This window comes from Peromyscus leucopus, chromosome 8b, assembly GCF_004664715.2.
Source record: "Peromyscus leucopus breed LL Stock chromosome 8b, UCI_PerLeu_2.1, whole genome shotgun sequence".
Lineage (NCBI taxonomy): Eukaryota > Metazoa > Chordata > Mammalia > Rodentia > Cricetidae > Peromyscus > Peromyscus leucopus.
The window spans coordinates 32,074,904-32,146,433 of NC_051086.1; the positions used below are offsets into that span (position 1 = coordinate 32,074,904).

At 44.4% G+C, this 71,530-nt stretch overlaps 3 protein-coding genes and 1 pseudogene across 4 annotated transcripts; 1 reads left to right on the top strand and 3 right to left on the bottom strand.

The window, feature by feature from the left end:
- Positions 1-3,610: 3,610 nt before the first annotated feature.
- Positions 3,611-40,078, bottom strand: LOC114706382. The gene is given in 9 exon segments (XM_028888767.2): positions 3,611-6,873; positions 6,876-6,956; positions 6,959-7,436; positions 7,438-7,677; positions 16,519-16,546; positions 17,513-17,536; positions 27,897-29,155; positions 33,336-34,568; positions 39,767-40,078. Coding segments are annotated over 8 exon segments (3,762 nt in total). The 5' UTR covers positions 34,548-34,568; positions 39,767-40,078; the 3' UTR covers positions 3,611-6,433.
- Positions 40,079-49,125: 9,047 nt separating this feature from the next.
- Positions 49,126-55,029, bottom strand: LOC114706381 (T-cell-specific guanine nucleotide triphosphate-binding protein 2-like). Of its 2 annotated transcripts, none has more exons than XM_028888763.2 (2): positions 54,286-55,029; positions 49,126-50,813 (listed from the first exon to the last, which is right to left on the bottom strand). In XM_028888763.2, the coding sequence occupies exon 2, from the start codon at positions 50,793-50,795 to the stop codon at positions 49,551-49,553; it is 1,245 nt and encodes a 414-aa protein (XP_028744596.1). In that variant the 5' UTR covers positions 50,796-50,813; positions 54,286-55,029; the 3' UTR covers positions 49,126-49,550. The 2 variants fall into 2 exon arrangements, with proteins under 2 accessions (XP_028744596.1, XP_037057321.1); XM_037201426.1 differs by lacking the exon at positions 54,286-55,029 and adding an exon at positions 52,843-52,946.
- A 295-nt stretch (positions 55,030-55,324) lies between these two features.
- On the top strand, positions 55,325-56,386 carry LOC114706383 (ubiquitin-conjugating enzyme E2 R2-like). Its single transcript, XM_037201040.1, is given in 1 exon segment — positions 55,325-56,386. A coding segment is annotated over 1 exon segment (717 nt). The 3' UTR covers positions 56,042-56,386.
- Positions 56,387-63,015: 6,629 nt separating this feature from the next.
- On the bottom strand, positions 63,016-68,064 carry LOC114706376 (annotated as a pseudogene).
- Positions 68,065-71,530: the final 3,466 nt, after the last annotated feature.

Genomic DNA, 71,530 nt, shown 5'->3' on the forward strand with positions numbered 1-71,530 from the left:
GAAGGAACCTGAAGACTTTGGCACTTGTGGGTAGTGGGGACACAGTTTGGAGGGGCCTGACCTGTGAGGCTGTGGGCTCAGGCAGGCTCTGCAGCCTCCTGGGCTGGATTAAGGAGTGGAAGTTGGGAGCCAAGAACATAGAGGCTGGTCTGTCTGGCCTTGGTGAAATCCAAGTGGATGGAGGAGTGGGGAGGGTGTCAGACAAAGGAGATTGTTGGGAAGGTAACTGACCATGAGGAGGAGGACAAGGAGGACAAGGAGGATGAGGAGGAGTGCTTTATTGGCTGGGTCAAAGGACAGAGTTACAGTTTTAGGAGCAGAAGGGTCTTCCAGGGCCTGAAAGCAAGGAGGCCCTGGGATGGTGAGCAGGAGGTGTACAGGCAGTACTTGGGGCAGAGAAAGGAAAAAGCAGAGATGCAGAGGATCTCTTTCCATTTTCCTGTGGGATCATAAAAGTTGTAAAGATCTGGAATAATGTTAGGATCCTGAGAGCTGTTAGACTGATTATCCAGTGGATATAGAGGCCAAGCCTGGGTACTGCAGGGAATGAGCTTAAGAAATTTGATGTCTGAGTGCTGTAACCACTGGAGATTCTGGAGGTGACATTCCCAAAGATGAGTCAGTCAGAATGGAGGGGCAGAGCCCATCACCCTTGGTGGTATTGGACGAAAGTTGAGATACCAAGTGTCCCTGTGTATCCCGAGAGGCCACGGAGCAGTCTCTTGGAGGGAGTGGAGTGTCACCCAGGCAACAACACCAAGCGAGAGACCTGGGCTTGTCTGGGGATGAATTTGAGATTGTTGACAGTTTTGTTTTCAATGAGGAAAGGGCACCGGATACAGTGTGACCACCAAGAGTGATCGGGTGAAGCTCCTTCCAAACCAGACTGGACGAGATGTGCCTAGCTAGCAGCCAGTCCATGGGATTCTATGGTAATCAGTGAAGTTCATGGCAGGCTGCACTCTCACTGGGTCCCACAGGACAGATGGGGGACAGTAGACACTGGATGGCTGTCACCCAATAACCTGGGAGGACTATTCAGGACAGACAAGGTTCGGGACTTAACAATGAGCGCTATTGGATGAGGAAATTGGGCTCCAGAAGGACCGGGATGTGTTAAAAAGGGCTGGGAGATTATGGGCCCATATGAATCTCAGTACCAATGAAGGGGACAATGGGGGCTCCCTCCTGGACTACATATTGGGCATAAAACACACCAAAACAGTTATTTTCAGAAAGATACTTTGTTAAGTGGGGAAAAAAGTTAAAATGGCTGTTTTCTGACTCAGGCAGAAAAACAGCAGCAAATGACATTGCACGTGTTATTTTTAAGAAGAGAAAAAGGGGAGGTCTGTGTTAGAGTGAGCTAGGATGTGGTGATATATTTTGATTGGACATGTTAATTAGGTGAGCCAAAGGGGGCTATTGATTGACAGACATCAATACTTTGATAACTGGACCTTGGCAGTCAATCTCAGGAAGAAGAAGTGGCCAAATAAGGGAATAGACCTTGGTGGCTTGTTTTAGGGATGTAATCTAATTGTTTTCAGCAAGGCAGAGGGACTTGTGGAAAAGACAAAGCCTGCTTGAGCCATATGCTTGAGTGGGCTAATGTCTCTTTGGTTAGTATGTAGCTACAAGTACTGGGTCATCAGTTACACACAAATACACATACATGCAGATTGACCCCTGTGCAAACACACACACACACTCACACACATATGCATCAGGCACAGTGCCTTGTACCTTCTATTGCTCCATGATGATGGTCTACAATTTCCTTTGTGGCTAAAGAAGGGACCCTGGTGTTCCTCTCAGAGACAGTGGATGTGTCTTAGCTCTGATGTGAGCAGATTGGGTTTTTCACAGACTCTGCTCCCACATGTGACCTTGACTCACTCTTTCCTTGCAGATCTCACTGTGAAATCAAGTCTCTAAGTGAATACGCTTCCCTGTAACCTGCTATCCAGGGACAAAAGTGGCTGCTCTTTGTTGTGGGATGTCTTTCTGTATGTTGTGGATATATGTGGCTCCCATTTGGATAATAAATAAAGCTGTTTTGGCCTACAGCAAGGAGGTTTACAGCCAGGTGGAAAATCCAAGCAGAGATCCAGAGAGAAGAATGGCAGAGTTGGGATAGACCCTATCCTGCCCAGAAGGAGCAACAAGATGTCAGCAGATCGGTAAGGCCACGGCCACGTGGCAACATACACATTTATAGAAATGAGTTAATTTAAGATGAGATTCATCAGGACTGCTGGGCAAGACAAGATTGGAGAGTAGAAATTTCCATCTAGTGCTCTCCTCACTCCCCTCCTCATCTCAGGATACACTGGCAGGAAAACATGAGTCAGGGCTGCAGGTATGATGAAGTGAGCTTCTCTACCCCGGTTCTTCAACAACCAGAATTGTGTTGTGTCTTCCAAGGTGAAACCAAGGAGGAGTTTGTGGTCAGGGCTTAGACAGGACATCAGTAAGAATGTGTGTACGGTAGGGAGAAGGGTCGGCTGGGTCTCCAGACAATCAGAAACAGAGACTCCAGACATCAGCCCCTCTTCCAGTCTCTGCTCACCCAGCCATTCTACCTGTCAATGGAATAAATAAACTCCAACCTCTGGGGACTAAGATGCCATGGTCTGAGTTGGCAGAAGTGTATTGTTATTAGTGGGCAGTGAGATGTACTTGTGTTGTACTTTCCTGTAAATAGCCCCAAGAGGCTCCCACCCTCAGAGATAGAGTTCATTAAGTGCAGGCCATAGCAGCTCTTAACCAATTTCTCTTGCAGCATGGCAGCAACGGCTTTCCTCTGTGATTAGAAGTATCGAAGGACACTGAAATACATGTATATTTTTAGATGTTCATATCTTTATACATACACATCCATGAATGTAAAGGATGAAATAAAATGAAAAATGATTAACACGGGGACTGGGGAGATGAATTTTACATGGCAACCCAGCCAAGTTGTAGTATCCAGAGGTACTAACCATCAGGTAGAGCTGACCTGAAGCTGTCTTTAGATACTACATTTCGAGTGAGGGGACACATTGGACAAACTTCCATATTGTGAATTACATCAGCCTAGCCACTGAACAAGATCCAATATTACCAAAGAAGAGAGACTTCTTGCTCCAGGCTTTTGGATACAAGTTGCAACATCAACTCCTGCATTGATGTCCAGGTTTTCAGAAAGAGAATAAGGTATGGATACGGTACTATTATGGTTGGAATCTGAATTGTATTCCACAGGCTCCTGTATTTAATGCTGTGGAGCCTGGGGCAAGGGCCAGGGGAATGGAAGTAGGTCTTGAGGGCCAGGATTTTGAATTGCCTGCCTCTTGTCCTCCAGCTCTATCTGCTTCTTTCTTCTCTGCTGCCCTACAGACAGCCTTCTGCTTGGATGGACCTCCCTGCTTCTGCCGCCTGCCACCTCTGGAGTGATGGCCTGCACTTCTCTGACAGTCTGAGATACAGCAGACCTTCCTCTGTTTTTGTCAGGTATTTGGGTGACCACACACAGCAGCAACTGATGTCAATATGTTGTCAACATCGACAGAGCTGTAAGAGGACACGGGCTTCGATCTACTGCATCTGTTTTTCTGGAGATCTCTAAAACTGAGACAAAATGCACTTTAATTTTTGCTCTTGGAATGCCATGCATGCATCTCTCCTCTTTTGGTAGGAAAGCTGTAAGTGTGGAAATTACACAGGTGCTTTACAAAGAGTTGCGTTTGGTTGCTGGGAATTGAACTCAGGACCTCTGAAAGAGCAGCCAGTGCTCTTAACCACTGAGCCATCTCTCCAGATGTATTAGTGCAAGTATTAAGGCAACTTCATGTAATTAAAAGGAATGTTATTTGGGCTTTTACTTACAACAAGTAAAGGGATAGATTACAGGGTCCGGAACCGATGAAGTGTGATCAGGAAGGGGTAAAGTGCAGTCCAGTGGTAATCGCTGGAGAACTCTGCTTGGTCGACCATCCAACATCCAGGATTACCATGAACCAGGAGAGCCTGCACATCTGGATCTCACATCTTAAGAGCTCCTGTCTTGGCCCCGCCTCAGGGGCAGGTCATAGGTAGGCGTGACAGTTACCTGAAGCCTCACTGGGGGTAGTACTTCCAGGTCAAATCTGGAACAGCTACCCAGTACAGTGTTAGTTGCCAGTCTGAATTTCTTTTCTGTTGTTGTGACAAAATACCCTGGCAATAGCAATTTAAGGCAGAAAAGGTTTCTTTCAGTCACAGTTCAAGGTTATACTTCACCAGAGTGGGGAAATCACAGCAGTGGATGCTTGAGAGAACTGGTCCTATTGCAAACACAGGAAAAAGAGAAGGGTAAAAAGCATTCATGTTCATCTCTCCTTACCCACTTCAGGCAGTCCAGAATCCCCTGCCTTGAGAAGAGGGTCCTGCCTCACATTAAGATTGTTCTTCCACAGTCCAGACTGGCTGAAGGCATCCACAGGCCCGTCCAGTGCCACTGGTCAAAGGTCAAAGACACCACAGGACTTCCTGGGTCCTCACACCTCAGGCTGGCTGAAGACACTGGGCTTTCCATGCCATTATGATGAGCAAATATACTGTGGAGAAATGAGAGACCAAGAGAAGAAGAATGGTCCAAGTGCTGTGCAAAGAGGCTGATTTGAAGAAGGGAAGGCAGTTGAGATCACACTGATATGGCTGGCCTGATTGTCTCCCCAGATCAGGATGACATCTGGGAAGAGCTGCTGTGTAGGCCCATGTTGCATCTGAAGTCTAACCCAGCTAGGGTCTGTGTTGACATCCATGACCCATATTGCCACCAAAAGCCACAGGGATGCCTAGGGTCTAGGCCTCAACCAGTGGCCATTGAGTGTCTGAGAGCCCTGCCATTCCCCTGGACATGCCAATCTGAGTGGCTATAGTGTTGCCTAGCCTGCTGATGAGGCCATGTCTGGTTCCATGGCCCTATAGCAGCCAGCGACTAAGTTGACGTCTGTGGCTCCTGTTACCAAGGACTATGCAGATGCCTGGGCTCTGGTCTGTCACCTGAGACCATGTTGCTTTCTGAGGGTCATGCTGCCATGGGGACCGTGCTGATCTGGGTAGCCTGTGCTTCCACTGGGGCCATGGTGACATCAGGGCCCAAGATGCTGCTGAGGGCCATGTATGGGCCCATGTTCCTGCTGCAGCTGGGGTGTGTGTTGATGTCAATGTCCCATGTTATCACGGGGCATCATAGAATCCAGCAGTGTTGAAATCCAAGGACCTTGCTGAGCCTGTCCCTCCCATCACTGGCCCTGCCCCTTGCTGGACAATGCAGCAGGGTAGCAGGTACCACTCCTCATGGAAGAGCTGGCTCAGCACACAAGGGAGATGGACCCACCGTACACCATGGCCATAGGAGAGCTAGTTCCAATGACAGGGATCTATGAGAGCTGGCTCCATACCTCCACTGAATGGGATGATTCCAGCGGCGGGGACTGAATTGCTCAGCTACCATCCAGACTCAGATACTGGCCTTAGGTTGGCCTACTCTATCATCTACCCCATCTATGACCTGCTGGAGCATGTGAAGGGACTGGTCCTGCAGAATAATAGCCACAGTTTCTCCAGGTCTTGGGGCAACAGCCGAATAACCAAGGGGAGTTTCTGTGAGTGTGTCGTGATCATGGTTTGCCAGAGGCCTTGACCTGGACCAATGACTGATTACAATGAACATTTGTGGGTAGGGCTGATTGGACAAAAGGGCATGCTAGGTGACATATCAAGGCTCCTAATGCCACTAGGTCAAATGAAGAGTTTCAGTTGCCATTCACATAGTGTGAATTCCCAGTTCACTCATATTTGCCTTGAAGAGCATGAAATAGATTTCTTTATTTGTATCGATCAAGTGGATCTATAGGTATGTTACTCTTCTATTTTTTTTTTTTTTTCACCAAGCTCCTCTGGGATGGAACTTGGCCTATGGTCACAGTCCCCACCTGTTGTGTGCCTCCTGTGTGAGGATCACACCTTTTAAGCAGATGTGTTTGTCTATACAATCTTGGGCACCAGATGATGCTGTTTCAGAAACCCCTCAAAGTAATGGAGAATACTAGTGTGTGAAGACTTTCCCAGGGGCTAAAGATCTAGGATTCATTTCATAACAGAATTCCAAATCAAATTCATATTATCATGTGTTATTTACATACAATTTTAATGGAAATGAGGTTTCCTCATGTATTCACACAGTGTTGGTGATTCTTCTTCTACTACTACAGCACGATCGAACACTTGACACAGTGAGCTTCTGGCTCCAGAAGAGGAAAAGGATGAATGCTCTGGTGCTCCACAGAGAAGGTTTGTTACTCTGGAGTAGGTTATGAGTCAGTGTCCAAAGCAAGGTGAAAAGTAAATACTGATTGGAGTTTGTGCCTCATTTTCCCATCATTCCCAGTAGTCAGGGTGCTTAGATATATATGGTCCCACCTTCTTTTAAAAAAGAGCTTTTTTTTTTATTAAGAAGAGCTATGGCATCATTTGCTGCAATATCAAGAAAGAGATTCTGCAGATAGTAAGTCTTTCTGTAGTAAATGCAGGTAGCAACTGGTCCACCAGTAACAGAGGAAATGTGTTTGATATATTTCACTAGTCTTTCTTCTAAGGGCACATCATTGTCTTCTGCAAGCAAATGGAGAAACCGAAGGTGCACCTTGAATTCATTCAAAGACATGTCAAAATCTTCAGCAATCTTTTCCAGTGAGGCATCATCCAGTCCAAAGTAAGACCTGTAGAGGTTGAATGTTTCATCCAGAGTCTCTATATCATCCTTGATCATGCCACCAAGTGGAATGGTGGCCAATACTCCAGCCTTCACGGCCTCTAGGAACACTTTCTGCTTCAGGAATCTCTCTTGAGGTTAATGGTGGCCTCAGTAACACTGTGCAAGGACAGCATGAAGATGTGGCACTTATGGGCTGGGAGCTCCCTAGGAGTTTCATTTCCAGCTCTGGGAAGTCGTAGTCAGACCTATCCAAGTTAGAGACCAAGAAGACTGGAGGCTCACTGGAGAGAATGTCCTGGAGATGCCTTGAACAGTCTTCTCGGATGTTCATCGTGACTTTCTCCTCATTGAAAGATTTAGGTTTACTCTTCTGCTCATTATATAAGTCATTATCTGTCTTGGTTCGGACAAAGTAGAAATTCATCTTCATCTCTTTGATGGCTTTGGCTAGTTGTGCATCATTTTCTTTGAAGTGTGTAGAAGAGATGATAATGAAGAAGTCATATTCAGCAAACTTCATTTCTGTTAGGTAGTTTTGTGGTGGGAATTTAGTGGTCCCAATGCCAGGCAGGTCCCATATTTACACCTGGGGAAACTTGGGGTGGTCCTACTGATTTCTCTCCATGGTTGTCTCTGTCACCCCAGTGGTGCCTGCACCTTCTTCTTCATCCCACACCCCCCTGAGGGCAATTGATGAATGTGGACTTCCCTATCCTTGTTTCCCCTGTCACAGCAATGTTCAAGGGGGCATTCTTGATGTCTCTCAGTGCATTGTCGATTACAGAAAGTGCTTCCTGGAGCTTATTTTCCTCAATGTAGGATTTAATCAAGGTGATGATTTCCTCAGAGAGGATTTTGCTTTCCATCTTAAAATTCTTAACGAATGCATCAAAGCTGGAGGCCCAAGCCATGACTCTTTCTGGTAGAAGCTGAATGGAGCAGAGAGCAGAGAAATTGTAATCATTAATTAAAACAGGGCAAAGCCTTGGTGTTTTCTGGCACAGTAAAGCAGTACCCCTGAGCCTGTCCCACATGAGATCCAGCATTGCCTTTCGTCTCTTCTCTTGGCTCCTGGGGGATGTCTTTCTGTATGCGGTGAATATATGTTGTTTCCATTGGTTAATTAATAAGCTGCTTTGGCCTATGGCAAGACAGCTTAGAGTCAGATGGGAAATCCAAGGAGAGAGATAGGAAAGAGAAAGGCAGAGTCTGGGAATATGCTAGCTTTCCAAGGAGTAACATGCCAGCAGACTGATAAAGCCAAAGAACACATGACAAAACATGAATGTATAGAAATAGGTTAATTTAAGATATAAGAGCTAGCTAGTAAGAAGCCCGAGTCATAGGCCATATAGTTTGTAAATAATATAAGCCTCTGTGTGTTTACTTGGGACCAAGTGGCTGCAGGACTCAGGTGGGAGAGAATGTTTGAGTGTGTGTGCGTGCGTGTGTGTGCGTGCGTGTGTGTGTGTGTGTGTGTGTGTGTGTTTGTTATTGGAGAAATGTAGGACCATGGGGCCTGGTGGTAGCTGAGAAACTTTCCGTTTGCATTTGGCTGCCCAATATGTTGGCTCAAGTTTCTACCTAAAACCTGAGAGAACTTAAGAGATTCTAAAACAGAGCCAAAAACAGCTTCCTACTTCATATCTCATGTGGGCTGTGAGATGCAGCTGCATTCAGGCTTGAGCACAGCATGGCAGATTTCCACCTTGGTACACAGAGCTGTCTCCAAGATGTGCAGCACACTGCATGATGAAGCCCTTATTTGTACAGACAAAAAGGGTTTCTGGGTCAACTGCATACTATCTGATGATAGCATGGACCCCAGAGTTGGCGGGGTAAGTGTGACTCTCATGGGTACCTCTGCCATATTTAAAAGATGAAGTGGGCAGAGTCAGCAGCCAGGGCTGCCGCTTCAGTCTTAGCCACAGTGGAGTTTACAATGATCAGAAAAGGATCATAAATGCAAAAAGATAGATCAGATGGAATAAACCTCTAAATGGTTTACATCATGTGTAAAAATGTATGTAGGCTTGGAAGAAAGAGGAATAGGAGGATAGACATATAAAGAAATAGATAATTAAAAAAATTAAGTCTTTAAAGATACAATAAAAGTAATATAAAAACAATCCACATAAAGATGGAAATCACACAGAGAGTCTGGATCATATTGTCTTTGGGAATTTTAATGTAGAAAGATATTTGACTGTAAAGACTACTCATTTAAACCAATAAGTATATTTTAGAGTTATCTTGACTTCAAAATTCATGTCTGAGGATGTGATGCTTTGGAAAAGCGGTTTGCTTTTGTTTCTACAGAAGATAAGAAGCTGTGGATTCTTTCCAGATTAATATGGTTCCATCATGGAAGACCCTTGAGAGTTCTCTAAATGATCCAACATCCAGAACAGCTTCAAGGCAATTGACTCAGAGAATACAACCTCATAGATTACTCTGGTTAGAACTTGACCATAATCCTAAAATTTTCTTTGTGTTTTCATAAGACTACCAATGCTCCCAAACAGCTGGAAGTAGCCTAGAAAATTATGCCCACATTTTCAAAAAATGGATTATGGATGTTTGTTTTTGTTTAGGGGTTGGTAACAAATTGTAATTGGTCATAATCGATCTCTTTCTAAAAGAAAAAAGGGGATATGATATAGATGTGATAGGATAAAAGAGTAGATTACTGAATCTACTTTTAAAGAGCAACAACTTGTTTAAAATGTTTTACAATGCTATGAATTCTAGTTTACTGATACAAATTTAAATTTAATTTTGTTATACTATATATATTTCTACTCTTGTTTAAGGTATTATGTTCATGTAACTCATTTAAAATTATAATGTATAATTGATAAATATAGATTAATATTTAATCATCCATGATAATCATACATAAAGTCATGTTAGTTAAGTTTTCTAGGTATACATAGATATATTTTGATTAGGTAGGTAATCTTCAAACACCTCAAAGACCTACAGAATATGGCACTTAAAATGTTTTAAAAACTTAGATTTTTATGGACAATGAGACAGGTCTACTCCTGGAAGCCCTGATTTACTTCAAAGAAGATGATAGGTATCAAAGAAACTCCATATGGAATTTGCTTTCCTTATGGCAAAAGTTAGCCATTTGGACAAGAAACTGTTCTTGCCTGGAATGCTTGACAAAATGTTGTATTGACTGGACATGCAGGGCCCATGGAAAAATGACCACTGAATTTTGCCAAAACAAGGCAAGATGGTCCTTCAGGTTCCTGCTTCACAGAGGAGACTGCCAGACCTTCCGCAGGACACAGGGAGAAGCCACTGAGAGACTCTAGGCCTATAGTCTGAACATGAATATTCCAATGTTGCAGAGAAACTTGGGTGACTGTCCAGGCAGCCAGCTGTCTCTGTCATTTCCAGAATTTTGGAAGTTTCTTACAAAGTACTTCTTGTTTACTTAAGTAGTATTATATTGTTCTGGGGTCTTTGATGCAGTTGAAGACTAGATAGTTATAATTTTCCAGGGTTATGATAAAAGGTAAATTAGGTATGAAACTTTAGATTCACAAATATGGGTTAGATGATAAAATATTTTCTTTAATTTTGCCAAATGCAAATAGACTAGATATTGTAACTGTAATTCTTGCTTGATAACTGTTGGTTATATATAATTTTACTATATTAAAACCAAAACCTTCCTTTTTGATTAGACAGAAAAAGATAAGTGCTGGAGGATGTCTTTCTGTACGCTGTGAATATATGTTGTTCACATTGGTTAATAAATAAGCTGCTTTGGCCTATGGCCAGGCAGCTTAGAGGCAGGTGGAATTCCAAAGAGTGTGACAGAAAAGAGAAAGGTGGAGTCTGGGGAGATACCAGCCTGCCACCCAAGGAGCAACATGCCAGCAGACCAATAAAGCCATAGAACACATCGTAAAACAAAGATGAATAGAAATGGGTTAATTTAAGATATAACAGCTAGCTAGCAATAGGCCCACCATTGGCCATACAGTTAGTAAATAATATTAAGCCTCTGAGTGATTATTTTACAAATGGCTATGGGACCACAGGGCCAGGTAGGACTGGAGAAAACTTTAGACTACACTTGGCTGCTGCTTCCACTGCTGACCTGGACATAAAGAGGCCTTATTTTCTGGCTTCATTTTCTCCTAGGGATTTCCTTGCACTTCTTTGTCTAATTCAGTTTCTACTTGATCTGTGCAGTTACACATTGCAACCTTTATTATCAGTTTGAATTCTTCTTTAAATTCCTTTATTTTCATTAAAATGACACCCATCCAAGCTGTCAATCCTAAAAGGGGATAAAAGAATACTTCTGACAGGGTCCTCAACCTTATGTGAACAATTTACTAAATTGCCTGTAGGTCATCAAGGCCTCTGGTCTCTTTGCATGGTTATTCTGTAATAGGACAATGACACTGGATGAGGAATGGAAAAGACTGATTTGAAAAGAGTTTTCAACTAACTGTAACTTCCCTTACTTCTCTTAGCAGAGGTGGGGCATGGACTCCATGGAAGCAGACGCCTAAGTGAGTGAACCCTGCTTCCTGGTATTCAGTTGCTCAGTTGTGTATGTCCCTGTATTGTGTTCTCTGGGGTGATTAGGTCAGAAATTAAGACAAAGTAAGAACTAGAGTTTCCACACCAGGCCCTGACAGCAACATCCTGGGCGAACTCTGACAAGCAAACTGCAAAATCCTGACTGGATTTTAAGGTCATTACATTTCTCAAAACCACGCTGGCTCAGATGCTCTAGAAAACAGTGGGATTTAATTGTAGAAAGAGTTAAATCTATAGAAAAAGAATATATTGGGAATCCAATTATTTCATATGTTCCTAAATAATATAATATATATTAAATATATATTTAAATAAAGTTATGCCACTTGGTTGATAATGCCTCCCCTCAGAGCAATAGATTAACGGAAACTTCATTGTCAGGCATGAGAAACTTCTCTTGAGTTGTGGGTCAAGGGAGTCCATGATACTTCCAAACAACACAGGCTACTGTTGTTGCCTTGCTTGAGTCCCAGAAGTTGAAGGGCCCTTTTTCTGAAGATACCATACACTTCAGATACAGGACTTAGAGAAATCAAGGTGCAGCTAAGCCACATTCTCCTCCCCAAATTATAAATTTCATAGCTTTAGAAGTGCTTATGTAAGTTGCCAAGGGAGGAGAGAATTCAATAATCCCACCCAGCTGTGGCACATATGAGCCTCAATGATGATCATTACATTGAGATACCTGTAAAGGTGCAGTGGTCGCATTTATGTGTTGTTGGTAACCCAGAGTTCTCTAATTGGACTACAGACTGGCTGAACAAGAAGAAAACATGCCTGGTAACTGAAAACCTAACCACCCACCTATTGCTAGTGAGGTCATAGATCTCACAGGAGAACCCACTATGGCTTTTCCTCTCCCAATATAATTCCTAACTGCATTCTAAATACTTATCTTTATACCCACAGGAAGTGGAGTTCTCCTTCGCCATCAAACATTCTTCTTTTCACAGCAGTCAGAGATCACGTCAGAAAGCCACAACTAGTCAAATGCACAGAAGAACTGACTCTGAGGTTCCCAGCCTCAGTGGATCCGTTACAACACAAGCCTTACACCCGAGACACAGGAAACGCTGCAGAAGAGGGTGTGGAAAGACTACAAGACTCAGAGGACCACAAAGTCTGCTGCAAAACCGAGGCTTCTCAACATGACCAGGATGATAGATCCATGGAACCTCAACATTCTGGACAATTCAAAGTCAATGTGGGAAATGGCACCAACAGTTGACATTTCAAAGTGGACGTGGCAAATGGCATGGGTTGTCACACTTAGAGGAAGAGTCACAAGTGGTACAAAGCTGCAGAGAGGAGGATTAGTCTAACCCAGAGATGAGCTTCCAGTTGATTATTCAGTCCCAAAGGTTCAGCCCTAATAACTATCTGCCTGCCTATCTATCTATCTATGTATCTATCTATGTATCTATGTATCTATCTATGTATCTATCTATCAATATCTATTTTTATATCAATATATACAAGCTACACTAAATGCATTCATCAGGTTGAGTTTCTATATTTATTTGTTTATAGATATGTCACAGTGATGAAGAATTAGAGGCCATGAATTTAAAAGGGAATAGGAGGTAAGGAAGGGACTGATGGGAAGAGAAGGGGATGATGCACTTACATTTTAATAAACCAAAGGGCCTTTGCTGCATGGCAAGCATTTCAATTAAATAAAATTCAAAATCAAAAAGAAAGAAGGAAAGAAAGAAAGAATGATTCCTGTTAGAGACAAGGGCAGCCATGAGGAGACCAACTCCAAAGAATGTAATTCACAGAGTCTGCCTAACAACATTACAGTGATGGACCTGAGCCAGCCAGGGCGACACTGTAGGATATTGTCCCCAAAACACTGGTCAGAGCCCCCTGCTCAACTGCCCATGAGGTCAGCACTTACATACTAGTGCTGGTAGCCTGTTATCCTTCCTGTCTACCCACTCCCCACTCCATGAGGTGATTCCCTGTGCCTCAGAGACTGCAGATAGATATATACAAAAGAAAATCCCACCACTGATCTAAGCAAATTCAAAAACAAAAACTTGGTTATATAAAAAACCAAGACAGCTCATCTTCTCTAAAAAATACAAACCCAGAAGTAACAGCCTTCATGAGAATAACTTAGCTAAAGTTCCAGACAAGGAATTCAAAAGGATGATGTAAATGTGATCAAAGAAAGAGAATTCAAGCAATCAGCTGAATGAAAGACAGGGGTCAAACAGGGTATGAAAATATCATTCAATGAAGAGAAATACTGAAGAAAGTCTTGACTTAAATGAGGTTAGAGATGAAAAATGCATTAAATCAAATGCTCAGAGGAAAGGCTTACCAACAGATTGTATCATATGGGGGCGATAATATCAGGATTTGAAAACAATGTAGAGAATTGGAAGACTTGGTCAGGGATAACCATAAAAAATGGAAAAACCTATGAACAGACCACATGTGACTTTTGTAACACCATGAAACTTATGGGCTTAGAAGGAGAAGATCGCCATTACAACAGCATAGAAAACATTATTAACCAATTGTAGCAAAAATGTCTCCATATTTAGGGACATAAAGCATATCCAGATAGATACAAGAGGCTTATAGAATGCCAGGTACACAGGGCAGAAAAAGAAACTCTTGAAGTCATTAAAGTCAAAACCCTGAAAACATGCAGAGCAAAGTGTTTTGCAAACTGCAAGAGAGAAACAGGAAGAACTATAAAGATGGATCCATCAGACTAACAAGTGCCTGAGAGCAGTGGAATCTCTCAAAGCCAGAGGGCTCAACTGATCTGCTAGAGACTGTCTGTGGTTGTTGCTGATCTGGGATTTTATCTCCATGGGGTAAATGAGGAGCTTACAGCATCAACTCCAAGAGCATCTGGGTAGCCCAATCTGCTGTCTGTCTCCAAGCGTGACTTCTTCAGAAGACCAGCAAAGCCCAGGACAAGCAGGTAGAAGAAAGGGCTGTTGCTTCTCTGCTTCAGGATGCTCTGTGGCATGGAAGGATGCTACTTTGAATGCTCCCTCAGTAGAAATCCCCAAGCTCTCCTGCCCCAGTTTAGTGCTTCTCTCTTTTCTTTTTTTCAAGAAAGGTTTCTCTGTATAACATTCCTGGCTACGCTAGAACTCACTTTGTAGATCAGGCTGCCCTCGAACTCGCAGAAATCCCCCCGTCTCTGCCTCTCGAGTGCTGGGATTAAAGGCATGCACCACCACCTCCTGGCTCAGTGTTCCACTCTTCATGTTATCACACATGTAGGGTTATTGGCCAAGCTGAACTTAGAAACCATTCACTTACCTCAGCAGTGGTGACCTTGACTTGATGGTAATGGCTCCTCTCTGAAGGCTCTCCTCTCAGGGAAGGCCTTTGCACTCCAGCAAGGGCAGTCGCCTCAGAATGATCTAAAACTGGAATTCAGACTCAGGATGTTCAGGAAGAAAGGAAGTGAGGTGTGGAGTTCTGATGTCCTAGGAAGAATTGCATTAAGAAAGGAGGAGCACTTGGGATGGACAGCCTGATCTTCCCCAAGTTACTTTATCGGTCCTGGTCCACACACAGCCCCTGCTGTCTAAAATTTTCTGGCTGGATCTGAGCTCTGTTTATCCAAACCACCCACGGAAGGGCAGCAGTCAGAGTTGGTTTTAGTTTCTATTCCTAGAAATGGCTGTTTTTCTTGAAACAATAGGGAGGTCCTTTAGAGAAGGTCACAGATGGGTTAAGCTGTTTGAGGTTGGCCTTATTAAGTCTGAAGCACAGTTCATGGCAGAGACTCTGGGTCTGACTCCATGGCTTCCCCACTGGTGAATGCTAACTCTGGTGTTAGTGCCTAGCTGTGGACAAGCTATCCTTTTTTTGTGGGTCCTGTGTCATTTAGAGATTTACTGGTCTGTCCTAAGGTTTGGTTTTTAATAAACTAGAGGCTTTTAATTAAAAACAGACCAGCCAGAACCAAACCAGAGGGAGTTCGCCAGCAAAGGCCCTGACCATTGCTAGCCTAAGAATTATTAAAACAAAAACAAAAAAACCCTACGAAGTTATAATTTTTGGGACTCAAATCAACAGCTATTCCTGTCTGGGTGTTGGCAAAGCTTGATCTTGTAACAGACATCCTGCGGAAGCTTCAAGCAACCAAGCAAGCAGGCATCTCATAAAATGCAGACCTTAGCGGTTAGCCTGTTTAATATGTGATCCATTACCTTGTAGGAATAGCTGAGGCTGTGAAATGTCCAACAATCAGCCTTTTCATTTTTATTAATAGCCTAACTGCACCAGAAGTGGTCCATCTCTGGCCAGGTAACAAGATACACTCAAAGTAGGAGCAACTTCATCATGGCTGCTTATACAAGCTACAGCTATTTTTGTTTTACATGCTTAACACATTTATCCTCTAAACATAATGTTCACTGTCACACTTCAAACCCAGTGAGTCCGGCTTAGCTGTCTACAGACCCTCACGGTGGCCTTGCCCACTGTGTTTGCTCTCTGTCCTCTTCTTTGTTTGCTGCAGTCTCACCTATCAGCAGTCTTCAGACAAGAGAACACAAGAGCAATGAAGAATACTGCTCAGAACCCTGGTCCTGCAACACGTGTCTCAGTGAGAAGTGTGTCTGATCAAGGTGATGGAGGAGATTATAATTTCCTAACTCCTGGAGTCATTGAACAGACAGTGAACTTCTGACGGGAACCAGAGACATGGTGTTCTGACCGTGTCATGGAAGCACCAACAACTATGTGGTATTCCCATCAAGGAAAGGAGGAGGATTTCCTCAGCAAAGGTGATGTGGTGAGCATGGAGAGGAGCCATGTTGCTTTCAGAGGTTTAGCACAGCTCAGTAGTCATAGCCACTGTCCTCTTGGTGAATTCTGGCAAATTCTCCCTGGATAGGGCTGAGACGAGGGTGACCAGCAGAGCGGAGCCTGTCCCACATTCAACCTCAGCTGTTGCACCTCTTTTCAGGTTTCAGTTCATGCTTTGGGAGACTAACAGGCTGTTTCTGTGTTCTGCTTTCTTTATGAGGTGGCACTAAGCAGGTGCCTGGGAAACAAGGTTACTAAGGGGGCGGGCGTGATTCAGAGCTCTGTATCTTAGTGCAGTGAGTCCGGCATTCCAGCTCAGGAATGCAAGAGCAATATGTCTCCTTATCTCAGAGTCAGTATTTGTTTTCCCCTTTATGTTCTTGGGTAGAGACCCTCCTTGGTAGAACAGAATATCGTGAACTGGACATCAGGCAACTAACAGTTTGTTAGGCAGGAAGAACTTCATCAAATGGACATAGTATGTAAACACAGAAGACAACCAGAGTCCATCCATTCTGTCCTTGAAGCTTTGATTTGTCACTAACCTTGGGTGCACAGTCCAGAGTTGTATCTCCTCAGTGGGCCCAGGCCTGTGGGGTTCCTGCACAGGGTTAATAGCTTAGAAGCCTGTGTGTAAGTCTTCTCCTTGTGAAGGAAAATGTGAGGGCTGTTTGCTTAAATTCATCACCTTCTCCCTCTTTAACAAGATTATTTTATCGCTGGTCGATGTCTGGCTGCCTTCACCCAAGTGGTGTTTGGAAATAAAAGGGTCCCCAAAGTGAGTGGCACTATCAGGAGGTGTGTCCTTGTTGGAGGAATTGTGTCACTGTGGGAGCAGTCTTTCAGATCTTTTTTTCTCAAGCCTCCCTCAGTATGATAGTCAGTCAACTTCCTGGTGCCTGTGAAATGTAGCTCTCTCAACTCCAGCACCACATCTGTCTTGAAACTGCCCTGCGTCCCATTATGTTCATAAGGGACTGAACCTCTGAAACTGTCAGTGAACCACCCCAAAGAAATATTTTCTTTATGAGGGTTGTCATGGTCATGGTGTCTCTTCACAGCAATAGTAAATCCTACCTAAGACACTTGAATATTTTCTTTTTTCTTTTTATAAAGACTGAGATGTCATTACACACAATCTTTGTATGTTATTGCTGGAAGTTCAGCATACTAAATGTCACAGAACTGTCATTCATCTTCCCACTCTTGAGTCCTCTAAAGATCTTAATTCAAAAGGCAGAACACATTTAATCATTCACAGCTTATGTGTGGCCCTCAGAAGCAGAGTTTGAAAGTCCATACTCTCCCTTGTTCTCAGGGCCATAATTATAGGTCAGGACGTCCAGAAAATTCAGGTGTGGCAGTCATTCTAAGAAAGACATGAGCTCTAAACTAGAGTACGATGAGTTGTGCAGCGGTTGAGTTCTGTGTGACCCTGTATGGAATGATAATGGGATAAGAGAGTGAGTGGTGGACTCGTGAGGCTTCCAGCCATTTCTGTTTTTGTTTCAAAATCCAGAGTGCTCATATTAAATTTTCTCTTTCTTCAGTCATTTATGGCCCTCTTGAGACTGCCTCATTCCATGTTCCAAGCAATAAATCATGGTTTACTCATTATGATATTATCTTTCCTTAGATTCCACTATATTCTTTTGTTTTGTTTTTAGAGGTTTTGTTGTTGTGGTGGTTATGGGCTGAGGTTAGATTCCATAGCCTCATACATGCTAGATAAGTTCTCTGCCATGGAGCCACCTCCACAGCCCCACAGTCTTGTTGTAGGACTGGGCATCTTCACTCATTTGCTAAACCTAACAATGTTGTATGGGAGCCTGTGTAAGAAAGCTGTAAACTTATTGTGAACTATGGGTGGAGCAGAGTACAGAATGTTCTTTGAACAAGGCATTCTACTAAAAGAGTTTCACGAACCATGACAAGTGAACGCCCTTGAGAGAAAGGACATGAATAGTAAGTGCACATTCTAATGGACAGTCTAATGTTCTGGCATTGCCCACATTATATCTGTGGGAAAGGCAAAGGCTTGGGAGGGATGTTTTTGTCTCTTCGCACAAGACCAAAGATAAGACATAACACTAGGTGTTTTCCCTCAATGTCCTTGCATTTGCTCAAGCCACCTACAAATGTCACTTCATGTTTTGCTGTAATAATAAAAATGAAAAGTGCTTTGTCTCCACTTGAGCTCTGATGCCTGGAGTCCCCTGGCCCCTCACTATCTTTGGAATATCCTTCCATCCAGAGACTTAGACATACTGGTCATGGGGCAAGTCGACAATGCTGCTTTGGGTTTTGGTAGTGGGGTGGAGATCAGCTGAGGCTGGGTAGCAGAGATTGATTTGTTTAGCTCTCCATCCAGCAATAGTATTATCCTCCAACCACAGTTGGAGCTGGGATGTCTTCTGGGTCACCATTTCTGGTTTGTCAAGCAAAGGAGAAGGCAGTTGATTTATTCCAGAAAGACTTGATATGCTTCCTCATGACTGACAATGTCAGGGGCACACAGGGCACGAATTGGGAAAGTGGAAAAAAGGGAATTTTGAAAAGCTCTCACTGCATTACCGTAATGTAAAAGAAATGATTCTGTGCCTGACTGTGGAGTTGGCTTCTCAATGCAGATAAAATTCTTGAGCTGAGTCAGACTGGAAGGGCACACAGACAGCCTCTCAACCCTATCTTGAGACTCCTAGTCCATGGGTAGTGTAGGTAAGGGGTCATGTAGGTGAGGGGCTCGTGAGTTCTCATACTATCAGGGTAACCTAGGTATTGTCTGTGGGTGGTTCTGACAGTGGGGGTCTAACCCTCTAGGAAAATGAGGAGGTTACAGTAGAGATTCCCTTATATCTGAGTAGCACATTCTACTCCCTTCCCCCCAAACTTGAGCCCCATCAGAGGAGCCAGGAAGTACGAGGAGGCAGACAAAAGGGATGTTCATCTCCTCACTGTTGTGTCGGATGAGTTTAAGGAGAAAATAATGTCTGCTAGCTGCTGCAGAAGACCATCAGAAGGATGGAGAGTGGCTCAGAGATAGGAGCATTTGTTGCTCTGCAGAGGACCCAGGTTCAATGCCCAGCACCCACATGGCACCTCACAACCTTCCTTAATTCCCATCCCCGAGGATCTGATGCCCTCTGTGGGCATAAGGTATGCATATGGTGCACATACACACAGGAGGAAAACACTCATTGACAGAAAAAAAAAAAAAACCTAAATACATCTTTAAAAAGAAAAGCATCAGAAAGGGCCCTGAGGTGAACTCCTTGTGTCGGGTAAACCAGACCTCCAGCTCTCCTGTCCTGGTGTCAGGAGTCCAATTTCAGGTTAGCTCATGAACAGGGTTATAATGGTTAGTCTCTACTGTCATTTTATTGGCTTAAAAATGATATAGAGAGCCAACTTCTGGTTGTATCTGTGGGTGTATTATTAGGGTGGTTTAGTGGTGGTAGGAAGACCCACCCTGACTGGGGGTGGCACCATTTCCTGCACAGAGGCAGAGATGAGATCAAATCACCAGCATTAGGATTTGTTGCTCTGTTTCTGCAATGTGAAGTGACCAACTGTCCCATAGTTCTGCTTTCATACTTTGGTGCCACGATGGACTATGTGATGATTTGAATGAGAATGGTTCCCATAGGCTCATAGGTCTGAACACTTTGAATACAGTTGGTGGGATGTTTGGGAAGGATTAGAAGGTGTGACCTTGTTGGGGAGGCGTGTCCCTGGGGGTGGCCCTGAAGTTTCAAAAGTCCATGCCTTTTCTAGTTAGCTCTCTGTGCCAGCTGCTTGTGGGTATAAGCCCCCAATCAAATGCTTTCTTTTCCAAGTTGCTTGGTCATGGTGTTTTATCAGAGCAATAGCTAAGTAACTAAGACAGGTGGCAGCTCTTCATATACCACAAACAAAAATACACCCTTGTTTGAAGTTGTCTTTGTCAGAGAAAAGGGTAGGAAAAGTAAGCGAGGCCCTCCACTTACCTGCTATGGAAGTGACTGTGGCCAGATGCCACTTTCCTCCTGAAGTGTCTCCTCTGTCTCTCTCTCTAAGGAAATAGCTTGAGTTCAGGGAGGGCTTGAGGAAAGATCCTCCAAGGATTCTTATCCAGACTGAGGAAAGGAAGGGGTGAGGTGTGAAGTTTTGAGATCCTTCTAGGATGCTCGGAGCCCCAGACAGATTTGAAGCTGAGAGTGCTCTGATCTTCCTGGGTTTCCTTCCAGATCCGGTCCACTGAAAGACCCTGTCCTCTGTTCTACGATTTCTACCCCTCAGTTCTCCCTGCCCAGACCCTGTAGGGTGGAGGCTGCAGTGAAAGCTGGTTTGGTTCCTATATTTGGATCTTGTTTGCATATTCAGCCAGTTCTCCATCCTTCTCAGAGGGTCTTAGCTGAATTCCAGACTTTGCATAATCTGCACAGAGATGATCACAGTTCGGCCAATGGGTCTGGTCTTCCTGTCTCTGACTGCGTAGAATCCCCATGTGGACCCCATCCACCCAGTGTTTTTCATCTTACCCTGGGCAATCCTGACTCCCAGAGCCATTCTGGCCCTCAGATGTTTGCACACAGTCACCGAGGCTGCTCCCTGAAACAGTGTCCTGTCTCACACCTGCTTCCTCCCACTTCACCGTCTTCATAGGGAGATGATTTTGTCAAGAACGCTGAGAAGTGGTCTCCTGTTAGTACCCAGGTGTCTTAGTGGGAAGAGGCGCCCAGCTGGGATAGGAGGGGGAGCTCCGATTACTAAGAGCTTGGAATCCTTTGGTTAATGGTTGACTTCTGGATGGAGCCAGGGACTGGGTGTGTTCACATGTCATAGCAGGAATAACACACTCATGATATTCCCGAGATGAAAAGGTGGAGTGGGTGGGGGGTCTTCTAGGAAAAGTAGGTGCAGGGCCCAAGGAGCCATGTTTCTTCCAGAATGTCAGGCAGCTCTGTCATTTCCTCTGCTCTTCTGTAATTACCGGAAGTTCTCCCTGCAAATTTGAATAAAGAGGAGCAGGAGTGGAGGGCAGTGCTGAGCCTGAGTCCTACTCTGGAAGGAGACAGGTTGGGCAGGATAGGAGCTAGGTATCTCGTGCAGCCCTGAACTGCCAGAGTCTTGCTCTATTGACCTGAGCACACATTCTGCCCGACCTACTCTCTTTTAAGCTGCAACATCACCCGTTTCTCTGTGCCCGGCTTCCTCCCACTCAAGCAGGAAAGTGCTGAGGGTAGGCACAAGCACCTGCAAACCAGTTTCAAAGGGTTGTCACACTGACTTCCCTTAGTCCTGAGCCTGCCCTTTTCTTTCCATCTGTCCGTCTTTGTTTACTCTGTATAACCGGATGTCATCTAGGGGATTGCAGCATCTACCCCCTTTGCATGAACAAGAATTGAATGACTGGGAATGACAAAAGATCATGTCAGACCACCATGTGGGTGCTGGGAATCGAACCTGCATCCTCTGGAAGAACAGCCAGTGCTCTTTACAATGGAGCCATCTGTCCAGCCCCTCCTGTTACATACCTCACCAGACCAGGATGAAGGTTTCTGTAATAAATCATTTCTGAAACCAAACTGCTTTTTCTCAAGCATTCAAAGCTATGCCCCAAGCTGAGGGAAGGGAAGCCTGGGCCTGAGCTTCTTGGAGGAAATCTCCAAGAAGATAAGCTCCCTCTTTACAAGAAGGTAGGACCAGAGAGTCAGCTCCAGTCAGGAAGAAAGGATCAAAAGCCCCAAGCATGTTTGTCTGTCCTTCTTAAAACAAAGCAATTCTGATTTTCCCCTCTTTACTCTGTCTCCATAATATTTTAGAATGTATAATTTTTATTATATCTTTGAGTATTTTATACATGCACAGAATGCATCTTGATCATATTCAGTTCCCCTGACTTTGCCTAGGCCCACTCCTACATCCCGTATTTCCTTCCACCTTCATGTCATCTTTGTCTCTTTTGTAAATTACAATCCAGAGTCCAATTTGTGCCACTCATACACCCATGAGGGTGGGGCCACTTTTTTTTTCCTACCAGGAGTCATGCCCGCCAAAATTGATTTTCCCTTTCACAGAATCCATAAGTCAATGGAGGAGGCTCAATGTACTCCAGGGCATAGTCTCTCAAGCTCTCACATCTTCTTGCATGGACACATACACTCCATGCCCATCTTCAGACATTAGAACTGGCCTTAGATTTCCCATGGCTTCCTACATGTTTGTTTTCTGTACATTGCTGGACTGATGGGGAAAGAAATCAATGATTGCTTTGCTGCTTAGGATGAGGTGGATGTGCAGACAGACCATGGCATCCTTCCCTGCTGGGTGCGCACTCAGAACTGGAGCTTCTAATGTCTTGCTTTGACAGTGAGATTGTCCTGTCTAGTTGTTCATTCACTGTAGACAGAGTTGTAGGCACACAGCTGCAAAATGTGCAGTTCAGGTATTCCTCTGGGTATTTATCTGGGTCTGGAATGTCCATGAGGACTGTCTTCCTATGGCATTTGTTCTCGTGTGTTCAACCAGTGATTTCCTTGTACAGTTTTAAGCATTTATCACTTAGTACAGCATTTTGATGTTTTAACAAACTGCAGAAAGGATTCATGCTCATCCACTCCACACTTACTACACATACCACATATCAATACCACACATAGTATAAATAGACTGGACGTTTGAAATACACCACAAGTTGAATTAGTAGAAGCTCATTGTTGATAATCAATGGGCAGTTACTTGCTTTTGTTTTTGTTTGTTTTGTGTTTTTTTTGAGATAAGGATTGTGGTAGTTTGAAGTAATTGAACTCCATAAGCTCATAGGGAGTAGCACTATTAGGAGTTGTGGCTTGTTGGAGTAGGTGTGCACCATTAGAAGAAGTGTGTCACTGTGGGGGTGGTCTTTGAGGTCTCTTTCCTCAATCTTCCCTCCTACTTTCAGAACATTTCCTGTTTCCTGCAATGTAGGACTCCCAGTTAGTTCTCCAGTACCATGTGTGCCTGCATGCTACCATGATCCCTGGATGATAATGGACTGAACTTCTGAAACCTTGAGCTACCCCATTCAATCTTTCCTTTATAAGAGTTGCTGTGGTCAGGTGTCTCTTCAGAGCAATAGAAGTCCTAACTCAGACAGAACTTGGTACCAGGAGAGGGGTATTGCTGTGATGGGCCAGACCATGTTTTTGTTTGCAGGAATACGAACCTTGGGACTGTGGATTAGAAAAGTAGTTGAATGCTTTAAGTACTGCTTAATGGGCCACACTAGTATGAGCATGGAAGACAGTGGTGTTGAATGTGATTTGATGAACTGTGGGAGTTTGCTCATGAGGTTACAGAGGAGAAGAATTTTAGTATGTTGCCTTAGTAGATCGTTCTTGTGATACTTTGGTGAAGAAAGTGGCTGCCTTTTGCCCTTGTCCAAAAGTCTGCCTGAGGTTGAAGTTCAGACTTTTGGATTAATTCCATTGGCAGAAAAATTCTCAAAATAGCCTAGTATGGACTCTTTCATGTAGTTATTAGTGTTAACTCTAATGAAGATTTATAATGCAAAGGGACAATCTGAGCAGAGTAAATTATAAAAATGTAAAATTTGAGGAGAAAAAGCCCATGATGATAATGGGCTGAACTTCTGAAACTGTAATAGAGCTTCCCAATTAAATGTTTCTTTCATAAGAGTTTTCATGGTCATGGTGTATCTTCACAGCACTAGAAATCCAAAGACAGGATTTCTCTGTGTAGCCTTGGATATCTTGGAACTTACTCTGGAGACCAGGCTAGCCTTGAACTCACAGATTCCTGCCTGCTTCTGTCTCCTGAGTGCTGTGATTAAAGGTGTGTGCCACCACTGCCCAGCCGCACAGTTACTTGTATTAGTTTTCCTGTTGCTGTGATAAAATACACAGGCAAAAACAATTCAAGAGGGAAGGAGTTTATTCAGGTTCACAGAACAAGACTACAGTCAGTCTGTTGTGATGGGGAAGGCAGCTGATCACATGGCACCTGCAGTCAGGGAGCAGAGACAGATGAAAGCTGGCACTCAGCTGGCTTTCTCTATTTTATGCAGTCCAAGGCTCTGGCCTAGGGAATGGTGCTGCCCACATTTATGGCGGGCCTTCCCACCTTGATTAACTTAATCAGATAGTACCTTACAGACATTCCCAGAGATTTGTCTCCAAGGCGACTCTAGATCCTGTCATGCTGACAGTCCATATAAATCATCACACACAAACCTGTGATGTATAGAAACACTTCCCATGTACATGACAAGAAGCCTCCTGTTCATAATGGACTTCTCTACTGAGAGCTTCCCTTGCTACATACACTACAGTAATGGCTTCCCACTGTGACTGTCAGTGTTGAACCACACAGAAATAGATTAAAGCCTCCTTGAGACTGGGCCCTGGGTGTTCTCCATGACACAGAGGCAGGTAAGTGGTCACCAGGAGCAGACTGCTCAGTAGGTGGTGTCACCGAGCACAATGAGTCAGAAAGAGTAGGAATTACTTGTGAATACTACACGTGCAGTGGTACACTCCAGTGGTTGATGTGACTGTAGAATAGTGATTCCTAGAAGCTGGAAAGGTGAAGAGAGGAGCAGAGAGAGTTTGGATAACAGGTCCCAAAAGGGTTAAACAGAAGGAGTAGGTTGCGGTGTGCTGCAACACAGCACAGAGATTCTTCTTTAAAATAACCTTGTGGTGCTCTTTATGAATGAGCACAACAGAGACGCTCAGATGCCCCAGAGACTGGGCAAGGACAGTAAAATGATAAATGTATCCTCAATTGGTCAGCATGTACTGTATACACGTACTTATTAATAGTGGTAATTATTATCAGTTAGTAACAATAATTTTAATACGAGTAAGAATATGGAAGCCTGATTCCTCAGACTTTAAAAAAAGATTTATTTATTTTTATTCCTTGTTCATTGGTGTTTTGCTTGCATGCATGTCTCTCTGAGGGTGTCAGATGCCCTGGAGCTGGAGTTACAGACAGTTATGAGTTGCAATGTGAATGCTGGCGATTGAATCCAGGTCCTCTGGAAGAGCAGTCAGTGCTCTTAACTGCTGAGCCATCTCTCAAAATTTGATAATTATGTATTTTTTATTTGAGTCACATTGTCACACTGTATCTACAAGTAAGTACAATTGTAACTAGAATTTTTTAACTATATATATTTGCATATATATGCTGGTATACAGTGGGTTAGGATAATTATGGGGCTTGAAGAAATTAATTTTACATATTATCTTGTCTAGGTGATGGTACCTGTGGCGGTCTGAAATAAAATGGCCTCCTTAGGGAGTAGCACTGTGAGGAAGTGTGGCTTTGTTAGAGAAAGTGTGTCACTGTTGCGGGCAGGCTTTCATGTCTCCTACTCTCAAGTTATGCCCAGTGTGGAACACAGACACCTTCTACTGACTGTAGATCAAGGTGCAGAACTCCCAGCTCCTTTTCCAGCACCAGGACTGACTGCATGCCACCTATCAGGATGATAATGGATGAAACCTCTGAACTGTAACCTAGTCCCAATTAAATTTTTTCCTTTATTAGAGTTGCCGGTCTCAAGGTGTGTCTTTGCAGCAATAGAAACCCTAACTAAGGCAGTACCCAAGTAATTCCCGAACACTGGTGAGGCAGATAAGGCCTAGAGCACTGGGTCATGCCTTAAGGTAACAAAGAGCTCTGACATGTGCAGTAGTATCAGGACCCAGAGGAACCTGAAACTGGACCCTCAAGATGACCACTGTTGACATATGACTCAGAGCCAACCAGGAAATACCACAGCAGCTGGAAGCAGAGCCGGCCAAAGGTACACACATAAATACCTCAGTTCTTTGTTTAATAAGTGAGATTGCTTACAAACTCCAAGAGCCTGTGTCATTGGGTTCTGTGTCTTTCATCCCCTCCCCCACGATCAGAGACAGTGGGACCCCAGCTGCAGAGCAAGCAACACACCAGTATAGATGTTTGGGTTAACGTAATTTGTAGATGAGATTATATTTTAAATCATGAGGCTTTGACTACTTCGGATGACCCTCCTCTACTGTAAATGCCCCTGTCTAACCAATTGAAGACCTTAGAGGTAAACAAAAATAAACCAAAGCAAACCTTGACACTCCTGGGAAGGACAGGAAACAATTATTACTGTTTGGACAGAAACTGCACTATCAACTTTTCCAAGGATTTCCAGGCTGCAAGGCTGCCCTGGTGATAATGTGCTTGCCAAGGCACACAGCAGATTGAGCCAGTGAGAGACAGGGCAGGGAGAGAAGCAGAGAGAGAAGCCAGGGAGAAGAAGAGGAGAAGGAAAAAGAGGAAAAGAAAGAGGGAGATGAGGGAAAGAGGAAGAGAAAGGAGGAGAGGAAGTTGAGGACAGAGACATGATAAGTTATGGAAGGACAGTGCTGTGGTTTGAAGACCACCACACGCTCTTGTGTTAAACACCTGGTCGCCAGCATGGCAAACAGTTGTGAATGTGGCTGAGCCTTTAGGTGTTAGGTCACGAGGACGAGGACTTGTTTCTCCTGCCCCTTGTTGTCACCTAGCTCTTTCTGCCACCTCGCTCCCAGCCTTCTACAGTGAGTTCTTTCTCTCACCAGGCCCCTTCCATATGACAGAGAGCAGGGCTCCAAAACGTGAGCCAGATTAAAACTTTCTGCTCTTAAGTAGTTTCTGTCAGGTGTTTAGGACACAGTGTCATAAAAGGAATTAATACAAATGCTATAGAGATCCAAACATAAGTATAAGGAGATATGGATATGATATATTGCTTCCTGTTCTCTGAAGAACACCAAGCAGAGCTAAAATGTCCACGCTTGCTTTCTGCACATGTGATCCCATGCATGATTCTTTATCCACCTTCTAGTAGGGCAGCTATACATACAGAAAGCAACACTGGAATTTTAGCAAAGAGTGATATTAGATGTCCAAAAGTGATACCAGTTCTCAATAGGATGCTGTGGACAAATAAGCTGTCTATAACTCCACATGCTGACCCCTCTCAAGTGAAGGAAAGTACCAACATCCCCACTGGACATGAAAGAGTAAGGTAGTGTTTTGGAGTGATCTTACCACAAGGAAAGACAATTTAATCATCACTTGTGCTGCCTACAACCTGAAATTTGAACTCATTCAGGTTGACTGATGAAGGATATGGAATAAAATATCCTTGTTTTCAAGAATTGAGAGGACCTGCAGATGTGTTCACCCATGCAGGCGTTACCTGGAGGGATCATGGGCAGTGGTCACAGTCCCATCTACCATGTGTCTCTTGAATCTATCCTGGAGGGAGAATGAACAGTGGTCATAATCTTATCTACCATGTGTCTATCATGTCCAGGAGATACCACTTCATGTGGAGATGTGTGCTGGGAACCAGCCTCCTGTACTTCATAAACATCAAAAGATATCCACCAAGGCAGGAAACTAAGTTCTTCATCTTAGGAGAGTGTGTCAATGCCTGGAGAATCTCCGTGAGACAAAAGATCCAAGTTTAATTGGACAAAGATATTGTAAGTCATAGGTATAAAACTATGTATTCTCATACATGGTGTTTTAATGGGAGACAGCCTTTCTCATGTGTTTTTACACTGTTGATGACTCTTCTTCCACTTGCTGCAGTGACAGTCTGTCTCTGAAAGAGGAAAGGGACGGTGAATCCTCTGGTCTTTCACTGAAAATGATTGCTACTTCAAAGTAGGCTGTAAGTCAGTGCCCAAAGCCAGCTGGAAGGTACATGCCTCATAGCTCCATAGCCGCATCCCAGTATTCTGGGTCATCAGACACACATGACCCCAGCTTCTGTGATAAAAACTCCTCCTTATTGAGAAGAGTCTTGGCATCACTTGACACGGTATCAATGAAGAGACTTTTCAAATAGTAAGTCTTTCTAAAGTAAAGGCCTGTGGCCAGTGGCCCCCCAGTAACAGAGGAAATATATTCAATATATTTCAATAATTTTTCCTCGAAGGACATGTCTGTGGTCCTTGTTAGCAAATGGAGAGACTTAAGTTGTGCCTTGATTTCATTCACAGACACATTAAAATCCTTGGCAATATTCTCCAGTGAGGCATCATCCAGCCCAAAGTAAGACCTGTAGAGATCCAAGGTCTCCTCTACCTTCTGTGTTTTATCTCTGATCAAGCCCCCAAATGGAATGGTGGCCCATGCTCCAGCCTTCAAGGCCTCCAGCCAGATCTTCTGTTTCAGGAAATCCCTCTTCCGGTCAATGGCAGTCTCTGTAACACTGTGCAGAGACATCATGAAGATGTGACGCTTGTGGGCTGGGAGCTCGCTCAGTAAGGTGGTTTCTAGCTCTGGGAAATCAAAGTCAGACACATCAAAGTTAGAGACCAAGAAGACTGGCGGCTCACTGGAGAGGGTCTCCTGGAGATGCTTTGAACAGTCATCTCGGATTTTCTTTAAGACACTGTCCCTATTGAAACTCTTAGGTTTTCTCCTCTGTTCATTACTCAAATCATTATCTAACTTGGTGCGGACAAAGTAGAACTTGGTATTCATCTTGGCGATGGCTTTGGCCAGATGTGCATCAGTGTCTTTGAAGCGTGTAGCTGAGATGATAATGAAGAAGTCATACTCGCCAAACTTCATTTCAGTTAGGTAGTTTTGTGGTGGGAAGGTAGTGGACCCAATGCCAGGCAGGTCCCAGATTGTCACTGTGGGAAGCTTTGGGTGTGGGTATGGAGTTCTCTTCATGGTGGTCTCTACCACCCCTGTGGGGGCTGCACCTTCTTCTTCATCCCTCACTCCCCTCAGGGCATTGATGAAGCTGGATTTGCCCACCCCTGTTTCTCCCGTCACCGCAATGTTCAGCGGGGCTGTGTCGATGTTTCTCAGAGCATCGCTGATCGCAGAAGCTGCTCCTGGAAGGTTCTTATTCTCCAGGTGGGATTCAATTAAGGTGATGGTTTCCTCAGAGAGGATTTTGCTTTCCTTCTTGAAATTCTTAAAGAAGTTTTCAAAGCTGGATGCCAAAAGCTGAGCCATTGGAGCAGAGGGTCCGGAAGGCTTGCCTGTAGCTCTTTGCAGTAGAAGAGGCTGAATAAAGGAGAAGAGAAAGACATTGTGATTTTTTTCAGCAGAGCAGGACCTAGGATTTGTGCTACAGTAAAGCAGGACTTCATTTTCTGTTTCTGTCGAGGTAGAAGCGCCTTCCTCTCTGTTCCTGGCTGCTGGCTAGATTTCTGGCCTGCATGTCCAGTGCCCTCTTACTCAGGCTCTACTTCTCCCATGGCCTCCCTTTTTCTTTGCTGTCCCATTCGAGGTTCGCTTAATCCACACAATCTCCTACTCTAGTGTTTATTTCTTATTTAAAATTATCTTTAAATTCTGTTTACTCTTATCAAAATTAATACCCATACATTGTAAAACTCTAATGGCATAGATCAGTATATCAAAAATCTTAAACATCATCTCTCATGGAAAGGCTCTCTACCCCATGTGAATGCTTACAAGCATTGCTTCTTAGCCCTCATGTTCTTTGGTCTCTTAGCACAGCCTTTCTAGGTTCTCTTGTGAAGTCTGTGAATAAAGGGAGAAGGGACATGCAGTGGGAAGTAGATAATATTCATTACATATCCCACAGAGTGTTGGACATATTACTATCTGTGTGTAGTGGACTTTGTTTTACTTAAAGAAGACAAATTATGTCATTTGAAGGAAAGTGAATGAAACTGGAGATTATCATAATACTTCAGTTAAGCCAGTCTCAGAAAAACAAATACTATTTCTTATTCTTGGGGCTTAGACTTTATACAGACGCATAAGTTATATGTGTACATTTGATATGAAAGTGGAAGTGAAACTGTCTCAGGGGACAAAGGGACTAATGGGTGTCTTCTTAATACACAGTATGTTTGTTTGAAAACCTAAAATGTAGACGAAAAATTATTTGAAAGGAGATATGTGTCTATGTTATTCCTTATTTTTCAACAGAAGAGGTAGGTGATAGGCTCAGGAGCAAGTCAACTCAAACTCCCTGTGTGTCCCTGCTTTCTACTGTTCAGTCTATAAACTTCAAACAACCAACAAAAATGAAAAATCCTAACTGGATAACGAGAAAAAGAAAAAAAAAAAGAAGATACAAAGAAGAAAGAAAGAAAGAAAGAAGAAAGAAAGAGAGAGAAAGAAAGGAAGGAAGGAAAGAAGGAAGAAAAGGAAGGAAGGGAAGAAAAGGAAGAAAGAAAGCAACATTAAAGAAGACACTAAAAAAGTGTCCTCATTTTTTAAAGTTAAGAACCCTGAAGAAACGTATTCCCATCAAAGTCCTCTGAGAAATTCAATTCTTAAGGCAGAGGGGCAAACTCACATGGGGTTCCATCCAGATACCACACACGTTTTCCTTAAAGGTCTTCAGATTTCATATTTTGGACTTTATAGGTCACATGCAGTTTCTGTCACATACTCCCAGGTTACTATAATCTTACAAGGACATTAAAACTGTTTCTATTTCAGACTTTGTGTTAACTTTGAGTGTACAAGTTTATCAACACTGATTGTAAAGATACCAGAACTTTGGGATGAAGGTGTAGATCCACAGTCATATTCTTTCCTTTTGATGTTAGAAACACATACCGAGCTTGGAATTTCAGTGGAACACATGGTAAATGCAGGCAGTCAAGAGAGACTGGCTTCATTCTAATATTTTGGTGTATGAAGATTTCAATACAGAAGCTTCAGGGTACAGATATCAGATATTGAGATTCTGCCAATCACCTTGCTGGAAGCCATGTCACCAATAACAGTAAGGGAGATGGGGGGGGGGCGTCAGTGTAGACCCTGCAATCCTTAGGAATAATATATTAAAATATCAAAACTCTCAGGTTAATAATTTTAAATTTTGTGTGTGAAGCTGCATGCATGTATACAGGTGCACATGCATATTGTATGAATTCTAGGGGTCTACCTTTCTCTACCTCTCCAGTGTTGGGACTGGGTCCACAATAGATTCACAAGTTGAAGCAATACTTAGGAACTCCTGGTCATTGTGGCTCTAGAAACGAATATAAATTCATGTATAATGCATCACTTATACTCTATTATTTATGTCATAGTTGCTGGCAATGCCTGAGAGTCCCTAGTCTTGTGTGACCATCTGAGACAATAGTTCTCTACAATTTTGACATGGAATGGACTGAGCCTATACTCAATAACTGCCACCAGAATAAAGATATGGCATGTACACTGTGAAATAAATCCAATATTCCATAACAAGCCATTCTCCTAAGACATATTTTTCTAGAGAAGTTGCTTAGTAAGGACACTCTATGTAAGTAGAGAGATTTCCATTAAGAGGCACAAATTGCAAGAGAAACCCTGTCTCGAAAAACCAAAAAAAAAAAAAAAAAAAAAAAAAAAAGCAAAAGTTTGCCGGGCGGTGGTGGCGCACGCCTTTAATCCCAGCACTCGGGAGGCAGAGCCAGGCGGATCTCTGTGAGTTCGAGGCCAGCCTGGGCTACCAAGTGAGTTCCAGGAAAGGCGCAAAGCTACACAGAGAAACCCTGTCTCGAAAAACCAAAAAAAAAAAAAAAAAAAAAAAAAAAAAAAAAGGCACAAATTGCTACATAGAAGACAAGAATTACTAAAAATGACTAAGACAATGTTAAACACAAAGGATCATAGCTCTATAACAAAAGATTCTGAAGAAATTACAATGGATGAAATTCCTGTTAAATATTTCAAAAATAATGACAACTATCTCAATCACATTAGAGGGGAGGAAAAAATGTTAAGGGGGAAATACATAGGATGAGCAGCAGATTATATATGAGAAGAAAGTGAAGAAGGGTATCTGGGATAAAAGGGAGCGATCCAGACAAGCACAAGGTCATGGAGGAAGGCAGTAGAAAAAGGAATGACTAAAACATAGAAGGATGAATGGGAATGAATAATGGCACACTTGTGTAGAAATGCCACACTATAACCCACCATGCTGTATGTGAACCTAAAATATAATAATAACAAAAACTCAATGAGATCCAAGAGAATACTGATGAATGAAATTAGAATGAAAACATAAGATTTACTTTAGAAAGTCAGAAGTGTGACATTGTGAAAGAAACCTTGAAAGTCCATTGTTAATAGACACATATATACACAGAACATAGGAGGCCAAGGAGAAAAGGGGAGAAGGAAGGAATAAATGAAAATGAAGGAAGAAAATCAGGAAGGAAGGGAATGAAATGGAAGGGAATAATCAAATTTCAGTAACTAACCAAGGAAATGGAAAGCATTGGATGAGGCTCACAAAACACTGATGAAAGACATCTCAAAGAAAACTACAAAAGATGCTAAGATTCCCATGTCTATAGCTTATAAACATTAATGTTGTCTAAGTGTCCTTACTTCACATAGTGATCTACAGATATAATAGAATCTCATCTATAACATCAGTGTCATTTAAAATAGAACTAGACTGTGGATTATTATAATATATAATTATAAAATTCACATGGAAACACAAAAGATTGCAAATAGCCCAAACAATATGGATCAAAAAGAACAGGGCTAGGAGGCATCATAATACTTGATTTCAAGGCATAGTACAGAGCCACAGTGAACAGTATGGCAGTGGTATAAAAACAGGCCATAGACCAACCAACAGACCAGAAGAGAAGACCCAGAAATGTCTCCAAACATGTACAGCAGACTGCCTGCATCTACCGTCATCAACATCTCAGTAAGTCTTCAAAAGCTAACACTGCACAAAGGGCACATTGTTGACAAATGGAACCGGGCAAACTGGACTCCAGGCAAAACTAAAACTTGACTCATCTTTCACCCTACACAAAAACCAACTCAAAACAGGCCAAAGAGCTTAATAGAAGGTGAAATATTTGAAGCTCCTAAAGGGAAATGAGTATGAAAAACTTCATCAGATTTTTCCACATAGTCCCCAAAGCATAGGAAACAAAAGCAGACTGAAAGGAGGATTTCATCTAATGGAAATACTTCTTAAAAACAAAGGAAATAAACACTTCAGTAATGAGACAATTTATAATGAAAAGCCTTAAGAGTGCATCATGTAACAGTTTCAATCAGAGAGACCATAAGATCTCAACAGGTGCAGAAAATGGATTTGACAAAATTCATCAGAGTCACCATGAAACATTTCAACAAAGTGAGATTGCAAGGTACTTCCTGGAATAACTGTGAAAACCCTATTTTCTCCCACTGACTCCTCCCAATATGAGAGGTGTTAGAATTGAATTGAACTTACCTTCTCCATAAAAAGCTCTTCTTTGCTAAGGAGACTTTTAACATCATTTGCCACAGTGTCAATGAAGTAATTTTGCAAGTGGAAAGCCTTTGAAAAGTAAGGACGACTAATGTACTCTAATAGTTTATCTGTTAATGATTTACCCTGAACTTCTGAGAACAGATGTGGAGACTTAATATTCGCCTTGAGTTCCTCCAGTGGCACCTGCAAATCCTCAGCAATGTTCTTCAAGGATGCTTCATCCAGGCCAAAGGAAGATCTACAGAAGTTCAAAGTCTCTTCCAACTTCTCTATGTCATTTTTGGTCAAGCCCATAAATGGTATGGTGGCCCATGCTCTTGGCATTACTGATTCCTTCCAGACCTTCTGTTTCAATGCATCCCTCTTCTGGTCTATGGTGGAATGAGCAACAATTGGCAAAGTGAGCATGAAGAGATGGCGTTTGTGGGCTGGGAGCTCCCTCAGAAGGGTGGTCTCCAGCTTTGGGAAGTCAAAGTCAGACACATCAAAGTTAGAGACTAAGAAGACTGGAGGCTCCTGCTGGGTAACTTCCTTAAGTATACTTGAAATGGAATTTCGTATCTGTTTTAAGACGTTCTCTCTATTAAATCTACGAGGACTACACTGTTTTTGAACGATTAGATCATGATCTGTGTGGGTTCGCACAAAATAGAAACTCCTATTCACTTGCACAATGGCTTTGGCTAGTTCTGCATCATTATGTTTAAAGCGTCCAGAAGAGACAATAATGAAGAAGTCATACTCTTCAAACTTGATTTTCTTTAGATAATCATGTGGTTGGAAGGCAGTGGACCCAATGCCAGGCAGGTCCCATAGTGTCACACTGGGAAACTTTGAGTATGGGTATGATGTCCTCTCAGTGGTTGTACATGTCACTCCAGTGGAAGCAGCCGCACCCTCTTCATCAGGCCCCACGCCCCTTAGGGCATTGATGAGACTGGATTTTCCAGCCCCAGTCTCCCCCATCACTGCAATGTTCAGTGGGGCTTTCTTGATGTCACTCAGAGCATCTCTGATTGCAGAAACTGTTCCCCGAAGGTTTCCATCCTCTAGGTATGATCCAATCAAGGTGGTTAATTCCTGAGACAGGACTTTGGTTTCCATCTTGAAATTTTGAAGATTGGAGTCAAGGCTTGAGGTCAAATCAGGATCCTCCTTCTGAGGGGGTGTAGAAGAGGATGTCTGACCCATGACTGGGAGCAGTTGATAATACTAAAGAGAGGAAAGAACCAGGAAGTTCAAAGAATTAGTTGAGACAGAGCAAGCCAATGGAAAAGCAGAGCCCCTGTAATGGACACACATTAGAAATGGGCTCTTCCCCCTTTTAATCAGATGCTCATGACCCGACTGCATTTACTTCTAGCCTGGATGTAAATTTTGACTTGACTCATATTCCTTTACCCTTGACCAATTTCCTCTTTAAAACACTTTTGAGTTCTTCAAGATCAAATTCAAACCTATAACACCTGCACTAAGGATGTTGTGCTATGAATCTCAAGTTTGAGGTCAGCCTGGGCTCCAATACCAAGACCTTTGTATGCAAAAGAAATTACCCAAGTACAAAACTTTGTCAATCTCTTTAAATAAGGACATATTATGACATGTAAAATGAGTTTCAGGTTTTCAGTTTTACTTTAACAATTGACATGAATGGTAATTATTCAAATTCAACTGGAGAGCACAACCCATCATCAAAAGAAGTGGTCTTAAGGATTCAGTAGACTGTTGTATCTATCTTGGGTTTCCTATGACTGTGATATCTAAGACACTCTTTTTACTCTTTGGTGCTGAAAACCCTCTATTTTGGCAATCAAAACCATGTGGTTGTGGTGGTCATAGGCTCTGGGGTGGGGTGGGGGCTGCCAATGTTGTTTTGTGAAATTCGGCATGATATGCTCATCAATTTTCCACCTAAATATTTGTGTTTGTATCCATGAATTAGTACTGTTGTCTACACTAGCCATGGAAGCTGCTCTTTATAGTGAGTAGGAGTATTATAGAATAAGTCACAATAGTCAAGGAGTTGAGAATAAGTGATGCTGAATGCTCAGCCATCAATGGGAAGTCTATATCACCCCTCCAAGGCTCAGTGTGATGCAGAAGAGATCAGAAAAGGATGTAAGAACTGGAGGAAGGCTGGATGCCTTCCTAAAAATGAAATCCTGAAAGAATAAACACTCAAATAATCCAGTCAATTAGTGCACTAATGAACTGTAGAGACAGTCATCAAGAGACTAAATAAAAAGAAGAACAAATTAAAGCTGCTTTGATATTCCATCTGAATAAAGTCTGAATAGCTACCATCATGAAACACATTCACAACAACAACAAATGCTCATGAGAATGTAGAGAAGAGGAACCATATTCTGTTAGAAGTTGGTGCAACTCCTACTAAATAAGTATGAATTTTCTTAAGAAAGTTGAGCACTGGCCCAGGAATCCCATTTGATTTAACCTGAAGGACTCTTAGTCAACAGACCACAGACATGCAAGCACATCCATGAAATCAAGTCAGTGTAGATATCTGTATACAGAAGAATGGACAAAGGAAACATGACATAGACACAATAAGATTCTCCTATGTATCTGGGAAGAAAAGAAAACCATGACATTTTCAGAAAAGTGAGTATAACTGCAAGTCATTGTTCAGAGAAGAGAATCCAGACCTCAGCAAGACAAATATCCCACATTTTATTTCGCAGGCTGCACCTAACCTTAAAAGCATGTGTGTATGTACCTGTGTTTTTTAGATCCCAGTGTCAAGAAGGGATCATGAAAGGCTGAAGAGGTATTAAGGGACATGGGCAGTCTAGCAATGAGGTTATCTGTAAGAGGGAAGCAGAATCAAGGACTAGCTAGAGGATTAATATGAACCAACTGGAGGGAAGGGGACATGGAGGCATATAGGTTGGAGGGGCACAGATGAGGACAGAGTACATTGACATGTATGAAGAAGGTACCCTGAAACTCAATGATTACAATAGATATAAAAAACTCAGCCAGTTAAGAATTTTCAGTATCAGCTGGGTGGTGGTGGCACATGCCTTTAATTTCAGTACTTGTGAGGCAGCAGCATGTGTATCTTGTGAGTTCGAGGCCAGGCTGCTCTACAGAGTTAGTTCCAGTACACCCAGGGCTGTTATACAGAGAACAGGACAGAAGGGTGAGTTCTCCCAAATCTTTTGGTTTCATTTTCGCTAATGGTACAGCCACTGGAGGACTAGTTAGTGAAATAACTGAGTGTTGTGGTTTTGTCTTTTCATATACCCATGTGATGGCTCATCTTGGTTGTCAACTTGACTACATCTGGAATAAACTGAAATCCAAGCAGCTGGGAAAACCTGTGTATTTTTCTTGATTAGATAATTCGAGATGGGAAGATATACCTTAAATCTGTGCTACATCTTCGGGTGGTAGCCCACATTAAAAAAACATGGAAGAAGGAAGCTTTTGTTCTTTGCCTGCTTGCCATCATTATCTCTGGCAAGTTCATCTATCCTGCTGCTGGGGCATACCTTTGCTGGTATATGAACCCACTTCTTAGGGATTCCAATGTATACTGAAGACCAGGTGTGACATTCAGCCTCATGGATACAATAACTACCCGACTCTTGGCCTTTCCTTAGAGAGACATCTACTGTTGGACTAGCCAGATCACAGCTAGTTAGCCACTCTACTAAATCCCCCTTTAACAGATATGGATTCATGCTAGCAGTTTTGCTTCTTTAGAAATCCACCACCAAACTCCCCAGAAATGAGAAAATTCTACCTACATCACCCTAGGTGATGGATAGGTAAGATGGATGGCCAGCATCTGTGGATAATAATAAGTCATATTATAGAAACAGGTTTTAGAAGATCAGCTGCTTTGTTAGGTTATATCTTGTGTGATCTATCACTAGGAATCACACAAGTACCCACCTCAGATGATCAGAAACAGAAAGGTGGTATTGAGGGTCAGTAAGTGAACATCATGATAATAATACAGTTTCTTGAGACTTAGATCTAATAGCAAGGACTGTAAAAGTGGAAACCCATTGTGGTGGTTTAAGCCGGAATGGCCCCAATAGACCAGGTGTTTAAATGCTTGGCCCATAGAGAGTGGCCCTATTAGGAGGTGTGGCCTTGTCAGAGGAAGTGTGTCACTGTGGGGACAGGATTTGAGGTCTCTTATGTTCAAGCTGTGCCCAGTGTGGGATACAGTCTGCTTTTTCAGCCTCTGGATCAAGATGTAGAACTCTCGGCCTCTCTCCAGCACCATGTCTGCCTGCATGCTGCCATGTTTCAAGCCTTGATGATAATGGATTAAACCTCTTAACTGTAAGCCAGCCCCAATGAAATGTTTTCTTTTATAAGAGTTGCTGTGGTCATGGTGTCTCTTCACAGCACTAGAAACCCTAACTAAGACACTCATGGTCATTGAGCTTACCTGGACTTCATTCATGCAATGTGGATCAAAGATAGATGTTAAATTTAGTAATGCATAAAAGGAACTCCACTGGGAGACTGGAGGGGAGGAAGGATCGAAGAGGGGGATCTTGATTGGTATGTAAAATGAATAATTTTTTTCTTAATTAAAAAAAAAGGGAACTCCACATGCTTCACCCAGCTCAAAGAAAATTACAATTTGTAATCCATGGTATTTATATCTACACCCCCACAATCACTATAACACTAACTACATAACACCCACATGGCACATATTTCTGTTGGTGTACTCTTAACTAAAGCACACCTGCTTCCTGGAACCACTACACATCATGAGAGAAGTCAATAGTGGAGAAACCATTTTATCAACAGGTCTTAGAAATGAAGGAAGGGCAGGAAATGTCAAGGGAAGTAGGCAGGGAGGCCAGCACACTGGTATGAGGGAATACAGGACAGAGTGAGTGGACATGTGTTCTAGACTGTGGAAAGGACCGGATTCTGTGAGCAGCATCTTTGCAGCTTCCAATTGTCACCAACAGTAGAAAACCCATTTGACGCGGGACCCAAGTGCATGCGCACTCCAAGCAAAACAGTATAAGAAAGAACTTACTACTCAGTTGTGCACTTTGGCCTACTATATTGTGTTCACTGAATTCTAAAATGATATTATCTTCCATTTGGTCAAATTTAACAAAAGTGATTGTGCCTTACTCAATAAACAAAGGAGTTAATACAAAATGAAGGATATTCATGAATAGATTTCCTATGCTAGGCTCTACATAGTTCTTGCTTTATGTAACTAATCTGAATTTCCATCAAAGAACTCAGACATAAAACCCATCCTAGCCTTGATATATACCAGAAACATCAAGGACTTTTGAATGTGGGTAAATTTCCTGCCAATACATATGTACATATGTGTTATGATAATAATTAAAGAATAGATCATTAATTGAGGGATGGGAAGAGTTGGAATGAAGAGAGAGGGAAACTGGAGTGAGGAAGATGTAGTGTTCATCCATGAAGTTCTCAAAAAATATATTAAATGACAAAATAAATAATTTTGACATTTGAAAAAAAAAGAAAAAACTTTCTGGTGTTATTTGACCACCATATGGAAAGCTTGAGAGAAAAGTTTATGTGCGGATTTATTACAGAAAATAGTAAATACCTCTGCATGATCCTCATATCAGTACTGAGCATGGCATACTCTCTGAAGAGTTTAGAAAACCACAACCTCAGTAAAATCATCATTGGAAGAGTTTATGCCCTGCTGTAGAGATAGTTTCCTGGGTGTAGATAAAATAGTTGATCTGAGCCAGAGAAAAAGCCACTTAGTAGCTTCCTCTTCCAAACCCAATCCAAAGACCTTCCTATTCCACAGGCAAAGCTCATGGCTTCTTACAGATTCACTGCACACCAGGTGATACCAGTGAGTGTTCTGATCCTAGAATTTTGTCCCCATGGGGTTAAAAAAACAGTTACAGCAGAGCTGGGTGTGGTGGTACACACCTTTAATCTCAGCCCTAGGAAGCAGAGGTTAGATGGATCTCCTTGAGTTGGAGGCCAGGCTGATTTTCATGTTCTAGACCAACCAGAGGCACACAGAGTTATCCAGTCTCAAACAAAACAAAAAATAAAAACAACAAACAGCTACAACTACAAACACGGACCCCAAACAGGTTACAGCATTAGCTGAGGAATCTGGTCACACAGCCTGCCCTCCTTCTCCAAGCTTAAGGTCTCATCAGAAGAGCAACAGACCCAGGAATGTACAGGTGATAGAAAAGTTTGTTGCTGCCTTGTTGGTGGGTTGGGGTCCCTCTGTGGTGCAGAAGACAGAGAAGGGCCCTACTGTGAACAACCCCTGAGTGAAATAAAGCAGAATTCAAGCTCCTCTGCCCTGGTGCCAGGAGTTCACCTTCCATGTCATAAGTAAGTAGGATTTTTAGTCAAGCTGCACTTAGAAATCCTTCACATACCTGTTCCGGAGTGATGATGTGAGTGGCCCTCCTGAGAGGTCAGCTCTTCTCTGGGAGCAAGGTCACTGGGGTAGCTCTCTATGGAATCCTCTAAGCTGGGATGTTCTGGAACCAGATGGGATGAAGAGTGCCGGTTCTGGTGTTTTAGGAGATCAGAACAGCTGGTAAGCAAGGGCTGATCTGCCTGGGTTTCCTTCCAGATGGTGCTGCGCAATCTTTGCTCTCTGCTCTTCACGTCCTGGTTCAGAATCCTGCCTCTCTGGTCCCTAAAGGGAGGGGCTGCTGTGAGGGAAGGGTTTGGTTTCTATTCTTTGAACCTGCAGGCTGTTTTACACAAATCAGCTGAATTCTTTCACATCCCCTTTCAGAGAGGGAGGCGGAGCTCTGCTGAAGTGGCCTGAGTTGAACTCCAGGGCTTCCTGAGTGCTTGGATACCTTGGTAACCAACTCCAGTGTCAGTGCTCCCTGGCACTGACCACTCTGCTTCCTATCTCAAGCCCCTCTGCTCAGATGATGGCATCTATTGCAGGGCAGTATTGACGTTCAGACCCAGGGAGCCCAGGGTGCCATGGTTGCAGATATTGCTGTAACCCCACACCCTTGCTGCTGTCCTGTTGATTTTCTTTCTCTCACCCAGTGGACAATGTAAGTGGACACGTGTTTGCAGGGCTGTTGTCCCTCAGAACCCTTCACCTTATCATGAGACAGCATTCTCACCCGCCCAGACTTCACCAATCAGGCAAGGCTGCCTCCAAGTGAGCTCCAGGGAGAAACTGACTAGCTCCCTGGCCACTCATGGAAATTTCCACTGTGACGGTGAACATTATGTTGAGAGAATAAACTTACTGTGCTTGAAAAAACAACATTGTTGTTAGCTTGAATAAGCCATGAGGAAGTTGCTCCTACTTTGATTGCACCCTGTCTGCTGACCCGAGATGGACCATTTCCTAGTGCTGTTGGGCTATTCTTAAAAAATTGCTGGTTGTTGTAAATAAAACATTTCACTGCCCCAGCTATTCCTACAAGGTAATGGGTCACAGGATTAAACAGCTAACTGCTAAGTTCTGCTTTTGTATGAGACACTTGCTTGCTTGGATGGCTGAGGCACCTGCGGGACATCTGTTATAAAATGAAGACTTTCTCACACCCAGACAGGATATGAGTTAATTTGGCTCCCCAAAATAATATCTTTATGGGTTTTTTTTTTAACCTTTATAATGCTTTGGCTAGCAATTGTCAGAGCCTTACCTACAGAACTCTTTGGTTTGGTCCTGGACAGTCTTTTTTTTTTTTTTTTTTTTAAATAATAATAATAATAAAAAAACTTCTGATTTACTAAAACCAAAACTTGAACTAAAACCTAATCTCTGAAGGACCCCAGCCCCACAGCCCCACAAAGGACAATGCTGGAGCAGGGAAGAGCACTGTCTCAGACTCCTGTCCCTGTAGTGTGTGTCCCTGGGGTTAGGAAGTCTGTGCCTGGTGAGGCCAGGAGTGGGTGAGGGTGGAGTTCAACTTAATGACATCCTGGAATCATTTTAATAGAGAGTCAACTTCTCTGTGGGATCAGAAACTGGTATTCTCCATGAGGACAGAGGAAAAGTTTCTCTGCAAAATGCAATGCATGGGGTGGGAAGCTGGACCAGGGCAGAGGCGCCATGTTGCTCTCTGAGGTTCAGGGAAGCTCTGAAGTTGACTGCCCCTTTAGCATTTACTGGCAGGATCTTACTAGAACATTGTGTAGAGAGGAGCAGTGAGGGGTGGACAATGAGAGAGACAGGGAGAAATAGAAAGAGAGAGTTGGGACGTTGGGAGGGAGGGAGGGAGGGATAGAGGGATAGAGGTGCTCCTCTCAGAGACAGTGGAGGTGTCTTAGCTCTGATATGAGCTGATTAGGTTTTTCACAGACTCTGCTCCCACATGTGACCTTGACTCACTCTTTCCTTGCAGGTCTCACTGTGAAATCAAGATTTAACTGGACATATTAATTAGTTGAGCCACAGTGGGCTTCTAGATTACTGAACTTTGATAATTAGTCTCAGGAGGAGGGAGACAGAGAGACAGAGAGACAGAGTCAAGAGAGGGGCAGAGAGAGAGAGAGAGCATCCGAGCATGGGTAGACAGAACCTGGAGTTCTGACCTAAGCTATGCTGCAGGTGCTCAGCACAAACTCTACCTACTGAGGTCTCAATGTTGCCCAGATTTTTGGACAATGTGACCCACTGTTGTGTGACAGGTTTCTCTGAGAGTGAAACATTCCATCCTGCAGGGAAGTGCTTTAAGCAGAGAGGAAAACAACTCAAAATACCTTCAGGAAGTCCCTGAAACTGACTAAATTTGCTAGACCCTTCCTGCCAGTAAGTAATAAAACCAGAGAGTCCTTCTCAGATTATTAAAGCTGAACTGCAAAGAAAACTCTGGGCTGCCTGGAAGAGGGTTAGACCAGAGTCACTTGGAACGGAGACTCTGCAACCTGCTGAGCTGCACCAGGTTTCCTAGCTTTTGTGAGCTGTTACTCAGGCAGGGGTGGGCCTTGGTGATGCATCTCTCTTTGAGTATTTCTTGCTCCTGTGACTGCTCACACATATTCTAGTAAGTAGCCCCAATAAAACTCTTGGCTCACCAAGTTGAACTTTGGTGGTAACTGAGAAAGGAAAAATATTGGCTCAGGACCCCCAAGACCAAGGTCTCAGCACAAAGGAGATTTATTTGCCCCAGAGGTACAGAGGGCAGGGAATAAGAGAAAAAGACAGGAGGTAGAGGATCAGGGTGAAGGGGAAGGGAACAGGGTAAAGGACAGGGGTATTTGTCCTGGAGGGACAAAGGACTGCCTCTGGACGGAGGGGAGATAGATGTGGGACATAGGCAAATGGAGGTCTAAAAAGGTAAAATGGAAACCCTGTGTTAGAATCAGGTGTTTAAATTTAACTGGACATATTAATTAGTTGAGCCACAGTGGGCTTCTAGATTACTGAACTTTTGATAATTAGTCTCAGGAGGAGGAAGCAGCCATCTAAGAGAATAGATTTTGGTGTCTGGCTTTAGGAGTGAAACCTAATGGTTTTTAGCAAGGCATGGGGGATGACAGAGAAGAGCAAGGCCTGCCAGAGCCATGATCATCATGCTTATAATGGTCAGAGTCCCCTCAACTGTGTCTTTGTCTGTGGTGAGCTCTCTATCTGGGGTGAGTAGATGAGTGTGTTCTGTCCTCCCAGAAAAAATGTTGTCACACAACACTCACTGTGCTGAAATCCACACTGTCCATCTCCCTTTGCTCACTCATGATACAATTCGTGTCATTCTCTAGGGCTTCTTGCCGCCTCCCTGGTAAATCTTACCCTGTGCACCGTCCTCCATCCCATACAACCAAAAAACTTGGTCCACATGTCTCCAAATATCCAAGGAATCTATGCAGATTTTTATGAAGCTCAGTGCCCTGTCTCCTCTCTTCCAGGATCTACCATCTTCTGTTCCCAGTGCCTGACTTCCCCCAATGCATTTAGCCAGGGGTGAAGGTAGATCTCAGGCCCCTGCAATCCTCTACCGAACAGAGTAATTATTGTGACACCCTCCTGCACTGAGCAATGACTCTGGCCACCTTCTATTGATTTCTTTGGTTTCTTAGATCAATTGAGATAACATTACCCAGAAGTGTTTGTGTCATGTCATAAATCACTGGAGTTGATTCACACGGACACACACCTTTCATAATCTCTGCACTTCTGAGGTCTGGGATGTCCTAATGAGAAGGCAGAGAAAGTGTCACTCACAGCTCACATGGGCTTTCAGAAGCACAGTTTTGAAAGGTCTGAACCATTTCCTGCTCTTCAGAGCATAACAGGAAGTGGGATGGTTAGAAAACACAGGATGGCTGTGGGATGACTCAGGACTGACCCTGCTGAACCAACCCAGTGCTGGGTGGAGTCAGTCACTGCAAATGCACAGGGCAAGGGTTTCTCACTTCACTTTTCTGGGTTTTGCAGGATCCGAGGAGCGTTTCTGTGCTGTGCTTTCACTCCTGTGCTTAACAGTGTTGTCCTCACGCAGATCTATTCATTAGTCATTTACCACCGTATCTCACCATTCTAAGAACCTGATGAACTCATGCTCTTTAGATCTGACCTGACTGTTAGCTGCAGAGGTTAGTGATGGGGACCCCCATACACTGCCACCCCCATCTCATGCACAGTTGGGGAAGAAAAGTTAAAATGGCTGTTTTCTGACTCAGGCAGAAAAACAGCAGCAAATGACTTTGCAGGTGTCATTTTTAAGAAGAGAAAAAGGGGAGGTCTGTGTTAGAGTGAGCTAGGATGTGGTGGTATATTTTGATTGGAAATGTTAATTAGGTGAACCAAAGGGGGCTGTTGATTGCCAGACTTCAATCCTTTGATAACTGGACCTTGGTAGTCAATCTTAAGAGGAAGAAGTGGCCAAATAAGGGAATAGACCTTGGTGGCTTGTTTTAGGGATGTAATCTAATTATTTTCAGCAAGGCAGAGGGACTTGTGGCAAAGACAAAGCCTGCTTGAGCCACATGCTTGAGTGGGCTAATGTCTCTTTGGTTAGTATGTAGCTATAAGTACTGGGTCATCAGTTACACACAAATACACATACATGCAGATTGACCCCTGTGCAAACACACACACACACACACACACACACACACACACTCACACACACACTCACACACACACACACACTCACACATATGCATCAGGCACAGTGCCTTGTACCTTCTATTGCTCCATGATGATGGTCTCCTACAATTTCCTTTGTGGCTAAAGAAGAGACCCTCATGTTCCTCTCAGAGACAGTGGATGTGTCTTAGCTCTGATGTGAGCAGATTGGGTTTTTCACAGACTCTGCTCCCACATGTGACCTTGACTCACTCTTTCCTTGCAGGTCTCACTGTGAAATCAAGTCTCTAAGTGAATACGCTTCCCTGTAACCTGCTATCCAGGGACAAAAGTGGCTGTTCTTTGTTGTGGGATGTCTTTCTCTATGTTGTGGATATATGTGGCTCCCATTTGGATAATAAATAAAGCTGTTTTGGCCTACAGCAAGGAGGTTTACAGCCAGGTGGAAAATCCAAGCAGAGATCCAGAGAGAAGAATGGCAGAGTTGGGATAGAGCTATCCTGCCACAGAAAGAGCAACAAGATGTCAGCAGACCGGTAATGCCATGGCCATGTGACAACATACAGATGTATAGAAATGGGTTAATTTAAGATGAAAGAGCTAGCTAGCAAGTAGCTGAAGCTATAGACCATACAGTTTGTAATTGATATAAGCCTCTGAATGATTATTATACAAGCAGCTGCAGGACCACAGGTGGAAGAGATTTATCAGTACTGCTGGGCAAGACAAGATTGGAGAGTAGAAATTTCCATCTAGTGCTCTCCTCACTCCCCTCCTCATCTCAGGATACACTGGCAGGAAAACCTGAGTCAGGGCTGCAGGTATGATGAAGTGAGCTTCTCTACCCAGTTCTTCAACAACCAGAATTGTGTTGTGTCTTCCAAGGTGAAACCAAGGAGGAGTTTGTGGTCAGGGCTTAGACAGGACATCAGTAAGAATGTGTGTACGGTAGGGAGAAGGGTCGGCTGGGTCTCCAGACAATCAGAGACAGAGATTGCAGACATCAGCCCCTCTTCCAGTCTCTGCTCACCCAGCCATTCTACCTGTCAATGGAATAAATAAACCCCAACCTCTGGGGACTAAGATGCCACGGTCTGAGTTGGCAGAAGTGTATTGTTATTAGTGGGCAGTGATTTGGACTTGTAATGTACTTTCCTGTAAATAGCCCCAAGAGGATCCCACCCTCAGAGATAGAGTTCATTAAGTTCATTAATGCAGGCCATGACAGCTATGACCAATTTCTCTTGCAACATTGTAGCAACGGCTTTTCTCTGTGATTATAAGTATTGAAGGACACTGCAATATATGTATATTTTTAGATGTACATATCTTTATACATACACATCCATGAATGTAAAGGATGAAATAAAATGAAAAACGATTAACAGGGGGACTGGGGAGATGAATTTTACATGGCAATCCAGCCAAGTTGTACTATCCAGAGGTACTAACCTTCTGGTAGAGCTGACCTGAAGCTGTCTTTAGATACTGCGTTTCTAGTGAGGGGACACATTGGACAAACTTCCATATTGTGAATTACATCAGCCTAGCCACTGAACAAGATCCAACATTACCAAAGAAGAGAGACTTCTTGCTCCAGGATTTGGATACAAGTTGCAACATCAATTCCTGCATTGATTTCCAGGTTTTCAGAAAGAGAATAAGGTATGGACACAGTAGTATTATGGTTGGAATCTGAATTGTGTTCCATAGGCTCCTATATTTAATGCTGTGGAGCCCAGGGCGAGGGCCAGGGGAATGGAAGTAGGTCTTGAGGGCCAGGACTTTGAATTGCCTACTTCTTGTCTTCTAGCTCTATCTGCTTCTTCTCTGCTGCCCTACAGACAGCCTTCTGCTTGGATGGACCTCCCTGCTTCTGCCACCTGCCACCTCTGGAGTGATGGCCTGCACTTCTCTGACAGTCTGAGATACAGCAGACCTTCCTCTGTTTTTGTCAGGTATTTGGGTGACCACACACAGCAGCAACTGATGTCAATATGTTGTCAACATCGACGGAGCTGTAAGAGGACACGGGCTTTGATCTACTGCATCTGTTTTTCTGGAGATCTCTAAAACTGAGATAAAATGCACTTTATTTTCTGCTCTTGGAATGCCATGCATGCATCTCTCCTCTTCTGGTAGGAAAGCTGTATGTGTGGAAATTATACAGGTGCTTTAAAAAGAGTTGAGTTTGGTTGCTGGGAATTGAACTCAGGACCTCTGGAAGAGCAGCTAGTGCTTTTAACCACTGAGCCATCTCTCCACCCCCAAAGATATTGGTGGAAGTATTAAGGCAACTTCATGTATTTAAAAGGGAGGTTTATTTGGGGTTTTACTTACAACAAGTAAAGGGATAGATTATGGGATCTAGGAGGGGTGAAGTGCAGTCCAGCTGTGTTCTCTAGAGAACTGCTCAGTCGACCATCCAACATCCAGGATTACCATGAAACAAGAGAGCCTGCACATCTGGATCTCAGGTCTTGAGAGCTCCTGTCTTGGTTCCGCCTCACTGGCAGTTCATAGGTAGGTGTGACAGTTACCTGAAGCCTCACTGGGGGTAGTACTTCCAGGTCAAATCTGGAATAGCTTCCCACTACAGTGTTAGCTGTCAATCTGAATTTCTTTTCTGTTGTTGTGACAAAATACCCTGGCAATAGCAATTTAAGGCAGAAAGCGTTTCTTTCAGTCACAGTTCAAGGTTATACTGCACCACAGTGGGCAAATCACAGCAGTGGAGGCTTGAGAGAACTGGTCCCATTGCAAACATAGGAAAAAGAGAAAGGTAACAAGCATTCATGTTCACTCTCCTTACCCACTTCAGGCAGTCCAGAATCCCCTGCCTTGAGAAGAGGGTCCTGCCTCACATTAAGATTGTTCTTCCACAGTCCAGGCTGGCTGAAGGCATCCACAGGCCCGTCCAGTGCCACTGGACGGTCTAAGGTCAAAGACACCACAGGGCATCCTGGGTCCTCACACCTCAGGCTGGCTGAAGACACTGGGCTTGTCCATGCCATTATGATGAGCAAATATATTGTGGAGAAATGAGAGACATAGAGAAACAGAATGGTCCAGGTGCTGTGCAAAGAGGTTGATTTGAAGAAGGGAAGGCAGTTGATATCACACTGATATGGGTGACCTGATTGTCTCCCCGGATCAGGGTGACATCTGGGAAGAGCTGCTGTGTAGGGCCATGTTGTGTCTGGGGTCTACCCCAGCTAGGGTCTGTGTTGACATCCATGACCCATATTGCCACCAAAAGCCACAGGGATGTCCAAGGTCTAGGCATCAACCTATGGCCATATGGATGTCTGAGAGCCCTGCCATTCCCCTGGACATGCCAATCTGAGTGGCTATAGTGTTGCCTAGGCTGCTGATGAGGCCATGTCTGGTTCCATGGCCCTATAGCAGCCAGCGACTAAGTTGACGTCTGTGGCTCCTGTTACCAAGGACTGTGCAAATGCCTGGGCTCTGGTCTGTCACCTGAGACCATGTTGCTTTCTGAGGGTCATGCTGCCGTGGGGACCGTGCTGATCTGGGTAGCCTGTGCTTCCACTGGGGCCATGGTGACATCAGGGCCCAAGATGCTGCTGAGGGTCATGTATGGGCCCATGTTCCTGCTGCAGCTGGGGTCTGTGTTGATGTCAATGTCCCATGTTATTACGGGGCATCATAGGATCCAGCAGTGTTGAAATCCAAGGACCTTGCTGAGCCAGTCCCTCCCATCACTGGCCCTGCCCCTTGCTGGACAATGAGGATCACTCCTCATTGAAGAGCTGGCCTCAGCACACAAGGGAGATGGCCCTACCCCACCCCATGGCCATAGGAGAGCTTGTCCCAATGACAGGGATCTAGGAGAGCTGGCTCCACACCTCTACTGAAGGGGATGATCCCAGAGGCGGGGACTGAAGATCTCAGCTACCATCCAGACCCTTATGTTGGCCCACCCTAACATCTACCCCATCTGTGACCCGCTGGCGCATGTGAAGGGACTGGTCCTGCTGAACAGTAGCCACAGAATCTTCAGGTCTTGGGGCAACAGCAGGATAGCCAAGGGGAGTTACTGTTGGGGTGTCGTGATCATGGTTTGCCAGAGGCCTTGACCTGGACCAATGGCTGATTACAATGAACATTTCTGGGTAAGGCTGATTGGACAAAAGGGTATACTAGGTGTCATATCACAGCTCCTAATGCCACTAGGTCAAGTGAAGAGTTTCAGTTGCCATTCACATAGTGTGAATTTCCAGTTCATTCAGATTTGCATTGAAGAGCATGAAATAAATTTCTTTATTTGTATGGACCAAGGGGATCTATAGGTATGTTTACTCTTCTATTTTTTTTTAACCAAACTACTCTGTGATGGAACTTGGCTAATGGTCATGGTCCCCACCTGTTGTGTGCCTGTTGTGTGTGGGGAATCACTCCTCTTAAGGAGGTGTGCTTGTCTATAAATGTTGGGCACCAGATGCTGCTGTTTCAAAAACCCCTCAAAGCAATGTGAAAATACAGAAGTGTGTGAAGACTTTCACAGCGGCTAAAGATCTAGGATTCATTTTATAACAGAATTGCATATCAAATCCATATTATTATGTGTTATTTATGTACAATTTTAATGGAAATGAGGTTTTCTCATGCATTCACACAGTGTTGATGATTCTTCTTCTACTGCTACAACACCATTGAACACTTGACACAGTGTATTGGTGAAATTAAGGCCACTCCACGTAGTTAAAAAGGAGGTTTATTTAGTGGCGTAACTTACAAGAGAAGGGATAGGTAGATTGCAGTGTGTGGGAAAGGGGTGTCGCAGTCCAGCGGTGTTCTCTGGAGAACTCTGCTCAGCCTACCTCCAGCGTTCAGGGTCCAGGAACCAAGAGAGACAGTGCATCCGGATCTTGGGTCTTCAGGGTCCTCTCTTGGCCCTACCTTGTAGGCGTGACAGTTACCGAAGCCTCAGCGGGAGTTGGAACTTCCAGATCAAGGTTGCAATGGCTACACTACAACAGTGAGCTTCTGGCTCCAGAAGAGGAAAAGGATGAATGCTCTGGTGCGCCACAGAGAAGGTTTGTTACTCTGGAGTAGGTTATGAGTCAGTGTCCAAAGCAAGGCCAAAAGTAAATACTGGTTGGAGCTTGTGCCTCATTTTCCCATCATTCCCAGTAATCAGGGGGCTTAGATATATATGTTCCCACCTTCTTTTCAAAAAGAGCTTCCTTATTAAGAAGAGCAATAGCATCATTTGCAGCAGTATCCAGAAAAAGATTCTGCAAATAGTAAGTCTTTCTGTAGTAAATGCAGGTAGCAACTGGTCCACCAGTAACAGAGGAAATGTGTTTGATATATTTTGCTAATCTGTCTCCTAAGGGCACATCATTGTCTTCTGTAAACAAATGGGGAAACCGAAGGTGCACCTTGAATTCATTCACAGACATGTCAAAATCTTCAGCAATCTTTTCCAATGAGGCATCATCCAGCCCAAAGTAAGACCTGTAGAGGTTGAATGTTTCATCCAGATTCTCAATATCATCCCTGATCATGCCACCAAGTGGAATGGTAGCCAATACTCCAGCCTTAATGGCCTCCAGCCGGACTTTCTGCTTCAAGGAATCTCTCTTGAGGTTAATGGCGGCCTCAGTAACACTGTGCAAGGACAGCATGAAGATGTGGCGCTTATGGGCTGGGAGCTCCCTTAGGAGTTTCATTTCCAGCTCTGGGAAGTCATAGCCAGACCTATCCAAGTTAGAGACCAAGAAGACTGGAGGCTCACTGGAGAGAATGTCCTGGAGATGCCTTGAACAGTCTTCTCGGATGTTCATCATGACTTTCTCCTTATTGAAAGATTTAGGTTTACTCTTCTGCTCATTATATAAGTCATTATCTGTCTTGGTTCGGACAAAGTAGAAATTCATCTTCATCTCTTTGATGGCTTTGGCTAGTTGTGCATCATTTTCTTTGAAGCGTGTAGCAGAGACGATAATGAAGAAGTCATACTCAGAAAACTTCATTTCTGTTAAGTAACTTTGTGGTGGGAAGTTAGTGGACCCAATGCCAGGCAGGTCCCATATTTTCACCTGGGGAAACTTGGGGTGGTCATACTGCTTTCTCTCCATGGTTGTCTCTGTCACCCCAGTGGCAGCTGCACCTTCTTCTTCCTGCCCCACCCCCCTGAGGGCATTGATGAACGTGGACTTCCCTGTCCCTGTCTCCCCTGTCACAGCAATGTTCAGGGTGGCATTCTCGATGTCTCTCAGTGCACTGTCGATTACAGACAGTGCTTCCTGGAGGTCATTTTCCTCAATGTGGAATTTAATCAAGGTGGTGGTTTCCTCAGAGAGGAGTTTGCTTTCTCTCTTAAAATTCTTAAAGAATTCATCAAAGCTAGCGGCCCAGGCCATGGCTCTGTCCAGTAGAAGCTGAAGGTATCAGAGAGGAGAGAAATTGTGATTAATTAAAGCAGGAAAAGCCTTGGTGTTTGCCCGCACAGTAAAGCAGGACCCTGACCCTGTCCCACATCAGATCCAGTGTTGCCTTTTTCCTCTTCTCTTGGCTGCTGCTTCCTTGCTGACCTGGATATAAAGAGGCCTCCTTCTCAGGCTTCATTTCCTCCTAGGAATTTCCTTGCACTTCTTGGTCTAACTTCCACTTACACTGTGAAATTACCCATTGCAACCTTTATTATCAGTTTGAAGTTTTTTTAAATTCCTTTATTTTTATTCAAATGACACCTATGCATGGTGTCGACCTAAAAGAACGTTAAAGAAGCAACACTTCTCCTGGCAGGGTCCTCAACCTTATAAGAACACTTCACTAAATTGTCTGTAGGTCCTCAAGGCCTCTGGTCTCTTTCCATGGTTATTGTATAATGAGTAAATGACACTGGATGAGGGATGGAAACGACTGAATTGAAAAGAGATGTCCAACTAACTGTAAGTCCCCTTTCTTCTCTTAGCACAGGTCGGCCATTGGCTCCATGGAAGCAGACTCTTAAATGAGTGACCCCTGCTTCTTGGTGTTCAGTTGCTTAGTTGTGTATGTCCCTGCATTGTGTTCTCTAGGGGTTATTAGGTCAGAAATCAAGACAAAGTAAGAACCAGAGCTTCCACACCAGACCCTGACAGTGACATCCTGGGTGATCTCTGACAAGCGACCTGCAAAATGCTGCCTAGATTTTTAAGGTTATAACATTTCTCAAAGCCACAGTCTCTCAGATACTCCAGAAAACATCCGGAGAGATGGCTCAGAGGTTAAGAGCACTGGCTGTCCTTCCAGGGATCCTGAGTTCAATTCCTAGCAACCACACTGTGACTCACAACAATCTATAATGAAATCTGGTGCCATCTTCTGGCATGTAGGCATCCATGCTCACAGAACCCTGTATGCATAATAAATAAATAAAATCTTTAAAAAAAGAAAACATCAGAATTAACTTGGAGAAAGAGTTAAAACAAAAGTATAGAAGACTACATTCGGAATCATTTTATATATATATATGTATATATATACATATATACATATATGTATATATATACATATACATATATGCATATATACTGACACACACATATATATGTGCGTGTAGATATCTATCTATCTATCTATGTAGGTATATGTATATTTATATACTTAAAATGAAGTCATTCCACTTGGTTGATAATGCCTCCCCTCTGAGCCATAGAGTAACAGAAACTTAACTGTCAGGAATGAGAAACTTCTCTTGAATTGTGGGTCAGGGGAGTCCATGACACTCCCCAAACAACACAGGCTACTGTTGTTGCCCTTGCTTGAGCCCTAGAAGTTCAAAAGGCCCTTTTGCTGAAGACACCATACACTTCAGATATAGGACTGAGAGAAATCAAGCTGTATCTGTGCCAAAGTCTCCTCCCCAAAGACTAGCTTCCATTGTATCAGGAGGTGCTGTGCAAGTTGCCAAGGGAGGAAAACATTCAATACCCGCCCCCCCCCCCGAGCTGTGACACCTGTGAGCCATAATGATGATCATCACATTGAGATATCTCTAAAGGTGCAGGGTGCAGTGGTGACATTTATGTGTTGGCGGTTCCCTACAGCTCTCTAATTGGACTTTAGGCTGACTGAACAAGAAGAAAACATGCCTGGTGACTGAAAACCTAACCAACCACCTGTTGCTAGTGAGCTCATAGATCTCAGAGGAGAATCTACTATGGCTTTTCCTCTCCCAGTATAATTCCTATCTGCTTTCTAAATACTTATCTTTATACCCACAGGTAAGTGGATCAGCACTTACATACTAGTTCTGATAGCCTGTTATCCTTCCTGTCTACCCACTCCCCACCCCATGAGGTGATTCCCTGTGCCTCAGAGACTACAGATCCCCAACCTCCAGTGCCTGCCAGACCTCTTCACCCCCCCCCCCCCCCACTGCCTGGTCTGTCAGAGTTGTAGGCTGTCTACCCACCAACTCACCCAGGGAGGTCAGCATTCACTTCTGAGTCTCAGACATCCACATTCACCTGACCCCTGCTGCCCACCTCATGTATCAGAGTCTTCAAAGCCCACCCAAATGCTTCCTATTAGAAAATAAGTAGTCAGTAAATATATTCAAAAGAAAATCCAACCACTGATCTAAGTAAATTCAAATACAAAAACTTGGTTATATGAAAAACCAAGACAGCTCATCTCCTCTAAAACATACAAACCCCAGAGTAACAGCCTTCATGAGAATGACTTAGATAAAGTTCCAGACAAGGAATTCAAAAGGATGATGTAAATGTGATCCAAGAAAGAGAATTCAAGCAATCTGCTGAATGAAAGACAGGAGTCAATACAGGGTATGAAAATGTAATTCAATAAAGAGAAATACTGAAGAAAGTCTCGACTTAAATGAGGCTAGAGATTAAAAACACATTAAATCAAATGCTCAGAGGAAAGGCTTACCAACAGAGTGGACCATATGGGGGAGAGAATATCAGGAGTTGAAGACAATTCACAGTAATTGGAAGACTTGATCAGCGATAATCATAAAAATTGAAAAACCTATGAACAGACCACATGTGACCTTTGGAACACCATGAAACATATGGGCTTAGAAGGAGAAGATCTCAATTCCAACAGCATAGAAAACATTCTCAATCAATTCTAGCAAAAAGTCCCCAAATTTAGGGACATAAAAGCACATCCAGATAGATACAAGAGGCTTTTAGAGCTCCAGATACAGAGAGCAGAAAAAGAAACTCTTGAAGTCATTACAGTCAAAACCCTGAAAACATACAGAGCAAAGTGTTTTGCAAACTGCAAGAGAGAAACAGGAAGAACTACAAAGGTGGACCCATCAGACTAAAACTGCAACGGAATCTCTCAAAGCCAGAGGGCTCAACCTGATTCTCCAGAGACTGTCTGTGGTTGTTGTTGATCTGGGATTTTATCTCCATGGAGTAAATGATGAGCTTACAGCATTGACTCTAGGAGCATCTGGGTAGCCCAGTCTGCTGTCTGTCTCCAAACTTGACTACTTCAGAAGACCAGCAAAGCCCAGGACGAGCAGGTGGATGGAAGGGCTATTGCTTCTCTGCTTCGGAATTCTCTGGCACAAAAGATGGCTCCAGAAGGATGCTACTGTGAATGCTCCCTCAGTAGAAATCCCCAAGCTCTCCTGTCCCAGTTTAGTGCTCCTCTCTTTTCTTTTTTTTGTTTTTTCAAGAAAGTTTTCTCTGTATAACATTCCTGGCTACCCTAGAACTCACTTGTAGACCAGGCTGGCCTCGAACTCACAGAGATCCCCCCATCTCTGCCTCTCGAGTGCAGGAATTAAAGGCGTGCACCACCACCTCCTGGCTCAGTGTTCCACTCTTCATGTTACCACACATGTAGGGTTATTGGCCAAGCTGAACTTAGAAACCATTCACTTACCTCAGCAGTGGTGACCTTGACCTGATGGTAATGGCTCCTCTCTGAAGGCTCTCCTCTCAGGGAAGGTCTTTGCACTCCAGCAAGGGCAGTTCCCTCAGAATGATCTAGAACTGGAATTCAGACTCAGGATGTTCAGGAAGAAAGGAAGTGAGTTGTGGAGTTCTGATGTCCTAGGAAGAATTGCATAAAGAAAGGAGGAGCACTTGGGATGGACAGCCTGATCTTCCCCAAGTTACTTTATCGGTCCTGGTCCACACACAGCCCCTGCTGTCTATAATTTTCTGGCTGCATCTGAGCTCTTTTTATCCAAACCACCCACGGAAGGGCGGCAGTCAGAGTTGGTTTTAGTTTCTATTCCTAGAAATGGCTGTTTTTCTTGAAACAATAGGGAGGTCCTTTAGAGAAGGTCACAGATGGGTTAAGCTGTTTGAGGTTGGCCTTAAGTCTGAAGCACAGTTCATGGCAGAGACTCTGGGTCTGACCCCATGATTTCCCCACTTACGAATGCTAACTCAGGTGTTAACGCCTCTCTGTGGACAAGCTATCCTTTTTTTTGTGGGTCCTGTGTCATTTAGAGATTTACTGGTCTGTCTTAAGGTTTGGTTTTAATAAATTAGAGGCTTTTAATTAAAAAGAGATCAGGACCGTCCCAAGACCCCATCGCACGGCGCGCAAGGCGCTCCCGGCCCAGCCCGGTCCCCCTGTCTTCACCATCGCCTGCCCTCCGCCGCCTTCCTTCGCTTCCACCTCCACTCCCCCCCCCCCCCCCCGCAAGTAGAGGCCCCCTGGGGGGGGGAGGCCCGGGTCCCGGAGCAGATTTCCCCAACTCCCTCAGGCCCGCCCCCGGCCGGAGAGTGAGGAGGACCCGGGCCGGCCGCGTCGAGGTGAGGGCCCGGCGGGCCAGGGCGTCTGGGGCCTGATCCATCAGGCCCCGCCAGGCGTGTCCGAGGGCAAGCCGAGGGGAGGGGCCTGGTCCAGCCCGGCCGGTGCGCGAGGCCTGGGGCCGCGGCCCCGCAAGGCCGCCGCTGCCGCCGCCGCGATGGCCCAGCAGTAGATGACCAGCACGCAAAAAGCCTTGATGCTTGAGCTGAAATCCCTGCAGGAGGAACCGGTGGAGGACTTCCGGATCACCCTGGTGGATGAGTCCGACCTCTACAACTGGGAGGTGGCCAACTTCGGACCCCCTAACACCCTCTACGAAGGCGGCTACTTCAAGGCACATATTAAATTTCCTATTGACTACCCATATTCACCACCTACCTTCAGATTCTTGACCAAAATGTGGCACCCCAACATTTATGAGAATGGAGATGTATGCATTTCAATTCTTCATCCGCCTGTAGATGACCCACAGAGTGGAGAACTGCCCTCTGAAAGGTGGAATCCTACTCAGAATGTGAGGACTATCCTGTTAAGTATAATCTCACTGCTTAATGAGCCCAACACCTTTTCTCCAGCCAACATGGACGCCTCAGTTATGTTCAGGAAATGGAGAGACAGTAAAGGAAAAGACAAGGAGTACGCCGAGATCATTAGGAAACAGGTCTCGGCCACTAAGGCTGAAGCAGAAAAGGATGGAGTGAAGGTCCCCACAACCCTGGCAGAGTACTGCATCAAAAGTAAAGTGCCTTCCAATGACAACAGCTCAGATTTGCTCTATGACGACTTGTATGACGACGACATCGATGATGAAGACGAGGAGGAAGAAGATGCCGACTGTTATGATGATGATGATTCTGGGAATGAGGAGTCGTGACATGTTCCTTCAGTGCCCCTGTACTGCCCTGACGTCTCAGGCCAAAGGGAGGGGAGCAAGTGGGGATCTATGGTGGCCCTTCAGCAAAAACTTACTCATGGGGTGGGGAAACACACAGCTCCTGCTGACTCCCCTGCAGATCTCAGTTTGCTCCTTTTTATGGACCTTACTGGAGAGAAAGTGCCCTCCACGGAATGTCTGAATTCTTGCGTTCTTGACCCTCTCATCACTGTATTGATTCTTTTTAAAAAACAAAAACAGCCACCACCCTTCAAACTCCCACCTCACTTCATCTCTGCAGAATGTTCACAGCAAAACACGTTTGTCTGTTTTTAGATTCTCGAAGATTAGTCTGTTTAAGACATTAATGTGTTTAAAGCTGGGGACCACTGGGAGTCCACAAGTGCTGCATCTATTGGGTAGCAAAAGAAAATGGGGGAAAAAACACAAAACAACAACAAAAAAAACCTAAAAAACAAACAAGCAAACAACCCCCCCCAAAAAAAAACCCCACAAAACAAACTTCAAAAAAAAAAAAAAGCCAATTTGCCAAGGTTTAGCTGCTCCTTTCCATTAGTGCGTGTGCATTTGTTCAGCCCCGTGGTGGTGAATTTTGTTTCTTTCCCTTCCTAAGGCTGGGATGCGGTGGGCATCAGGGACTTATTCTTGCTAAGCCTGATGAAATGTGCTGCTTCTGCCTCTGTGACATCGTCCCAACACGGAGGCTACAGCTACTCTGAGGAGAGAAATCAGATTTTGTTTTTTGGAATCGATTGGGATCTAAAGCCTGAAATAAATATTCATACTTTACATAGAACTGAGCACTTGGTTGCTATTTATTTTAAAGGTAGGGTAACTTTTTTTCTACCAACGAGGGGGCAGGTGGGGGCGGGGGGAAGTGGAGGTTAGTGTGTGTGGATTTTTAGTTGTGAAAACAAAGAATTAAAAATTATAAAATTATACCAGTTTGGTTGATGCTGCTGATGGGGAGTGAAAAGTACGAGTGGCCACTGTTGGGAGCGGAAACATCTCAGATACTCTCACATGAAGTTTTGTTTTTTTATTTAAGTAGCCACTTTGAATTATTCAGTATTAATCCTAGGTGCATGTGTTAAGATTTTGGTTTTCATTGAGCTGCTTATACTGGTAGTGATCGTGGTGGCTGTGTGTGACTTGGATATGATCTGGAGGTTTTTCTCTTCTCAGTGTGCTTTGGCCATGGCGCTTCCCGGGGCCTCTGTTTGGGCGGGGCCCCAGTTGACTGCAGGCATTTCCAGTAGGCAGCTGTTGGCAACTGTTTCCCAGATTTGAGCCAAGATTGAGCTCCAGCCTTCACCAGCCAGGGACTTCAAGTTTGAAATGAGATTTCTGTTCCTGGTGTAGCAAACTGCTATGATGTGAAACCAGTTTTCAGAAGGATAGGATGTTAAGATCTTGGAGCGCCAGTGTCCATTCTTACCTTTAGATCACAGCTCAGAAAGAAACCAAAGGGCAGACAGGAACTGGGGAGGACGGAGGAGGGAGGACGGATCTTCCACTGTCCAGTAGGCAGCCCTGCCTTCCATGCTTCCTCCTCCTTTCTGATCTCAGGGTTTTCAGTCATTCTTCAAACGCTCCTGAATGAATGCTATTTCCCAGCTGTTCTCTGGCCTCTAAAGTTTGCTCTGTTATTAAATGAGAATGTTGAGACTGGTCCTGAAATAACTGATATTAATCTCCATGGGCCCAGGGCTGTACGTGCATCTAGTGACTCAGGAACATGGCTGCTGTGCTGTGTGGACGACAGTAAGGAGAAGTTCCCAGAGGCACTCCTTGGTGTCCCCTCAGTGCTCCCTAGCCTGCAGACCTGGAGGTAGACCCTGTGATAGTGCCCATCCTCCTCCCCCTGCGCCTACCCCGAAAGTTACAGCTAGTAGTTGGATCTTACTCTCTTGGCACCCTAAACATAAGCCTTTCGTGCTAAAGGATCTCACACCTGGACATGCTAGACACCTTGGCATTGTGGGAGGTGCCCTGCTGGCCTGTGTTGCAGGTTGACTCAGGGAGCCAGAGAGGCAAGTTGAGGTTGAGGTGGACCTCGACATTGCTGTTGAAGGCACGGTTGGAAATCGGCAGGAGTGCAGGCTATGTTGACCGGCAACAGTTGGCCGTCACAGACTTTGAGAACACACCCTGTGGAAAACCACTTGAGTGTTTTTTCTCCTGGGAGTAGATGGCGGTCTCAGCTGCAGGTAGAGCCCTCTGAGTAGAGTTGGTCACTTGGTGTGGAAAGAACAAGGTTTTAGTCTACCCCCCCCCCACACACACTGGGTGAGTGCTCTTTACTTCATGTACCCTCTGGCTGAGTGGACAGTGTGTAGTATCACGAGGCTGTTGTCGCTTCTCAAAGTCTCCCCACGTCTCTTATCATTCCAGCATTCTCTTAGCCACACTATCTCCTTCTGTAGTCTTCTTGGTCCTCTCCTGGCCATTATTTGCTGGTTCCCTTATGTTTGATCCTGTCCATTGGAAGGGAAGTGCACAGCTCTCTGGGAAGAGTGCCTTCCCTCCCGCCCTGATCCACAAGGTTTACATTTGCAACTAAAAAGATGCAGATGCAATTCAACTGAAACCAGCGGACACACCCGACTTTAATATTCGTTTTCTTAGCTAAAATTGTAGACGGATTTTTCAGTTTAACTTATGAGAAGTTTATCCGATGCATTTTGTGTTGACTCCCCCTTAGTGATTTTGTCTTTTTCTGCCCATCTGTCTACTAATAAAAACGTGAAATTAAAAAAAAAAAGAGATCAGGGAGAACCAAACCAGAGGGAGTTTGCCAGGAAAGGCCCTGACCATTGCTAGCCTAAGAATTATAAAGGAAAACCCCCCACAAAGTTATAATTTTGGGGAGCCAAATGAACTCCCATCCCTGTCTGAGTGTGGGCAAAGCTTAATCTTGTAACAAACATCCTGCAGATGCTTCAAGCATCCAAGCAAGCAAGCATTTCATAAAATGCAGACCTTAGAGGTTAGCCTGTTTAATCTGTGATCCATTACCTTGAGGAATAGCTGAGGCTGTGAAATGTCCAACAATCAGCCTTTTCATTTTTATTAATAGCCTAACTGCACCAGGAAGTGGTCCATCTCTGGCCAGGTAACAAGATACACTCAAAGTAGGAGCAACTTCATCATGGCTGTTATACAAGCTACAGATAATTTTGTATTACATACTTAACACATTTATCCTCTAAACATGATGTTTACCCTTACACTTCAAACCCAGTGAGTCCGGCTTAGCTGTCTACAGACCCTCCTGGTGGCCTCGACCACTGTGTTTGCTCTCTGTCCTCTTCCTTGTTTGCTGCAGTCTCACCTATCAGCAGTCTTCAGACAAGAGAACACAAGAGCAATGACGAACGGCTGCTCAGAACTCTGGCCCTGCAACACGTGTCTCAGTGAGAAGTGTGTCTGATCCAGGTGATGGAGGAGATTACAATTTCCTAACTCCTGGAGTCATTGAACAGACAGTGAACTTCTGACGGGAACCAGAGACAGGGTGTTCTGGCCATGTCATGGAAGCACCAACAACTATGTGGTATTCCCATCAAGGAAAGGAGGAGGATTTTCTCAGAAAAAGGTGATGTGGTGAGCATGGAGAGGAGCCATGTTGCTTTCAGAGGTTTAGCACAGCTCAGTAGTCATAGCCATTGTCCTCTTGGTGAATTCAGGCAAAATCTCCCTGGATAGGGATGAAACGAGGGTGACCAGCAGAGCGGAGCCTGTCCCACATTCAACCTCAGCTGTTGCACCTCTTTTCAGGTTTCAGTTCATGCTTTGGGAGACTAACAGGCTGTTTCTGTGTTCTGCTTTCTTTATGTGGTGACACTAAGCAGGTCCCTGGGAAGACAAGAGTTACTGGGAGGGATTCAGAGCTCTGTATCTCAGTGAGTCCAGCATTCCAGCTCAGGAATGCAAGGACCACATGTCCCCTCATCTCAGAGTCAGTATTTGTTTTCCCTCTTATATTCTTTGGTAGAGACCTTCCTTGGTGGAGTGGAATACAGTGACTAGACATCAGGCAACTCACAGTTCGTTGGGCAGGAAGGACTTCTGAAATGAGAACCCACAGAAGTATGGCCAGTAATTTATTAAGGGATGAAATGGGAATAACATACTCAACGAATATAGAATGAAGTGGTGCTGCCGCCTCCTCGTCTACCAGGGAAGGATGGGGAAAGCTCAGTACCAGCTCACCAATCCATGGGGTCAGGAAACCTTCCAGGTTCCAGAGAGAGAACTTGACCCTCCTCCTCAGTTCTTATCTGCTCACATACCCAGAGAAGATGCCCCCTAGGCCTGTTACCCTTATACCACTGGCCAAATGGATCGAATTCCCACAACACTTCAATGGACATAGTATGTAGACACAGAAGACAACCAGAGTACACTCATTCTGTCTTAAAAGCTGTGGTTTGTCCCAGATCTTTGGGTGCTACAGTCCAGAGTTGTATCTCCTCAGTGGTCCAGGCCTGTGGGTTACCAGCACAGGGTTAATAGTTTAGAAGCTCTGTGTATGTGGGTCTTCTTCTGTGGAAGGAAAATGGGAGGGCTGTGTGCTTAAAGTCATCACCTCCTTTCTTCTGTAACAAGATATTTTACTGCTGGTCGGTGTCCCGCTCCCTTCACCCGGTGTCCTAGGCATTGATCAGGTGTGAGTCTGTCTTGCACATGCTTGAGGTTTGGCTTGTCATGCCTACTTTGTGTGCTACTGTTCTGAGTACTTAGTGTCACTGAAACCTCTCAGGGATGTGGGAGCCACATCAGAAGATCCATAGTGAAGAGCCCTCAAAGCCCTGGAATGTCCTGACTTATGTCTGGGATTTCCAATATTTTTTTTTAATTTCTGCCCCATCATTTGGTAGTTCTTCAAAGATAGTTTTGATAGCTTCATTCTTCCATGTGACCTCGTTAGGTATAAGAAGCCAGTTTTTATTTTGTGTTTTATGAATTAAATCAAAAACCAGAGCACAGAAATATTCATTTGTAAAATCCTATTTCCTTAGAGCTCTTGAGGGGCTGAGATCTGGACAATGAACCTTGGAGACAAGAGGCAGGTGACTTTGGTGTCAGAATCCCAGACACTGTGCTCACAGGAGTGGGGAAGGATGGTGAGAGCTCAGGAGCTGAGACCTGAGTCTCTCACACGTAAGGGCTTGTCTCTGTATTATTTTGAGTGCCGTGCTGTGAGCCCACCACATTTATCTTTTGATGGCACTGCAGTAGGCACATATTGATGGTCTCTCTGTTGCCCTTCTCCTCCTGTGTTTGATGGTGTTGTCCTGGTATAACTTGATCATTAGCAACTTTCCACAGCACGTAACTATTCCAAGAATGTGCAGAATTTTTGCTCACACACCCACACATGTGAGTAGCTAGGTGTACTGGGTCATCTGTTATACAGGAACAAATACCCACTACACAAGTAGACACATATACCAGCTCATAGACATGCTCACACACACATGCGCAGGCACAGAATGTGCTCACAGGAATGCAGACACAGCTTTGTCTTTGATCTGGGATGATGAGGTCACCTATCACTTGCTTTGTAACTCAAGAGAGAACCATAGTGTAGTGTTCCTCTCGGAGACACTGAAGGTGTCTTAGTTCTGAATTAAGCAGATTTGGTTTCTCTGAGACATTGAGACTGCAGCTCACTCTTGCTTCACTTGTTCATTTGCTGGACATGGTGGGAGTGTTGCCCATTTGTTGGACATGGTGGGAGTGTTGCCTACATGAACTCTCAAAGGCTGTGACAGCATGAACAAGACCTGCACAAAATCAAGCCAGCTCACACCCTGGCATGTTTGGAGAAGAGCTCATGAAGTCCCACCCCTTTCTGAGGACCTATTGACAACTGGGGTCTTCTGGAGAAGGGAGAATCAGTTTTCTCAGGGATGCCCCAGAGAGGCTACCCATGATCTAGTAGATACTCCTACACCCATTGCATACAGGCAGCACTAAGGGGACCAGTAGACTTTTTAAAAAAGAGTGCATTGTTAGATGTGGTGGCACACCTTTAAATCTAGCATTCTGGAGGCAAAGGCAAGTGATCTCTGAGTTTGAGGCCAGCCTGGTCTACATAGTGAGATCTAGGCATCAAGTAGTAATATAGTGAGCTGGCCTCAAAAAAGAGAGAGAGAGAGAGAAGAGAAGAAGAAGGAGGAGGAGGAGGAGGGAGGGAGGGAGGGAGAGAGAGAGAGAAAGGAAGGAAGAAAGAAAGAAAAGAAAGAGAGAGAGAGAAAGAAAGAAAGAAAGAAAGAAAGAGAGAGAGAGAAAGAAAGAGTACGTGAAGTTGGGAATAGAAATATGGCAGTGGGGATGTAGGAGGAACTGGAGAGGGGAATGATGGAGTGGATTTCATAAAAACAAATTACATATATGAAATTCTCAAACAATAAGAAATTTAAAAATTAACCTCTGTTATATTAATAAATAAGCAAACTGAATTCCCGAAACTCACCCAAAACTAACAAATGATGCTGTAATAGTAGCAAAAGGATGTTGATTTGGTTGGAACACATTGTATAATTGTGTTGATATGTTATACTGCCCACATAATATAGACAAAATTACTTGTGAATCAAAATAATTAAAAAATGCTTAATGATATGGAAGTTCTGACTACATAGATTTGACAATTACATGTTGTGTATCTGTGGTTGTCAGTGTTAACTGTCAACTTGACAGAATCTAGAAACACCTGGAAAGTGGGCTTTTCTGGCATACCTGCGGGGGAGTATCTTAGCTAAATTAACTGATGTTGGAAAACCTGTCCTCACTTTGGGCCAGACTGTGCTCTCAGCAGGGGCTCCTGGGATGGAGAAAGTGAAGAAAGTGGGCTGAGCACCAGGAGGAATCCGTTGCTCTCTTTCCTGATTGTGGATGTGATGTGAGCAGCTGCTTCAGCCTGGATGGACTGTGTATGTTGTTCAGTCACCGTGGGTCAGGCTGTCCCCATTTGTGCACCTAGGGACTTTCTCATGCGAGGTAGTTGGAAGGAACTGGGAAGAGCCTCCCCAGCTTCCGGGGTTGCAGTTATTCAGGGACCTCAGCTCCTTCCTCCCTCTTCTGTTGGGGCTGACTGTTTGGGACTTAAAGAGAGACCGTGTTTGGCTCAAACTCAACATGATTGCACCTTCATGCCAATCATTTTCCACCATTTTCCTTAGGCTGTGGACAAGGGCTAGTCCTCTAGGGCAACCAGGGAAAATCCTTCTCTTTTCAGCCTCGCCCTCCCCAGAGAACACTGACTGGATCCGCCACCACCAGGAGGTAAGAGAGCCTTCTTAGCTCCTTTCGTGCAGTCCCAAAGGCATCTGTGGCAGGCCTCACTTGTGTTATGTCAACAACTTCCTTTCTCAATGTTTTCTTTCTTATTCCAAACATACTTCTCTTGAACTTTTGCCTGACCCAGGAAGTGCTCATCTGGAGTTTTGAAATTCTTCAGCCAGGTGGAAGCCTCTAAGGGTTGATCAAAGCTCTGTTTGTTACAGGTGGATTACAGACGGTCCCTACAGTTATTGCCCAAAGATGAGTATCTGGGATATGCAGAATCAGCCAGTCATGTTTTGTACAGAAATGAACAGCATGGCAAGGCCTGAGATTTTCTTTCTGTTCCCTTCTCCCTGAAGAGAAGGTATCCACAGCTGGTTGAGCAAAATTGGTATTTTTCAGGTGGCCCAGAAGCTCTAGAGCTGACTTCTTAACTATCAGGCAAGCTTCGACAAGTCTTCACCAGCACCACATATCGAATAAGCAGACTGTGAAGAAATACTATCTTCAGCTCCTGGAGGAGGATGCTGCAATGATGACCTTCACACTGTTAGCCAGGTCACTGTCTCTGGTGTGGGGGAAACAGCTCTGGGATACCCAGTTGGAACCTGACTGCTCTGAGATGTGTGGGCAACACATGTAAAAATTATCTTGGGTCCAACTTCTGTACTGTGGAGAAAATCCTGGTGGTGCTGTTTGTTTTGGCTCTTTCTGGGGGACCTGCCACTCAGCTCCCAAACACATCACCCACAGAGGCTTTTTCTTACTTATGAATGCCAGGTCTTATCTTGTTTGTTTCTTGCCGGCTTTCCTTAAATTAACCTATGTATCTTTTGCCTCTGGGCTTTTCCTTTTCTCTAACTTCTATAAATCTTTCTCCGTGGCTTGCTGTGTAGCTGGGTGTCTGGCCCCTGGAGTTCTCTTCCTTCTCTGGCTGCTAGACCACTAATCCCAGATTTCACCCTCTATATATTCTCTCTGCATGCCAGCCCCACCTATCCTTTCTCCTGCTTTGCTATTGGCCAGTTCTTTATGAGACCATCAGGTGTTTTACACAGGCACAGTAACACAGCTTCACAGAGTTAAACAGATGCAAAAGTAACACACCTTAAAATACTCTACTACATCTGGTTATTCCCGTCAGCATCGGCTTGCTCTCGTGAGTCCACCACCAGAGTGCCTGCTGCTGTGATGTCTCCAGCAGCTGGATCTGAGGTGCCAGTCCTGCAGTTGAGAAGCAAGCTCAGATCATGTGGCAGGAAGGCTACTGATCTTTTAAAGTTAATTTTGTATTCTGTTACTTTGCTGAAAATGTTGATCTAGAAGTTTTCTGGTGGACATTTTGGGACCTCTTAGGTGTATCATACCATCTGCAAATAGGGGTAATTTGGCTTTTCTTCCTGTTTGTATCCCTTTAATTTCCTTCTCTTGTCTTACTGCTCTGGCTAATAATTCAAGCATTCTATTGAAAAGGTGTGGGGAGAGTGGGCAGTCCTGGTTTAAAGGGGTTGCTTTAAGTTTTTCTGCATTTAGGATGATGCTGGCTATAGTTTGTTGTGTGTAGCCTTTATTGTGTTGAGGTCCCTTTATTCTGACTGTTTCTATGATTTTTTTTTTTTTGAGACAGCATCTCTTTATGAAGCCCTGGCTGTCCTAGAACTTACTGTGTAGACCAGGATGGCCTTATATTCATAGAAATCTGTCCACCTCTGCCTCCCAAGTGCTAGGGTTAAAGAGATGCTCCACCATGCCCAGCCTCTCTAGGATTTTTATTATGAAGGCATGTAGGATTTTGTCAAAGGCCTTATCTATTGAGATAATCAGTTTTGTCTTTAAGTACATATATGTGATTTATTACACTTATTAGTTATGTATGTTGAACTATCTCTGTATCTTTCAGATAAAGCTAACTTTATCCTGTCTAGCGGGCTGCAAGAATATATTATAGAGATTCAGCTGTGTATGAAAGCTATACTTTGACCGGCCAAGGGTCTGTCAAATGGGAAACCATTTATCACGGAATATTTGCTGTTATGCAGTCTTAATATCTTAGCTGTCTTCTGCTATGAAATTCTTGCATGCCCAAATACTCCCAGACCACATTGGCAAATAGCTAAGCTTCTCAGATGCTGATCTACTAGATAGCTAACACCCCTACAAGGCCTAGGAGACAAGCTGGCTGCAGGTGCATAGCTTTGTTTCTTGTGCAAATGAAGCTCAGACCATCCCCATCCTCCAAGCCTAGTGGCATGGCAGAGAGATTGACTGAGGACAACAGGGCTTTTTGCATAACCAGGTGCAGTAAGGACTGGAGCAGAATTCCACAGGCAGACACAGAACCAAGTGGCCAGAGGGAGGAGAGGAAGACAGAGATTCTGTGAAGGGTAGAGCAGATCTCTTGTAGAGTTTATCGGGACCAGAGGTAAGGAGCCAGGAAGGATAGATGGAGGAAGAAGGAACAGAGGACAAAGATCAGGTCAAAAGCATAGGAGTTTACTAAAACTATGAGGACAGGAAAACTGGGCACAGAGAGGAGCTGAATGTGAGGACAGAGCTGAAGCTGTGTAGGCAGAATTTTGTCACAGAGGAATAAAGTTAATGGACAAAAGAGCGTAGTGTATGTAGATTCCTTTCCCTCAGATACCCCACACCTGACGTAGTGTCTTCCCTAGGACTCTGGGAGGAATTTTCTCAGGGCAGGAACTTGGGAAAATTCCATTATCTTTAATCCTGGAAGATGAACTTTTTGAGATATGCCTGTATTCAGTTTAAAATTTTTTTCTTTCTTTTTTAAAAAAGATTTATTTATTATGTATACAGTGAGTGTTCTGTCTGCAGGCCAGAAGAGGGAGCCAGATCTCATTGTAGATGGTTGTGAGCTACCCTGTGGTTGCTGGGAATTGAACTCAGGACCTCTGGAAAAACAGCCAGTGCTCTTAACCTCTGAGCCATCTCTCCAGCCCTCCTTAAAAAACAAAACAAAACAAAAAAAAAAAAAAAAAAAAAAAAAAAAAAAAACACCCCTCTTTGCTGCTTCTTCTTTCCCACCTTTCCAATGCCTCTCCATTTGTCCTGGTGGCATTGGGGGCAGTGTGTCACACAGTATACATTTTTGTCCAATCATCTTTACTAGCAAATGTTCATTGCAATGAGTCACTGGTCTGTTTCAAGGCCTCTGGTTTCTGGTACACCATTATCCCTGGATCCTCATCAGAACTCCTCTGGGATATCCTGCAGCTGCTTTGAGTCATGGAGCTCCTGTGGGTATTGTTCAGGACCAGTCTTTTCATGAGTTCCAGCAGGTCCTATATGGGTAGATGTTAGGGTGAGCCAACCCAAGGCCTGGCTGTGGGCCTGGGTGGTAGCTGAGCTGGTCAGTCCGGGCCACTGGGGCTGCCCCCTTCATGTGAGGGGGTGGAGCCAGCTCTCTTATGCCCACGCCATCAGGGTCAGCTCTTCCTTACCTGTGGTAAAGGATGGGGCCAACCCTTCTAAGTGTATGGGCCAGCTCTCCTGTGAGGGTTGGGACCAGCTCTCTTGCTGCTATTGTACCTGTTTCAAGAAACCCCTAGAGACCACCAAGGAGCTGGTTTCCAATGCAAGCACATAAGGGTCCTTTTATTCAGGTTCAACCTGGGCCACTGCATGGCAGATGGAAGGAAATGTGGCAATGGCCATGAGCCCAGGTGTAGACAGTTTTTATAGGGGAAAACCACAAGTTGGGAATTACATGCTTGGGATTGGGTAGAAGGAATATGGGGCAAGATGATCTTTTGAAACTATTGGTCTAGACTCTGGGCATGAAACCACATTTGAAACCATTGGGTTAGACTTTTGGCAGGGAACCACAACCCACTGAACACGATTATCTGGACTGCTCAGCAGGATTATCCAGATATCTTCAAGGGCCATAAACCTCAGACAGGATGTCTGCAGGAGGATACTGCTCTGGTCCTTCCTGGAACTGAGTACAGCAGGTGGTCTGAGATGGTGGCCCTTTCCCTAAGATAGAGCCTGTAAAGTTAAGTCTAGGCCTTCACACTGCAGTGCCCATTGAAAGGCAGGGCCAGCTTTCCTAGGGCCAGTGAAGGGCAGGACCGGCTCAGCATGGCCCTCTGATTTCACCATGCATGGTTCCTATCGCTCTTTGAGGTAACACAGGCCTCAGATATCAATACAGACCCCAGTAGCATCTGGGCTATGGACCCAGACATGACACTCAGCAGCAGCTCAGCCCAAATGACATTCTGGCTCCTGGTGGAAGCACTGGCCACTGAGATCAGGATGGCTTTGGTGGCAGCATGGCCCCTAGACACCAACAAGGCCATAGGTTGCAGCCTCAGCCTCAGGTGGTAATACGAGCCTCAGACTTCTACACAGACACCAGCCATGGTAGGACCACGAACCCAGACATGGTTCTCAGCAGCAGCCAGATCTGATTATACCATTGCCCCAGGTGTCAGTGAAGTCCACTCAGATCAGCACGGCCCCGGTGACATTGTGGCCCATGGATACCAACATGGCCCCAGACCTCGGGCATCCACCTGGCCTTTGTTGATAACAGGAGCCTTGGACATCAACACAGACCCTGGCTGCAGCAGGACCATGGACCCAGCCATGACCCTCAGTTGCAGCTCTGGCCTGGATGTCACCGTGGCACTGGGTTGTAGTATGGGGCACTCAGGTTTGGTCCCTGGCTGCAGCATGGTCCCTGGGTACCAACATGGTCCAGAGTGGCTAATTAGACACCAGGCAACCACATGGCCTTCGGTTGCAACAGGAGCCACAGCTGTGGACCCAGACCCTGGCTAGTGTAGGGCCTTGGACCCAGACATAACCTTCAGCAGCAGCCTGGGCCTGGACAACACCAGGGCCCCTGGTGGCAGCACAGGCCACTGTGATATTTTATTTGTGCTGAAATGTGGTGATATTTTATTTGTGCTTTGATAAATAAAGCTTGCCTGGAGATCGGGGAAAAGGCCAGCCATTTTAAGTAAACACAGAAGTCAGTCAGTGGTAGCACACACCCTTAATCCTGTCACTTAGCAGGCAGGGTCTCTGTGTGTTCAAGGCCATGCTAGGGAACAGGCCAAGTGTGGTGATACATGCCTTAAATCCCAGTACCAACCACAGAGACCTGGAGGTCTTTACAGACAGGCAGTAATAAGGAAGTGAGGTAGCTGGGCTAAGAGCCAATGAGAGGGGAGAACAGCAAGGCAATAAAGGCACAGGTAAGACAGGAAGTAACTCGCATTTGGAAGCTGCAAAGTTGGTGAGGTAAGGTTGGCTGGTGGCTTTCCCTATTTCCTTGATCTCTAAGGCTTTTACCCCTATATTTGGTCCATGTTTTTTATTTAATAAGACCATTTAGAAATTTGTCTACAGGCCACCCAGACCAGATTGGCTCCAGAGGCAGCATGGCCCTTTGATACCCACATGGCACAGGTAGCAGCCCAGGCACTGGGCACCATTTAGTGGCAACATGGACCATGGATGTCCACACAGATCCTGGCTGTGGTAGGACCATGGACCCAGACATGGCCCTTGACAGCAGTCTGGGCCCAGATATCACCATGACCCCAGGTGGCAAGCAGGCCTCCCACATCAGCCTACTCCACACTGCCTTCATCTTTTCCATTCTGCCTCTTTCCACAGCACATGAACCATTCTACTTCTCTTTCTCTACCACGTATTTGCTCATCAATGGGACCCATCTGTTTGGCACCACAAGGGCTAGGCAGGCCATGGATGTCTTCTCACCAGTCTGGGCCTTGAGGGCCCTGGCTGGCCTGTGAGTATCTAGAACCTGCCTGAGCAGAATTGCATCAGGGTCACCATGGATTTCTCCCCACCAGCCATGGCCTTCTGTATTCATTTTTTTTTTAAATTCAAGATTTCTGGAGTTATTTTCATCAGTGATATGAGCCAATATGCTGGCCTTTTTAACTGGCTTGATCTTGTGCAGGTCTTATTACAGTAACCACAGCTACTGCGAGCTCACATGTGTAACAGTCATGCCATGTCCAGAGGACATTTTACACTACTCCTTCTTAGCCTCCAGCTCTTGCAGTTTTTCTTTCACTTCTTCTGTGATGTTCCCCAAGCTTTGAGGATCAAGAGATGATAAATACAGATGTTTCATCTACAGCAGATCTCCCTAGCCGTTTTTTTCTCAGCACTTTGAAGAGTTATGAATCTCTGCAGTAACTACCATCCACAATATCAAAGGAAAAACAAAGATTCTCTGCCTAAGGTTGAGAGCAGCACACATTTATAAAAACAAATATGAATGTTTAGAAGGCAGTTTGGCAAGATGCTTATTTAGTAAAACAACATCAATAAGTCCTCCCCTTGGGCCATTGACCTCTCTAACCTTGTTTTTTTTTTTTTTGTGGGGGGGGGCGAGAATGTTATGGGATGTCTTTCTGTATGCTGTGAATATGTGGGGATTCCACTGGATAATAAATAAAGCTGTTCTGGCCTATGGCAAGAAAGTTTACAGCCAGGTGGAAAATCCAAGCAGAGATACAGAGAAGAAGGGCAGAGTCAGGAGATATGTAAGCCTGCTGCCAAAGGAGCAAAAAGATGTCAGCAGACCCATAACACCATGGCCGTGTGGCAACATATAGATTTATAGAAATGGGTTAATTTAAGATGAAAGAGCTAGCTAGCAAGAAGCTAAAGCCATAGGCCATACAGTTTGTAATCAATATAAGCCTCTGAGTGATTATTTTGTAAGTGGCTTCCAGACCATGGGTGGGAGAGATTCATCCCAACCGCTGGGCCAGGCAGGACCAGAGAAACTTCTGGCTACAGGGGAATATTATTTTAAGGTGTGTTACTTTTGTTTATGTTGCATTTGTTTAACTCTGTGAAGCTGTGTTAATGTGCCTGTCTAAAACACCTGATGGTCTAATAAAGAGCTGAACGGCCAATAGAAAGGTAGAGAAGGATAGGCGAGGCTGTTAGGCAGAAAGGATTAATAGAAAGAGAAATCTGGGAGAGGAGAGATCGCTAGGAGCAAGAGAAGGAGGAGGACATCAGTGGTCAGCCACCCAGTTATACAACCAGCAATGGAGTAAAAAAAAAAAAAAAAAAATTATACAAAATTAGAGAAAGGTAAAAACCCAGAGGCAAAAGATAGATGGGTTAATTTAAAGTTAAGAAAAGCTGGCAAGAAACAAACTAAGCTAAGGCCAGGCATTCATAATTAAGAATAAGCCTCTGAGCCGGGCGGTGGTGGCGCACGCCTTTAATCCCAGCACTTGGAAGGCAGAGGCAGGTGGATCTTTGTGAGTTCGAGGCCAGCCTGGTCTACAGAGTGAGTTCCAGGAAAGTCGCAAAGCTGCACAGAGAAACCCTGTCTCGGGGAAGAAAAAAAAAAAAAAAAAAAAAAAAAAGAATAAGCCTCTGTGTGTGATTTATTTGGGAGCTGGGTGGCAGGCCCCCAAAGAGACAAAGAGTAAGAAAATAACCAACAACAGGTTTTATTTGCTTGTTTGTTTGTTTTACCATGTTTTCTGTACCAGGGTAAATTCCTTCTGTGGAACAGGCCTCAAATCCAATCAGGAGCTGCTGGTTACTCCCATAAGCAGTCTTGCCACTATTACACCAGTGGGCACATCCTGTCTGCTTGGTTGGTATTATGGTCAGTCTGTAGGGTCCAGGCAATTTAGAACACATCGGTCTGGAGTTGTTGGAGATCTGAGACCTAAAGAATGAAGTCAGGTGACAAGAGGCTGTAGCTGTGAAAGGAGATGTTCACAGCATTGGGGAAGGGTTGGTAAGGCCTGAGGAACATCTTGTGCTTTCTACCCTACTCCATCAGCAATCTCTAGGTCTACATGCCTCCAAATATCCAGGAAGCCCACCCAGGTTTCTCCACAGCCTAGCAGCTGGTCCCTTGCATTTCTCTCAAGCTCTACTGTCACCTGTACTCCTCATTGGCTTCCTACTTACCGAGGAAGGGTCGGAGGCATAATCCAGACTCCCCCAAATGCCACCTCATGTAGTAGTCGCTATGGCCCCTCAGGAACACCCCATTCTTTCATCATGTGTGGTCTGATCCCTGATCTTGAGTTGTCTTCGTGGCTCTGGACCCAGTAAGAGACCAGACTCACACGTGTGCCCTGGAGTTGAAATGAGGGTAGACCGCCACAGTGCTCCAGAGAA

Excerpts from the sequence above, each read along its gene's own strand:
- LOC114706381 (XM_028888763.2), bottom strand. The coding sequence starts at position 50,795 with ATGGCCTGGGCCGCTAGCTTTGATGAATTCTTTAAGAATTTTAAGAGA.